Source organism: Lepidochelys kempii, chromosome 6 (assembly GCF_965140285.1).
Source record: "Lepidochelys kempii isolate rLepKem1 chromosome 6, rLepKem1.hap1, whole genome shotgun sequence".
In the NCBI taxonomy this organism is placed as follows: domain Eukaryota; kingdom Metazoa; phylum Chordata; order Testudines; family Cheloniidae; genus Lepidochelys; species Lepidochelys kempii.
Window position 1 is genome coordinate 66739329 of NC_136385.1, and position 69725 is coordinate 66809053.

The 69725-nt window shown below is 43.7% G+C and overlaps 1 protein-coding gene and 1 long non-coding RNA gene across 3 annotated transcripts; both read right to left on the bottom strand.

Annotated features, from left to right (window-relative positions):
- Positions 1–317: 317 nt before the first annotated feature.
- On the bottom strand, positions 318–53846 carry COX16 (cytochrome c oxidase assembly factor COX16). 2 transcript variants are annotated; one of them, XM_073348497.2, is made up of 5 exons: positions 53565–53846; positions 33543–33620; positions 32813–32905; positions 16030–16092; positions 318–678 (listed from the first exon to the last, which is right to left on the bottom strand). In XM_073348497.2, exons 1-5 carry the CDS (start codon positions 53805–53807, stop codon positions 562–564), a joined length of 594 nt encoding a protein of 197 aa, XP_073204598.1. In that variant the 5' UTR covers positions 53808–53846; the 3' UTR covers positions 318–561. The 2 variants fall into 2 exon arrangements, with proteins under 2 accessions (XP_073204598.1, XP_073204599.1); XM_073348498.2 differs by lacking the exon at positions 32813–32905.
- Positions 34631–43165, bottom strand: LOC140912982 (uncharacterized). Its single transcript, XR_012159432.2, has 2 exons — positions 39389–43165; positions 34631–39103 (listed from the first exon to the last, which is right to left on the bottom strand). It is a non-coding gene; the product is annotated as an uncharacterized LOC140912982 (long non-coding RNA).
- Positions 53847–69725: the final 15879 nt, after the last annotated feature.

Genomic DNA, 69725 nt, shown 5'->3' on the forward strand with positions numbered 1-69725 from the left:
AGTGTACTGGCAAGGTGCTGGAAATAAAACATAAGATCATTATCATCCAAAAATGTGCATGCTGTTCCTTAACAGCTCTTAAGCCTGTAGAGTACCTCCCACGTTTAAAAGCCTTGAGCCTGAGATCACACAGGCGCTCTCTGCACTAACATGTATCTGGTCACACACATCTAGACTTCAGAACCACCGCTCTCATAAGGGTGACAACTTGTGCTACTGACAGGCTGAATTCCTAGATATCAGTCCTCACTGAAGCCCACACAAGATTGTGACCAGTAGCTATTAAAAATACTGAAGGAAAACACTGACATTCTCAATGAAAGAATGGGCTGATCTTTATTAAGAGTTAATATACACAGTCTATGGGCTTCCATGCAAATGGATGCAGTTGAACAAAGATCTTTATTTAACATTTCATCTCAAATTGATCTCAAGTAAACCACCTGTCAACTTGGTTTTTCCCCACTCATGTCTCTCCCTGGACACAGGATTAGAAAGCAAGAAAGTCCAGTCACTGGCATAACAGTGATTCTACCAAGACACTGGAGTGAGCACACACAGTCAAGATGGCTTGGAATGAAGAACTTGTTGCTGCTGCTCTTGAAAAGACTTGGAATCCTCCCATGGACGGGGCCCTCTGATGTTCTTCCAGTCATCAAAGTCAGAGCTTTTCAGTTTCTATAGATAAACAATAAACATAAAGCTATGTTAGGGCATGAATGCCTGGCTTTAAACAGAGTTCTTCCAAATATGCTTGTTTCCTATATTACAAATGTAACGTCATCCACTGGCTGATTAACTTTCACCCAGGACCAAATGATATTCTATAGAAGAAAAAAGTATACAGACCAGGAGAAAGAACGGAGATATATCATATTAAATGCCATCAGAAGCTATGATGACTGTAGCTGTAATTGCTCCTCTATATCTAGGGAAGAGAGATCCATTGGACAGGGCAGAAAGTGTTCTCAGCTTTTTCTTTTCTTTTTAAAATCTACCCTATTTTTCAGGTCAGCCCTTTGACTGCAGGAATTTCTGGTGTTGAGGTCTAGAAAGCTGCCAAAGCACAACCAAAATTTGGCTTTTGCAGAAGGAACTACTCTTCTGGGAAGTAAGGGAGAGAAGACAATGTCTGATCATTGGTGCCCAGAGGTATTCTGCCTGTGCAGGGCAGATGGCCTCAGGGAGAGTTAGAATCAGCATGATCCCCTTCACTCCATACTACTTTCATATAAAAGAGAAGAATGCACGGCTTACCAGAATGTGCTTCCTAATTCCAGAAGCCACAAATGGGAGATGGGGCTATAGCCATGTTCCCAACCCACCTACCTATGTCCCCCTTTGGGGTGAGGAATACACTGGGGGCCATGTCTATATGGCATGTTAGTTCACACTGAGGGGTGTGCACTAGCGTGTTGTGCACTAACCGGCCCATGTGGACCCTGCTGGCATGCACTAAAAGCTTCTTAGTGTGTGTTAATGTAGTACTGTTTGAAATGGGACTATATGAACATGCACTAGGAAACTTTTAGGGCATGCTAGCAGGGTCCACGTGGGCCAGTCAGTGCGCAACACACTAGTACAGACTAATGCATTGTGGAGACAGGCCCGGGGCGTCTTAAGTGGCCAAAGAGCCTAGCACTTAAACAATGTCTAGATTTCCCACACAGGTGTTCTGGGGACCAGACAGGATCTTTCCCCACCCTCCTCTAGTACACCTGTTCAAGGGCATCCACAATTGGACTCTTCATGCATTTCTGTGACTGGGTAAAAAAAGGAACACCCTCCTGCCCTCCCCTGCCATGTACTGCTGCTGCAGAAGGCAAAGGGATGCTGTGAGTCCCCTAGGAGTATGGCTGTAGCAATGCACAAGACAGCATTTTGGCACAGGGTATTGCAGTTCTCGCCATAGAGAAGCTAGAGAACCTTTGCAGACTATTTTTTAAAGCCTCTCCAGTTCCCATGTCAAAGAACTACAACAGTAAAAGACAGAAGCCAAGAGAGTTTCTGCATCCAGTGCATTTTAGTGCAAAGTTTAATTTCAACGCAGTTACTGAAAACAAGCTGGAAGCAAACTCTGCTGACTCTTCCTTTAGTTTAATGCACACAGATAGTGGAGAAGTAGCTGCTTATCCCATGTCTTCTCTTTGACTATCTACTTTAGTTTCAGTTACTGCCCCTGCTCTCCACCTCCCATTCTCCCCACTTTATCCTTGAGATAGCACATTCTGAACCAAGTCCCACACTGGTATAAGCAGGTGCCTCTCCCACTGAAGACAATGCGAGTTCTGCTTGTTTACACCAGGCCAAAATTTGACCCACCTCTTCACAGTGCAGCTAGTTGAGAAACGGAAGTCCCATTTCCCACAAGGCATAGACTCTCTGTATTCAGTAAATTCCTAAACATGGAGCTTCACATCTGCTAACAGCAGATATGTGAGGGAGTTTGCAACATCATCCCAAAGGTTCACACTGCATTCCAAGTGTTACCGAAGTAGAGAAGATTGTATGTTATCAATGATTAAGGGTAAGATTTTGTGTTGGTTATTTTTAGTAAAAATCATGGACTGGTCACAGGCAATAAACAAAAATTCACGGAAGCCATGACCTGTCTGTGACTTTTGCTGCTGCGGCTCCATGGTTCCCCCCGACCACCATGGTGGCTGGGAGCTGTGGGGTGCCCTGTCCACCCACAGCAGCTGGGAGTTGCAGGGTGACCACACTTGCCAAAGAGAAAACAGGACACTCCAGCCGCTTGCCTGAGGCCTCCACCTCCCCCCACGCAAGGCTGTTGCCTGTTGCTGGACCCATCCCCCTCATCAGGATCGGGGCCTCACTGCAATAGGCACTTTACAAATACACCAGAAGACACCACCCTTGCCCTACAGAGCTTGCATTCTAATTTGCCTACTGTCAATAGGGATGACAAATAATGAGGAACTTGAATAAGGGTCACAAAAAAATTTGGCAGCTGTAACAGGACAGGCCTGCTGTTACTGGTTCATGTTATGTAAAACCTTCATGACACTTCTATAACTGGAAGAAATCTCAATGAGATTAGTCAGATTTCAAATAAATTAAGCAAGATCGCACAGAAAACACTTGTGCACGCGTATACATTCACCAGACTTTTGATATGAGGTAGCAGCAGCTAAATTTTTCATACAGTGGAATGAGTTAGCATAAGTACTTCCTGAAAACTGTCCTTGCTACTTTATTCAAATTGTGATTAGCCAGCCTTTCATTTCCAGTGGAAGAAATCTAAACTGACTGGGGAGGAGGAGAAGAGGGAGTTTAGGGAAGGTGCCCTATTATCCCATGCATCAGCAGCCATCACTCTGATTACAAGAGACAGAATTTAACACCTGACTCAAATGGAAGATTCAAAGAAAATACACTGCAAAGAACCTTGTGCTTTACAAAGGGAAAGCATTCTGACTTTATAAAACACATATACAGTGCACCTGTACACAATGCATGCTCTAGAAATGTTCAGAGATTTTCAATAAGCAGTTACTGAAAGTGAAATATATACAGTGAAACTTACAGTATCTGAAGAGACTGCCTAAGGGACCAACACAAGCAGAATACCTAATAGAGGATAGTCTTTAACTAAAGGTCATACTCAATTGTATTGGAAACCTTAGGAAGGCTTTGAAGGGGTCACTCTCAAGAAAAAGGGTTGCCAACAGCACAGGGTGTTTCAAATATATACAGAATCTAAGGAAATGAAAACAAGAAAATATTTTGGCAGTGTTTATTCCAAATTTAGCAGTATCAGGGTTCCTGAAAAAGACATTATGAATTACATAATGAAGGACTTAACATCCAAGGGACGGGTATAGTCAGTGTAAATAAGTAGATTAAACTATACAATTGATGAGGTCTACTGAGTTTATACTTGTCAGATAAAATTGAGTTACAAATCTAATCAATGCACAGGGAAATCGTACATTTGTTTGCTCAGGTGTTACATTCATGAAGATCATTAATAGTTTGTGACATTCACAACAAAGATTTCATTTGATGCCTCACTGCAAATCTAGGGAGAGTAGCTTCCTAAGAACACATGGCAGAATCTGCAACCATTATTAAGGCTGCGATTTAGTGATGGAGGTCACGGAATCCATGACTTCCAAAGACATGTGTGACTTCAGACAGTGCAGCTGGGAGTACCACCACAGCTCCCAGCCACCACAGGTGGCAGGGGGGACCCGCTGCTTCTGGCTACCGTGGGTGGCAAGAGGACCCCCTGTTGCTCCCCGCCCTCATGGATTGCAGGGTGGAACCCAGTGGCAGAGGGAATCCCCGCTGTTTCCATGGACCGCGGGCAGCAGCGGGGATCCACGGAGCTCCCGGCTGCCGCAGGTAGCAAGAGGGACCCCAGCTGCTCCCAGCAGCTGCCAGCAGCAGGGGGGATTCCCTCAGTCTAGAATGGACATGCATCAGTCTATTATCAGTCTAGAAGGGACATGTGTCCCATCAATTATTCCTTCAGAACAGCCAGGCTATAAAATTTCCCAAATCTGATCATGTCATAAAAGTTTTAAAAAGGGGTCCTTTTTTATTCAGGTAAAAGGTAAGAAGGAACATCAGCTATGAAAATGGACCTGTGTAGCAGGGTGCTGCTGCAAAAGTACCTAATTAGTCCCTGCTCAGCCAGCTCCAATCAAGAGAAATAGATTGGGTCTGGTGTAACAGGCATGATGCCTGGCCTGGGGATTGGCTCCACCTGTGGGACTGACAGGCCAGCAGTTATAAGGGCTAGGAGCCAGTATGAAGGGGGGCTGCCAGGAGAACGGACAGTTTCCTGGCTGCAGGCTGACTGCTAGCCAAAGAGGGAACTAACCCTGTAAGCCTTGTAAATAGTTCAACACTGGTGGTGGGAGAAGTGTGTGTGTGTGTGTAAAAATAAAGCCATGGGTGCTACATAACAGGAAGCCTCTCTGAGCTTTATTGGGGCAGTCAGCGGGCCCCAGGAAGAGGGGTGGGCAGAGGACCCTGTTACAACTGGAAAAAAGTCCTGATTCTCTATGTAGTTATTTACACCTGTACTTATTTACATCTGTGCAAAGTCTGGGTACAACTCTACTAAACCAGAACTCTCCACTCACACACACAATGGTGAGAACCTTTCACGCCCACTTTGTAAATGATTGCATCAGTGCAGGGCAATAGAGAATCTGGCCTTCAACTGTTACTGTGCTATTTTTATTTTTCTTAAATAAGCCGAACAACCCTGAAGAGTTAAGTCCTCTTTCTGTCCACTGAATAGGAAGAGCACAGGCAGCAGCATTACAAGCTTCCCTCAGATTGCCACACAACCATGTTGTACCAGGACCACATCTTTGGGTGAGAGGATAGCTCAACCCCCAAGTTCACTCAGTCTTTGGCTTCTCTGCTGAGAATGCCAATTAGTGCTAGCTGTGATGTGGACACCTGTCCATTAGGACCAAGACTGAGACACCAAATTTCACAGAAGTACCACATACTGCTGGTAAACTACTTTCAGCCACTCCCAACTTGAGATCTATACAAACTGGATGTCTAGAGGTGAAAAGCTCTACTCTGCTGCCAATCCCCTGCACTATTCAATCCACTAAACAGTCAATCATTGAAGGAGATTTAACCAGATCAGATTGACATCCCTTTTGCTACTTGTCTCAAATATCCCAAAGGATACTGAAAATTAATTGTTTAAAGTTAGAACAAGGTAGTATATCAAACCGACTGATTGTTTCTAAAATGCTAAAAATGCCTCTTTAAAGTCTTTGGCTGACAACAAGCTGTAACTAGAAGAAAGCTGCAGCTCTGTGAATAGGTGATGTGGCTAAAAAAGCATTCAGCTGCTCACTACACATTTTGCTTTTATAAAACTCCTGTTAAGCAGGTTTCAGTATTAGGGATACTGGATGGTATAAGGGACAGGAAGTGGCCTAGGGAGTCATTCGCTCACTGGTTCAAATCTGGTCCAGACTGATGTTGTTTGAAAATCATTACCTTGTGAGTTTGGGTATACGTTGTCCATGGAGGGCAAGCCTCCACACCACAAAGAGCAAACTGAAGTCAATAAAAATTCATTTGGACCTGGGAGCGCTCCACACCTCTGATAACTCAGGCCAAGTTATTTCAAGTTGGCCACCAAAATCAGTGGTCATTTACAACAATTGTGACTGTAGTGTCTCTGTGCTTCACTAACTCACCTGTAAAAAGGAGACAATAAAAACTTACCTCTTCGAGGAGGGTGTTAGTAAGCTTACTTCATTAGGCTTGTGAAATTCTCAGATACTTTGGTGATGAGCACCCCAGAAATACCTATCCATAACAAATCAAAAGGGGCAATTACTGCCCATCACTATGGTAACTGGCATGTAAAATTTCAGATAAAGATGGAAAGATCACAAAGGGCAGAGTATCTTCACAGTTGAAAGGAGCAGGGAAGAGAACTGCATCAAATCAGCTCTGTACGTGTCAGAGCAACAAATTACTTCTGGGGCTATAGTGCATGTAATGAAAGACCCTATTGTAATGTATAGATGTAGGGGGAGAGAGTTAAAATGGGTGTTTAAAAACTCCACCTTATTGCACTCATGAAGCTATATTTTCGCATGAAATCTTTCACAATGCAAGCTCTTTGCTCTTTTTATTTTCCTTAGAAAAGTTTGCTGCCACATTCGTTTAGTGATTTAAGGGTTATCACTTTGTATTTAATTATTATCTGTGATTAATCCTGCTCAGACTGGAAAGCTGCATGGAGTAATTCTTTTTAACCAGAGGGTGTTTCTTTGTAGTTTTATGTTGTTAACATATAATGCAAGGTGACAAGAGCTGAAGAAGTTGCAAGGAAAGAGAATGCAAAGTCTGAAGTAAGGTTTTTATTTAATGAAGGAAAGAATGGTTGTGAGATTGGAGCACAGGATTTAGACCTGGATCTACAAAGGAACTTGGGCCGTGTGACGCTGAGCATTACAGCATTTCTAGGTTAGGCACCTAGAAATTACTGGAACAGCACTGCAATCCACAGAGCCTGAGCTAGGTGCTTATGCTCCCTATACAACGAATGAGAAGAGATGGGAAATCCACAAAAGTCAGCAGGCTAGGCAGAGAGCCGGCTCAGAGAGCCAGTGGAAGATGCTGATGGGAGATAATTAAAGAGTTATTAGAGCAGGGGGACTGGACCCCTGGGTCGCCCACCTCCCAAATGGGTGCCGTCCACCAGGTTACAAAGTCATTCTTGCGCTCTCCGGCTGAGTGTTACAGCATTGTGACTAACTATATGCAACACAGAACAGCTTCAAGAGGAGAGACTGAGGGAGCCCTATATAAGAATATGCCCCAGCTCAGTGGTTAGAGCGCTCGCCTGTTCAAATCCTTTCTTCCTCACATTCCGGGTGAGTGCTCTAACTACTGAGCTAAGAGTTATAAGGTGGGCACCACGACCGCTTCTTTCCCTGGCCTCCAGTTCTCAATGGAACCCAAGCCAGTGGGCAGCCTCTCAGCATGCTTACCAGATTGGGCCCCATGAGTGAGTTAGTGCCTATCTTCCCCTGGTTCATGGATTGTACTGGGTCTTAGATGGGAGATAGGCGACTAGGCACCTAGGGGGAAGCAGTGCTCATACCCAGAGGCACAAACTTACCTGCCAGGGAACTTTTACCCTGAAAATTTAGATACTAAGTGAGTTTAGGCACCTACAGGATTTGGTGGGACTTTTGTAGATTGTGGTGGAGCCTAAAACTGGGACTTGGGTGCCTAAGTCTAGTGAAGACACGGTAAATCAACCGCTGAGCACTCTCCCATCGACTCTGCTACTCCGCCGGAGCGAGAAGCGTAGGCGGAGTTGATGGGCGAGCAGCAGCAGTTGACCTTCTGCAGTGAAGACACTGCAGTAAGTAGCTCTAAGTACGTCGACTTCAGCTATCCTATTTTCGTAGCTGAAGTTGTATAACTTAGATTGACTTAGCTCCCCCTCCCCAGCACTCTAGACGATGGCCTCTGCATCCAAGAGATTTGGGTTCTCTACTCAGCTCTGCTGAAGACTTGTGGTGAAATCCTGATCATGCAGAAGTCCCATTGCCCTCAGTCATTAACTTCAATGGGACAGGATCTCACTCTCAGCACATGAGCTTGGATAAGTCACTTTAGGCCCAGATCCTCAAAAGTATTTAGGCTCCTAACTTCCACTGAAATCAGTGGAAATTAAGAGCCTGAATACCTTTGACAATCTGTGCCTTATTATCTCTGTGCATCAATTTCTCCATTTTTCAAATGGGGGCAGTACATCCCTCCTTCACAAGAATGTGTAAAGCTTAGTTAATATTTGTAAATTGCTCTGAGAGCCTTGGATGGATGGTAGTATGGAGATGCAAATTATTTAACAGCCAGAGTATTTATTGCACTCAGTAATCTGTGGGTTACATAGCCTTTCCATTTTTAAACTAACCCCACACTGTACTGGCCAGAGGGCCCCAGAACCCACGCACACTGCAGGATATCAGCAGAGGCAGAAGGCCATTCATGCATTGCTTCTGTATGCACAGCTAGTTAAGTGTGTATTTACTGGTTCAAAGAATTCACAAGTTCCAGTAGTAAAGCCGATAGAACATGGCCATTTACTTCTACATTATCTTCTTTCCTTAAACAAAAAAATCTGGAAAATTAAAAGCAAAATAGTATTAACATTATGTTAAATCTGCAAGAACAAGCACTGAAAATTCAGTGAGTTCCAACCTTAACTAGGATACGTAATATTTTCTTTTCCTCATTCCCTTGTTTATGGAAGATTAGCATATTAAGATACAAGACCTTAGAAATGCTCAGAAAGAAAAGTAGTATTGCTCTTTGTCACTGAGGTGTGCCATAAAATTTACAACATGTGCACCAGGGCAAAGAAATTTCTTTACTTTTGAGTGCTTAATCTTGCCATCTTAATATTGTACTAAAACGTTTAGAAGTAAATCCTAGCCAGTGTTTTGCCACTTGAAAGGGCCCCCTTCCAGCAGAACCAGCAGGGCAGAAGTTTGAGAGGTGTTCTCTTTCTGCCTGGAGTCCACCTCCATGGTACTCTCTATGTAGCTATGTGCTGTGAGATTTGGGGTGGGGTCAGCCAAAGCATGAGGCTCCCCTGCTGTGCAGCTTCTCTGGTTTTTTCCCCATTCCCCATACACTGCAGGATGAGCATGGTAGGAGAATGGGGGCTAGGGACATAGTCTAATTGTATGGATGGAGTAACATCTGGAGAGCACCTCTGGTCCTACTCCTGACCTAGGTGGGGAAAGGAATACAGATTCCTCCAGCACTTTCCTCTATGGAGGTTTCCTGCAGTCAGCTGAATTTGTCAGGGTGGGCACCAGGGAGAAGACTTGCTCCTTATCTTGCTTTGACTGTAAGCTTTACAGAGATATGTTACATGGCACATGTAGCATAAAACATATTCCAGTTATGTCATATTCCCATAAAGCATTATGGGGTACAACGCCACACTGGGGTACACATACCCCTCAAATCCAGGGCAACAATAAAACTGTGAATGTGGACACGGCCAAAACTCACTAGAATAATACATTTTCAAAGTAATGCTTAAGGAGTTCACAAAAAAGAGTAAAGAATGAACATGGTAACACAACTACAAGTAAACAACCGTGAAAGACCACTCTATACCTTTGCTCAAATGATAGCTCCTGAGCTATGTGGAACTAGCGGCCCTGGTGCATTTCCTTGAGGGGCAGTCAATTAGGGGAATGCCTAGAGATTTAGCTGCGTGGCTAAATCCCCATACACTGCATTAAACATTTTCCTGCAGGATACTTTATACCAAAGACTTAGTGATTCCCCACAGGGGCACATTTTTTCCACTGTATTCTCTGGTGACTGAGATAATACACAATGCTGGCACTGAAATGTGGTAAGAACCAACCAGTCCCTGTGACACAGAGATAAAGGCACCAAGAGGAGCAGATGAACTGCAAACCATTATGGATAGCTCCATTTTGAAGAAGGGGAGAGAGGAGGTTATTTATTTCAGGCATTTGTATGATCCCGATCACAGTAACACTGTAGATGGCTTAGAACTTTTTCTCGGGGGGTTGGTATTCATTTATCTAAGGAGAGCCAATGACACTCTAAGCACTAAGGATAGAGATCAAAAGGAGTCTGACACTCAGCAAGTGAAGAAAGAGCTGGCACTTATGGAAAGTCTAGTACAAAGAGATACGTCTTATACGGTGTTATGAATGTGGCCACATTGGGGCTTAGGTGAATATCTAGCAATAGTGAATTCAAGAGGTGAGGGCCAGCTACTGAGAAATCCTGGCCCCCACAAACCTCATTTATAGGATGGTTAACTTAAATGTTCAGGACAAGCACAGGTTGGGTGGCAGGTCAGAAAGGGAGAGTGTGTGCCTTGACTTGCTGTGCCCTAGGCTAGTTAGGGCTTTATAGATAATAACCAGCATCCTGGCAGGAATGTGCAGTACAAGAACATTAAGTTCTTTCTGGCATGCCCTGCTCTTAATACATTGAGTTGCTCTCTCCATTAGTTTAAGTTCTGGGTGGTGTACCCTAGCCTAATGGAAACAAAGGCTTGGATAAGCCAACATTTTCAACAGAGAGAAGTCTTGTTGGGAGAGCAAGAACCTTCCTCCTTGTACTAAGGCTCTATTGCCAGCATTTATTTTAGGAGCCTGTGCCATAATTGCTGCCCAGCTTCACCTTCCTGTAATACTTTGACCTTTTCCTATGACCCACATCTTGAACCGCAGGTTTATGAGATTTTTGAAAGAGGAAGAGGGAAGGGAGAACAAGATAACTTATGTATATATTGTACATTCACTCATCAAATACAGTACTTAAACAAAAAAACTGTCCTAACTAAAATCCACTTGGTGTCATACCTACTGCTAGTCTTGGTATGTGAAAGACTAATAATTAGGGCTACGTTTTAGTCACGGGTAGTTTTAGAAAAAGTCATGGACAGGTCACAGGCTGTAAACAAAAATTCATGGGCCCATGACCTGTCCATGACTTTTACTAAAAGCCCCACCATGACTAAAACTTGGTCATGTGTGTGCGCACACACGTGCCAGGGGGGCGGGGGGTCCGGGACCCCCTCTGGTGCTGGGGGTGGGGCCAGACCCAAAGTCAATTCTTAAGAGATGTAAATGGCACAAACCAGCTTAGCAGAGATAATAAGTATAATATTTCTTTTCATTCACAAGACATCTTGTGTAGGAAGCAGCCTTCCCAAACCACACCCCCCAAACCTCTTGCTCAGCTGTTTGAAGACTGAGATGCCATTTAATAATTTTGCAATATTTGCCAGCAATCTCACATGAAAAGTAAACAGTTACACATTCCTCACCCAGGGATAAAATGTTGCCCCCTCCTCCATGGATGCCTGGGTCCCTCCATGCAGCAGAACTGATGCAGTTCCATTGTGCAAAGTATGGGACATGATTTGGGTGGGCCATTGGGCAGGGGATGTGAACCCATTGCATGTGGTGGAGTTCAGTCATATTTCCTCACGCAGACTTATTATCTGATCTAATAAACTATGTAAGGTGGAAGTGGATCAGTATCTGGTTTCATAGATCACAGAGTTTAAGGCCAGAAAGTACCATCACCTCATCTGACTTTCTGTATATCATAGACCATTAAGTTTCACCCAGTTATCTCTGTACTGAGCCCAGTAATTAGTTTGACTAAAGCATGTCTTCCAGAAGGGCATCCAGTATTGATTTGAGGACATCAAGAGATGGAGAATCCACCTTCTCCTTTGGATGTTTGTTCCTGTGGTTGATCACTCACACTGTTAAAAATTTATGCCTAGTTTCTAATTTGAATTTGGTCTGGCTTCAGCTTCCAGCTACTGGTTCTTGATATGCCTTTCTCTGTTAGACCAAAGAGCCCTTTAGTACCCGGTTTGTTATCCTGGATACCTTTGCTAAATTCCAACCCAGGTAATTAATTGTGTTTTGTCTTGAAAAATTCTTACTGCAACTATGCATTTGCAGTCAATTAGTTAAAAGGAAAACTGTCAACTTGAAATCTAGTCAATTAAAGGAGAGAGAGAGAGAGAGAGAGAGAGAAAGAGAAAGAGAGAGAGGATGCTAAAAGTATTTTCAGGTTCTTCACATGCTCCTGAGTCCCTCTTCCTACCATTTTTGGGGGGTTTACAATCATATTTTCCAATTTAAAAATATTTTCTCTCTTCTCTTCGGCTGTTGGAAAGACTCACACAAATAATTGGGGAAAACTAAGTAAGGCCCCAATCCTGCAAATTTATGTGCGCACTTAATTTTAGACTTTGACTTCAATGGGAGTACTCCTGTAAGTTAAGTTAAGCACAGGCTTTAAGTTAAGTGCTGTGCTGGATCCAGGCCTCAATGTAGGGACACTGAAAGTGACTGCCTACAAAGTACAAAAATCTGGAAAAAAAAAATTTCCTCAAATCTCTTTCAGGTATAGTAATCCTCAGGGTAACACATAATTTAGTAAATAAACAATTTCAAACAGAATTGTGATTAAAAGTTGACTGTGACCCTTTACATTTGCAAACCACTTTAGATCCTAGAAGATAAAAGATACTGTAGAAACAAAAATTATTATTAGAAAGAATTTTGCCACTTTAGCACTTAAAAAAAAAATACTCTAGACCTGTGTCTTAGCACAAGTTATATACTACTTTGCATTTTTTACAGTTTGTTCTACAAGACTCAAGCATGGAACTACATTCACATTAGTACCCGTTTCAGCTATGGAAAGGGCAATGATTTATTAGTTAAATGGGAGGAGCAAGGACTAGCTGGCTCTGTGAGAACACAAGTGTGTGTGAGAGGAATGCATGAGCAAAAGGGAACATGTGTAAAGAAAGTTTGCTCCTTTGGCACATCTCAAAGCACGAGATGGATGGAACCAATGATAGACCTGAGAGATTAACACTTCAGTATAGACTGTACACACAAATAGTGCCCCCCTACTGCAGTCCTTGAAATAACAGCAATACCAACTGTGCTCCTATGTGGGATAAACTGAACTTCACACAACTATTAAGCTATAGTGAAAAAAATGTCTTTACATGAAACTTGTCACTTTAAATCATGACTTGATGATATCTTAACTCACCAAATTCATATTGAGTCAGGATATAATGTTATAGTACATTGGAAATATCTTTGCCCTGCGAGCCAGGACCCAAAAGATGGTAGGGTAAGCTTTAAGCAGTATTCTCAGAATACTAAAATAATTCAACACATATATTCCGAGAAGAAGAAACAACAGAAGTCAACGGAAGGTTTTTACACATCAGACAACCAAATTTCATAAAAGGACAGCTGTCTTCAACAGCAGCTATGTAAAATAATGCTGTTAGTATAGCAAGATTGTAAAATAATGCCCTTCTCCTTTGAGTATTACATAATAATTATGCAACCTTTTAGGGCCCTTGGCATTTTACTATTACTGTCCTTTTATATTATATATAATATATATTATTATTATAAGCCTCCAAGTAGCTCTCTATATAAAATAAGATGTTCTTAAGCAGCCATATTTTGGGTAGCCTAGGAAGTAGTATAGGAAAAAGGTAGAATACAGGGTCCACAGAGGAGAAAGTTTACTGTACTAAAGGAGAGAGATGACAAAGGACTTGTCCAGTAATTTTTTTTAGTAGGAATGGAGAGGAAACAATGGATTAAATAGTCGCTCTGATACAGCCCAATCCTGAGAGGTGATATACAACCCTGCTGAGGGACTGAGCTCCTTTAACTTGCACTCTAGTGAGAATTTAGGATGCTCAGCATCTAGCAGGTTTGGGACCATAGTAAAGTTTTTATAATTACATACTTTTATATATTTGCATTTTGACAATAGAGATGGGCCCCAAACTGATCTGAATCCACCTTAATTATGAGAAATTTCAAATGCTGATGTAATCCAAATAACATGTATTGGTCCTCTCTCTATAATCAAACACACTGGAATGCAAGATCTGAATGCTGTGTTGTTTGGTAAAGGTTGGATCTGGATCTGAACTATGTGGCTTGGGGCTCATCTGCAGTTTAGATTGAAAAAAACAAAAATTAAGAATGTTTCAGTCACTTCTGCTATCGGGAATGAGCCTCACAAGAATTATCTGAACATGCATTTAAGATTTTGTTATGCCATTTTCATTTTATTAACACTGACATCTCCTACAAGAGTCAGAGCAATTATGGCCGATTAAATACTGTCCTTCAACTATGTACTTAATTGTGGTTGAAAGGAAATGCGGCACACGTACAGTTCCATTTTGAGCTTAGAGTTACGTATCATGTTAAAAGGACAGAGACTGTTCTTTTCATTGCTCTGTGGTTCTTTCACATAAATAAATCAAACCAGAGTTATAATGCATATAACGGAGCGTACAAGACCAAAGGCTCTCAAAAGGCAAATGGAACTGTCGTTAGTGGATTGTAAATTATGAATTTCAGGCTGGGATTTTCCATTCATACTCAGAGTATGAAGCTTTCTGCCCCCTAAACACTATAAAACAAGTTATTTGTAAAAAGTGTAATGCCCCAAATTTGTTTCCAGTCATCTTAATTTAACAACTTTACCATACTAGAGAGGAACAATCTGTGTCCTTATGTTAGAAAAGCAAAAAAAGAATATATTATTATTATTATGATATAGAAAATTCATGATGGATGGGATGATGTGATAGAACGGTTTTATTAGCGAGTCCAGTTACGATTAAGGATGTAAATATCGGTTTAAAAAGTTAACCAGGGTTAAATGATTAAAATTATATCAGTTAATTAACCGGTTAACCGAAGTGGCGGGGGGCTGGCACAGCAAGGGCTAGGCCCGCTTCAGCCGGCCGCCCTGGTGTGGCTGAGGTCCCACCAGACATCCCAGCGCCCCTCTGGTCGGCCGGGACTGGGGTCCCACTGGCGTGGTGTGGCTGAGGTCCCGCCGGCTGGCCCAGAGCAGCTGGGGCTGGGGCCCCTCTGGCCAGACACAGCTGGGGCTTGGGTGCCTCCCGCCAGCGCAGGACTGCAGGGGTTAACGGTTAAGGTTGGTTAACCGGTAAGCCTAATGCTTACCGGTTAACCTTTTACATCCCTAGTTTCAATCATTTGAATATTTAAGTAGGGTGCAATCAAGTTCTTGACACCCATGTGTCAGGAATTTCACCTGCAGATAATTGTAGGCAAAAAATTGTACCCCAAATTATTTGTGCCCTTTCATCCCTCTCTCCCCACTCAATAACAAAACAAAGCAAGTGCAGAAATAATGAGCAGATAATTTTATAAAACTCTACAATTACCTAAAAAACCTTTCTACACATCAGTGTAATAATTTTAAGGGACTGAGCCTGAAAAACATTTTATCTCTGGAAAAGGAGGTTCTGCAGCTTTCCTAAGGGATAAACTCATTTCCAGCCTTGAAGACTTATGAGATACTGGACATTAAACCTGTTGCTAGCTCAGGGCTCCATCTCAGAGCAGTGTAATTGTGGGAAGAAATACATTTGAGAGAAAGGAGGAAATATTTCTGTGTGATACATATATATATTTTGATGGACAAAGGGGAAAATGGCAACTGTCTGAAAACTGCACAGATGTTTGGAATATAAGTAGTAGTTATGGAGGCAGATAGATTAATGGGTAGGGTCAGCTAAGTGGTCACATGGTGCTGCCATTTCTCACAAGGATCTCATCATATGATATGTAGCATAAATGCTGACATGCACATATTCTATCCAAGTCCATTTTTAGCTTTACTTTTACAGACTAGGCTAGCCACAGAAAGTGTTAGCTTCATTTGTAGGGCTGTACTTGGCAACTGGACATCAGGGCTGTGTTTAGAAAGAAGCATTGCATGTTCAAAATCTTTTACCAAAAAAAGAAAACAAAACTTAGTTTTACTGGACAGCAGTGAATTAAAGGCAAAGAGTTAGTTTAATTTTAGTTATGGGCAGGCACACCTGACCAACAGCTAGGGTAGGCAAGACAAGGCTACAAGCCCTGAGCAACAAGCCTACAGTACCTCATATTCAGATTCCAATGATATCTTATTCTTTCTGATTCTTTCTTCCAAAGCTGGATCCATCTGTAAGGCAAATGGAGAAGACATCCAAAATGTTTATTTATAAAATATACCCAAATTTGAAAGAAAAACAATTCTCAATCTTCTTTTAAAAGAAAACTAAACGCTGAGAACAGAGATATTTCTTGCATTGCCCAGATACCATGGTGATGGGTGCAATCTATGAACCTGTATAGAACAAAGGTCAACAGATTCTAGTTCTTTCAGACTAGCAGAGGGAAAAAACTGCAGACTAGAGGGCCCCTCATTGTAAATGCCCTGCCATCAATCCCTAGATGCTTAAATCTAAAGCTTGACCACCTCATCGAATCTCAACCACAGGAAAGGGGAAAGATGTGGTCATGCTATTTAGGCTTCCCGCTGTCAGGACTTGAGGTTGTAGAAGAGGCATGTAACACATTTTGATTTACAAAGCCAACTCTCGGGCCAGGGTTGCAAATCTTTTGCTGATTTATGTGGTAGAAACCATGTGAAACTTTTTGCTTCTGCCTAATTTTGACGCCAAACCAGATAAAATTGGGTGATTTCTGCCAGTTTCACTGGAGTTTGGGTGCTTGAACAGAAAATCAAGGAGTATGAACCCAAGTAGACCACGATAACTGGGTTTTGCATAGCTCAGGCCCCTGGAGGGAGCTGTATTCATTCTCCAAGTGAGACCCCCCCGCCCCCCAATTGATACGTGCTATTCAGATACATTAATTAGGGTAATCAATCAAATAAAAAAAGATCAACAGAAACTACATTTTTAGTCCTTAAATAAAAATAACATGAATGGACTGGATGGCTAAGGGGACTGGTACAGGGATGATTCTTTCACCTATAGGTCCCTGGTTCAATTGTGATTCAGTTCAGTGATCAAAAGTAGTTACTCTCTGTTCAGTGACCTATGAGCAATGAGCTGCGTGTTCCAGTTTAATTTCTAGTGGCCAGAGGTCTACATCACAATTAGCCCTAAATGGCACCCTTGTAGGTAGTCTCAGAAGAGAGGCCAAAGACTGACTGAACCACAGAAAAACAGGGTGAGATACAGTACATGTGGCAGTGTAGCAAAGTGAAGCTTGCATTATTGTTGCCCAAGCTATACCATGAACCAAGGCCTCATGTCCTTTATGATGCACTAGAACTATGCTACACAGCAAGGATCCTGGACTTATGTGGTACCAATGCCCTCCCACTCCTTCACTGCTCCGCAAGTACATTAAAGTAACCCTTGTGTTACTTAATTTTATATTACCTGCACTTTATGTCACTCTGCCCATAAATTTTCAGTGTACCACTGTTGTTTATATTGCAATGCATAGGGGTGGGTTTTCACAGCTGGATGCTAAGAATATTGGTACTCAGGAAGCAGGTGAAGGTTTGATACTGGAGAGGTAAATTCCTCATTTCCCACTCCAGCAACACTGTATTAGCTGTCCCATTGCCAACCCCGCCCCCCCCCCCCCATTCCAATATCTGCTTTGGTCTCAAACAAATGTGGAAATGATAATAATAGTCAATACACATTAGACCGATGGTTTTGCTCAAATGAACAGCACAAGTCCATGGAAATGTCCTAAAATGGTTTGAGTTCTTTCAGACCTAACCCAGAGAGGTGTAATGGGCAACTATCCTCTGCCCTGAAAGTGCTCTCTTGCTGAGTCCTGCAAGGCTCTATCCTTTCCCTGATATTATTCAATATCTATATTAAGACACTGTGGGAGCTAGTGTCACACTTAAAAATGTCAGCAAAATACAGATAATATCCCACTGTACATCTCCTTCACATCAGATGTAAACAGAACCAACCCACTGCATTCCTAATGCTTAGCACAGATCAGCCACTTGAATGAAGAGCAGCGGGCTAAAATTGAACCCAGGCATGATAGAATTGGTACAGGTAGGAAGAGGCAAGTGCTCAGAGAACATGTCTCCTCCATAATATTCCCCTTGATCTAAGGCACCTGACTGCCAACTGTAAAGTCGCTATATAGCCTTGGAGTACTCTTGCATATCTAAGATCCTAAAGATGCTCAGACAGCCGTGGCTGTGAAAAATTATCATTACCAACTGTGAATGGCTAGAAGACTTAGGACATGTCTACACTACAGCGGCACAGGTATGGCACTGCAGCTCTGTCACAGTAATGCTGTAACGTAGAAGCTTTCTACATCTACATTTAGGGCAACAAAAATGATTAGGCGTCTAGAACACATGACTTATGAGGAGAGGCTGAGGGAGCTGGGATTGTTTAGTCTGCAGAAGAGAAGAATGAGGGGGGATTTGATAGCTGCTTTCAACTACCTGAAAGGGGGTTCCAAAGAGGATGGCTCTAGACTGTTCTCAATGGTAGCAGATGACAGAACGAGGAGTAATGGTCTCAAGTTGCAGTGGGGGAGGTTTAGATTGGATATTAGGAAAAACTTTTTCACTATGAGGGTGGTGAAACACTGGAATGCGTTACCTAGGGAGGTGGTAGAATCTCCTTCCTTAGAGGTTTTTACGGTCAGGCTTGACAAAGCCCTGGCTGGGATGATTTAACTGGGAATTGGTCCTGCTTCGAGCAGGGGGTTGGACTAGATGACCTTCTGGGGTCCCTTCCAACCCTGATATTCTATGATTCTATACATCAACAGAAGGAATTTTTCTGCAATACAATACATCCACCTCTCCAAGAGGCAGTAATGAGGTCGATAGAAGAATTCTTCCATTGACTTAGCTGTGTCTACGCTGGGAATTAGGTCAATCTAACTACAGTGCTCAGAATTTTTCACAGCCCTGCAGGATGTAGCTAGATTGAGCTAATTTTTAAATGTACATCAGACCTTAGTCCCTTTGCATGAGTCACAGATCTAGCTACAGTAATACATGTATTTGTGACTTCCACACTCTACTGCAGCTCATTACATCCAGGAATTAAGCCAGACAGACTAAAAAAAGCTTAAACTGGTACAAAATGCAGAAGCCTGTCCAGTGAGCAAAACAGGCTTCTGTGAGAAGGCTCCAGTCCCTACACTGCTCCTCACCGACACTGGGTCAAATTCAAAGTCTCGGTCCTGATGATATTGAAAGTGCTCCATGGAAATGGCCCTAGTGACTGGAAAAACTGCCTCTCTCTCTATAGTCATGACCTCCAATAACGGCTATGTTCCACCAAAGCAATGAATCCATTGATCGTGAGTGCGGGAGAAAGAACTCTCTCTGGAGCAAGAAGAAAAAACTCTGGACCGCACGTTATTCAGAACTAAATGCAAATTTCTCCTTAGTGTCCTCACAATAGCTCTTCACATAGTCCACACACACACACACACAGGGAAGGTGGAAATTAATTCTTATATTTTTCAAGCTACTCCTCCAGCTGGAGAAGGGAGCGGCGGGGGGGAGGAAGGGGGAAGAAGAGGGGTAGAGAGTTTTGCTTGCTCTTGGACTTCCATGTAATTGAAAGGCACTCAGATATCATGGTGGTGAGTACCATAAAAGTACCTACATAGCTAAATCTGTGTTTTTATTTCAATTATGACAGACAAAATTTACCTATACGATTATTTTTGTTTTGACTTTTACCATAAACATCTCAATATCCCCTATTTATCGGATTTATTTTACTTATGTCTAGTGATTCTAGTTCGCATGGCTACACTTGTGAAAACACAGGGGAGCACTGCTGCTGCTCCACTCCAAGTGCCCTCTGCTCTTAGCCCACTTCCTTGTGCATTAATTCCTCTCCACCTGAGGGAGGAGAGGGGAGCATCTAAAGTCTAAGACACAGAAATCCTGCAAATTTGTAACTGGCTTGAGTCAGTAATGGAAATGTTGCCCAAAATAAATCTGGTCAGCCAAAGAAGCAACCTGAAACTCCTCAAGCAGATGTGAGACAGGTTGCCTCCCTTTGGATACCACCTGATGTGCTTAGATACTACTGAGCCTGTTTATTATGCCGGCCTGGGTACCCTTTTTACCTGTCTTACTGAGCCAAGCTATTCTATTATGCCTCCTCCAGCACACACACAAGCTGGGCCATGCCCAACTGCAGAACAAAAGACACTGAGATCAGTTCTGTGAAGCCTCAGCTTTAAAGGGACTTGCCCCAGCACTCAGGTGTCCACCTCCCTTGGGGTGCAGACCCAAAGATATGTTATGATGCAGACAAAGCCCTGCTGAATTCTCAGATCCCAGTTGGAGTTTGCAGCAGTGGCCTGGCAGCTGAGAGAAACTAAAAATCAAATCCAGGAGTCCATCCTTCCACACCTGGATAAGGAAGGGGGCATGCACAAAGGTAGCTATGCAACATTTTTGCTTTCTTGGCCTTGGAGGCTGCTGTGCATTACACCAGCTGACCAGAAGCCCCTATGGGCCATTCTAGTGGCCACAGTCTGGTTCCTCCTGCACCTTGACAATCTGTGTCTCATGTACCATGGGTTAGGAGTGGTGGATTAGGAGATATAGTGTCCCTATGTCACTGGAGGATTCCTTCAAATCCTCAGGGAATCCTTTAAGATGGGTTAAGGTAGAAAGCAGGCTTTGTATTTTATTTTTCTGGGAAGTATTTTTTTAAATGCCTACTTATAGATAAGACCCATTCAAATTATAAACATTATTTGCCAGAGTATTTTGCACTGTATTGGCTCATTCAAACTATTTAAATGAAAAAAAATCCTAAAAAATTGATCATCAAAGAGCAAGTTATTTCCCCAGAAACCTGCCTCAATTTACCCTCCCATTTCTTTCTGAATTTTATCTTTCCCAACACTCAACTGCAGTAACCCAGGCCAGATTTTTAAAAAGTGCAGACAGGAACCCAGGATTTACAGAACTGCCCAGGCACCCAGCATCAGTTGGAGTTAGGTGCCTAGATACACTGGAAATCCTACTGGGTACATCTACATCTTTAGGTATCTATATACATTTAAAAATCTGTACCCCACTCTTAAGCTTAAGACAGCCATTATTCAGCTGGAGTCAGCTGATAAATGCCCTTCCAAGTATTGGCCAGATTTTGGGGGCGGAGGAAGGGTGTCACTTGGGAGCAATGTGAAGCACTTCATTGCTTGCAATCCCTGTCGGCCCAGGGTCTCCTGCAACATGCTGCTACTAGAGCGTTGGCCTCTTCATGTACTTTTGAACCGAAGGAAATGTTTGTTTGTGACAAGAAGTTGTTTGGCACAAGTATAAATCTAATTGTGCTGCCACTAAAAACACTCCCAAGCTGAACACTTTACGCTGATCCTTAGTTAACATCATGGCTCATTTTAGTCTAGTAATAAATAAAACAGTCTCAAAGAGATGACTGTGAAATTTGTGCATGCAGCTAACTTTACCTCAAGGCAGAGCTGTCCCTAAGGGACGGCGAATCTGGGCGACCACTCTGGGCCCCATGGGCTGGCGCGACTGGCTGGCGCTGCATGTGCAGCAGGTAAACCGCTGGCTGGGGGAGGCTACCCTCAGTCCCCGCCCCTTCCACTCGAGGGAGAGTGCGCAGGGAGAGAGAGCTTGGCAGCACCACCGCAGCCTCCCCAGCCCCAGGAGGGCGAGCGGTGTGGCACCAGTCCCCTGGAGCCCAGTGGCTCTGCCGAAGTGTGGCCCTGGGATGGGGTGGGGCAGAGTGTGGGCAGGGCCACGCATGGCTTTTAGGGAGACACCGCCTCCCCCATCCTCCCCTACCTGCCCCCAGCACAGTCGGTCCCGGAAGTGATGTCATTTCCGCCCCTATGCCGCCTAGGGATGGCCCTGCCTCAAGGGCTAGGGAAGAGGTAGCTTTCCAAAAAAAAAAAAAAAAGACTTTTGACACTGGGTGGAAGAATCCAAAGCAGATCGGCAGCATTAGTTCCATTTATCATCCAGAAAGGATGAAAGGGAAGGTTTTATTTTCCTAATGTTCAGAGTAGCATCACAATCACCAATTATAAACATGAGCCTAGAACTGGAGTTTTAAAAATGAATTTTCACAATAGCAACTCACTTTCTTCTAGTTGTAATTGTAACTATTTATTTGTGTGCGCATATGTATCATTTCCGGTTAGGGGCTCTGGTGCAGATCTAGGCCTTAGGACAGTTTGGGGACCAACGTTAAGGGCCCACCTACACTACAAAATGAAACTCAGTTCAACTGTGCTGGAACCAGCTCCCTTTAACATAAGTAGCTGTAATGTTGACTAGATCTTAATATGGTAAACTGGTACAGTTACATCCAAAGATTGGCAAGCACTGACCAAATATTTGACCTTCAGAACTTCATGGGCTATAAAACATTTCCAGAAGGTCAGCAGAAGATGTTTGTGTGTTAAAACTAATTATTTACAACTAACTATTAAAATATGAGGATTTCAACTTTCATTCTGTAAGCAGAGAAATTCTTGTGGTTGGATTTACTGAACAAGGTTTAAACCAAGTTCTTTTTACCTGCTCACTCCAGTACCAGCAGAAGGGACACAATCTTTGGGAGTATGTATAACACCAGGGCACGGCCCAGAGAGTGACCACGTACACTGGAACCAGATGAATTCTGTTTCCCCCAAAGTACTTTATTATCTGAAATAATCCAGAGTAGCAACAATTGAAGCCTTACGAGTGGGGAAAACAGCTTCCTGAAGCTCACACATCATACTTCTACTCCTATAAAAGGCAAAACAGCAGTTCATTTCAGAGATCCAGCCAGGTTGGATCTTTCTTGAAAAAGGAGAGGAGGAAAAATACACTCTAACCTCTTCACGAGGATCTCTGACTTCAGGCTAATGAACTGTGGTTTATGAGCAGATTTAAAAGCTACAGGCAAGAAGGGATAAATCCCAGAGTTTAAAAGTGCAATGTATAATTACACGTAAGCAACTAAATTAGATGCTATTTTACTTCCCAGGAGGCAAGGGAACAGCAGGTGAGGGTGTAAGTAATATAGCAAAAGGACAGAGAAGGTATTTACAAAATACATTTTGTAAAATACATTTACCTATAGTTCTTTCTAATACTCTTTGGTTTTATTATAATATTTGTCATTTCAGATGTGTAAAATATAGAGATGGGCCCATCTCATCACCCTAGATCAGACCACCTCCAACTACCAAAAACTTCTGGATCCAGATCTGAACTTTATGGTTTAGGCTCAACTCTTTAAAAAAAAAAAAAAAAAAGAGGTCTACATAGGAACACAGAAATTGCCACACAAGGAAGGACCAGTAGTCCAACTGATATCTGACAACAGCCAAGCTCATGTTTCAGAAAATAGCATATAAAACCCTATAAGGCAGCAGTTCTCAAAATGTGAGCCATAGAGCACTGGTGATCTGACAAGAACTGCTGGTCAAGTAGTGTCAGCACTCCTCCTTATTTCCAGCTGTCAAATTGCATTGAGGCAGGCTAAAAATACATTAAGTTCTTCCCTATTATTATTTTTCCATGTGAACATCTGCTGTAATTGCAGGGGTGTTATGTGGTCAGGAATAGAAAGGTAGGTGGTCTGTACAATCAGAAATGGGAAAGGAAGTGTTCATGATACAATTTATTAAATTTCAGTCCATATTATGAAAGAAATTGAGAATCCCTGCCATAAGCATCCAGATTAGCAATACCATAGATGGGGACGGGATCAACTCGTGTTCCAAGATAAAAAACTTATGACCCTTCTAACTGTGACCTGGTCAGTTAACTAGTGGGTGCTATTTTTCTTATTTCTCTCCATTTTAAAAAATATACTAAGCTGAAGATCACAAATGAGAGTGTTTATTTGCCCCCTACTTAGTTTATTGCTAGATTTGCCCTAAGAGTCTGAAATAGAGGATAGGTGGACGGTGTTTTGGCTGCTACCTGAGCACCCTCTATCTGTTTGGCATAATAGTTAAATGTGTATATATTTTCTCACATACATAGGCCATCGTGAAATAGCAGGGGTTGTCAGCCCTCATCTTAAAAAAAAAAAAAAAAAAAAAAGTTCTCATGCAATTAATCAATTCTTTCTAGGCCCTCACATTCTGCTTCATTTCTAGGTGCACATTGATTTATTTGATTTATATAAATCAAACTAGAGGCCCCCTTCCCAAGCTCTGGGCACCTAGCCAATACATTTAATTTCACAGTAACATTTCAATACAATGGACTGTTCTTTCCGGTGTATAATAAATATGTTCCAATACATGAAATAAGACCTTCAACACTCCCCAAATGCCTTGGAGAAAAGGTGGGCCTTGCAGCATGCCCTGAAGGTTAACAGATTCCGAGCACTGTCCAAGCATCTTTCCCAGATCAGAAACAGCAGGACGTAGCTCTCTAAAAGGAGCTTTTAAAGCCAAGTCCCCTGAGCTTTGCTACACCTTGATTTTTCTGTAGCTCCAATGGTATAAAGGAAAGAACTTGCTGCACCTTTTTGTGCACTTTTTCATGCATTTCTGGCCCTTCAGTGATCCCCTTCTAAACATGTAAGCAAGTGTAGATCTCTCTAAGGAATTAGGCAGACCTGACCATGAACGCCACAACTTCACAATACTCCAGCACAAGGCATTTTGAGAAAGACAAGAGTTGTTCAGCCTGCCTTTTTCATCAAGGAAGTTGATGCTCTTAACCCTCATTTTAATCTAGAGGAAATAAAAAACAGGCACATTTGCTTTCCTTTGAGGCCAAAAAGTGGACTGTTGTGTTGTTCACAAATAGCACAACCTGCAGTAGGATTTTACTCTGGAGCTCTGCTGCAGCAGAATTTGATGACTCAGATAAAATAAAATTGTGACGGGTAGGGGAAAGGGAGCGAGAAAAGTAAGACACCCATCTTTAAAATATTAAAAGACAATTCTTCAAGGTGCCTTTGTAAAGCCTCTTTAATATGCTGTACCTGTCCTGTTACAAACCACTTAAACAGCCTGAAGTGCAGGATTTAAACTGAATGCCCTTAGGGTATCAGCTGAGAGAAAGGAAATGTTATATAAGGCAGAGCTTCAAAAACTCTCTCTTTTCCTTGTCTCCACAAAGGGGGTATAATTTATGAAAAATTCATTCATATTTCCTTCTAAAAACAGAAATCTTTAAATGTTGATTGTACCATATGCTATCTTATCTGCAAGTACTCTTTGTTAATCTAACAAACCTCTCTACAAAATTCCTTTTGCTGCTAATTTTTGTCGGACATATTTTCAAAATCTGTTTTTATGCATTTCTAATTTTCCCATCATTGGTATCTGGCTACTATTGTTAAAACGCTTGATCTTTTTTAGGGTATACAAAGGTACCTAACGTTCCACTCTGAAAAATGTCTGTAAAAATGTGTTTTCAAAGACATATCTGCTCATTAGTGACCCCCCCCCCCCCCAAAAAAAAAAAGTTTGCATTCCCGCTATCCCTACAGAGCTAACACAGGTAAGAGAGAGTGATCTGAAATTCCAGTCCTTTTTGTGCATCAACAGATTTCCTAAGCACTAATTATAGGGTTAATCAGATACACTTGCACAAGCCTTGTGAAGGCAATGGAGAAACACGTGTCACTGAAGACTAACTTTACTACTAGTGACTATATGTAAGAAACCATCCCCAGATCCCAGCACGAATTTGCAGGGCTAGCAGTTTGAAAAAACATCTTTTAGCCTGGACGCTGTTCTCCCAGAGTCATTTTTCATAATTTTTTTATTAAAAGGTTGCTTTTTAATGTATGTGTCAGATTCAGAGCTAAAGCCTAAGTGCACACAGTACAAGTCAGCAATTGGGAGAAGGTGCAAATATGGCATAAATTTCACGTTTACACTCTCTTAATCATGCTAACGTTCTATACAGCACCAGTTCCCTTCTGCCAAGTTATAGGGAAACCTAAGGGCTGCTCTAATTTTCTTCGACAGCAAACAATCCCAGGAGATAAAAATGCAGCCGAAGATAAGCATGGCGCAGGAGCACCCTGGCTACGTCCCCATGCCTCCAACAACACCCCTTTGCACTGCCACACGAGCTGCAAAGAAGGGGAGTGGTATAAGAGCCTTTTACATTAGCTCTATGCTTCTGGAGGACCACCTTTGCACTGATAGGTTCCCCCATGAGTCAGCTAACTGAAGCTGGGACCAGATTACACTGACAATGCAGCAAAAGTAATGACCCCACATACAAGAAGTTCTGGCCCATTATCTTTTGTGCAGCTAGGCAATGCAGATATGCAAAGGAACTCATTTAAAAGAGGTACTTGACAATAGAGTATGCCTGTTAGAGCCCTTGAAGTTTATTCTTCTAAAGTCCCAATCAGAAAATAATTACACATGTGCTTCAAATTTCAGCATAAGCTTAATTCTCATGGACTTCAGTAGGATATAAGAACCCGTCCTGATCAAGCATGGGTCTAAAAAGGAGGGGAAGTTGATTTTTTTTTAAAAGAACAGATGTGTTAAGAAAGTAATGTTTTTGCCATCCTAAAACATACTTCATGAAAATGGTAATGCCTTCCTGAAGAAGTATGTGTTAAAGGAATTAGACCTGTTATTAAACCGGCTCACTTTCCTGCTATTCTGATGGGGAGAAAAACCCATACTCTCTACAAAGCTCACTGCACAGTATATAAGTAAAAATGGTTTCTTTACTGACACCTAGTGAAGTTCTACAGCAAACTACTCCCTCCAGATTGCCCTTTTGAAAGGTCTCCCACTGTGATGCACAGTAAATTTTTAATCCTAAAGTGTAGCACCAGGGTAGTCCCTTTATCCTGAATAGGATTTGTTTACCTCTTGGTTTTTTTTTTCCCCCAGTATGACCACCACTGTTGCTGAGCTAAGGAGAAGCCAGATCAGAGCGAGGGCTTTCACTCCACAATAGCATTGGGAGGAGTTGCAGTAGAGCTGCTGACCTTTACAGGGGCAATAACCAGTGGAACCACATAGAACACACATGTGACAGATGAGTAAAAACATTGCTTGATGCACTATTGGAAGGTGCTCAGCTACAATGGTGATGTACATGGTATAAAAACCTATATAGAATAGAATGGGGCATTTGGAATCACAGCTGGATCTCCCACAGCACAGTGTAGTAACTAAATGGCCAACAGGACAGCTGTGAAAGATACTCCTATGTCTCCTGTTTCGATGTCCAAAAATTTGATCTTCAGAGAATGTATGTCATGGTTTGGATGTCTACAGTACCCATCTATTAAAAATGATTCAGGTTCAAATTCCTGTTCTTACAGAAAAGTTTTCTGGAATTTAATAGAGAAGAATAATTTTTCTCTATAAAGTTTTTAAAGGATTCAGAATTATATAGCAGGAGTAAGTTTCACTATTGAACTGAATATATTGGTTGGAATAAAAATGATCTAGAAAGGATCTCATTTTCTATCAAAGTCTATAGGGTTTTTAAGAGTAATTTCTATACAAAGCTATTGCTTTCATCTCCATTAAATTCTATAGGACTTCTGCATAAAGATATGTATTTTTCTATTAGTAATTTTGCTTTGCTTCTAATCTTCCCAGAAGAGGGAATGATTAGGCAACCTAACAGGAGTTCAATTTAAATGCCAGCTGGGTTTTTATTGCAAAAAATTGTGTGTGTGTCAATGGAAGTTTTCGGTTCTGGAGGCCAAATCCTCAAGTCCTTACTCAAGCATAACTCCCATTGGTTTCAGTTGGAGTTTGCAGGATTATGGACCTCAACATATGGCTCATGGTAAATAAACAAATTGGAATGTTCAGGGTACTGACATAATGTGAGTAATCTAGTTATCTGGTTCCTGGGTAATTTAAATGGCTCAGCTCACTCTAAAATGTGTTTTTGCTGAGGAAAAGGATGGGCTTTTACTACTCTCTGAAACCCAAAGAAGTTACTCTAAATAGCTATAACATCTGTTGTTGGGACATTAACAGCCATTGAACTGACACACACTGACACTACTGCTCAGCCCATCATTTCAGCTGGCATGGCAATACGTTATCAAATGCACAAATGTCACACACTAACCTTCTTCCCAACTCCTGGTATCGGACAACAAGCTAGAAAGGTATTAATAACTTAGGAATGTCTTTAATGGGGTCTTCTGTTCATTAAACCACAACAGTAGAAAAGAAATTGGTGCTTAGTTGCATTATTCTTGCACCAAGGCCAGCTGCTCTATTGCAGACTCCTCCCAAATACTGTTGTGGAGTGAAAGCCCTCACTCTGATCTGGCTTCCGGTTAGCTCAGCAACAGTGGTGGTCACACTGGAAAACACAAAACAAAACAGGTAGACAAATCCTATTCAGGATAAAGAGACTACCCTGGTGCTACAGTTTAAGATTAAAAATTTACTGTGCCTCAGAGAGGGAGACCCTCCAACAGAGGTGCCCAAACCATGCCTAACCAAGGGCTGCATCAGAAAATTGCCAAGAGACCAAATTGCGGTACCAATTGTCACAAAATGGAGAAGATTGTAGCTGCTTCATTGTGAATACAATCAAAAGTGGACCCAACTGAGATTACAGCTCTTAGTATGCAATGCTCCCATTCACAGTATCCTGGCCTTGTGCATCTCCATGCTGAGATAAAGGTGGGAAGAAATGAGCTCCTGGATTCTATTCCCACCGCTGTCACAAAGCCCCTATATGAACGTAGCCAAGTTATTTAATTTCTATAAGCCTCAATTTCTGCATCTGTAGAATGGAGATAATAATGCTGCCCTACCTCAGGATGGGATTGTGAGCCTTGTTGTAATTGAGGCCTAGCAGAGCAACTTTTAGTTGTGAGTCTAACTGGTGAAAAGTGAGTAAAGGTTTGTGAATTGTTACAATGACTTGTTACATAAAATTATTTAAGAAAAGATTTAAGAAGGAGACAAAAAATTGAATTAATTTAAATAAATAGAGAGGGTCTACTGATACCACTCCAGGACAGTGCTAAGATTATGAATGGTAAACAAGACGAGTAGGGGACTGGAAATCAATGGAACAAAATTGGCTCTTTGGACATTAGACCTAATTGGTGGACAAAATAATGCGAGAATGCGCTATTCCACCCATCACATCTTTTTGGAGCCCTTAGAGAGAGGTCCGAGGGAGGGGGCGGGGGAGGACCTTTTACCAACACCACAGTTGTGACAGAAAGATTTTGCTATGACACCAAACCCTGATACTCCCCTGGGGATGCTTGATCATCATCACTGTACCAGCAAGGACCCAAACCTGATACCTGTGAGACACTGCTCTGAATTCCCCTTCCTGGTATGTCCCTTTACATCCCCAACTTTCTTCCTCCTGTCCTCTCTCTCTCTCGGCTTTTCACCTGATCCTGAAATCAGTTACACTGCATAACACCAGCATGGTGAGATGAGACACACCATTCAGCTCTGCTTAGCCTGAGAAGGACCAGTGAAGGAGAAGAATCTGACCAATCAACCACAATGTCCCTGACCAGGAAGGTGAGCCAGGTGCAGAACAACGGATATCGTTGACTCACCTGCCAGCCCAAAGCAACTGTCCATGACCACCCTATATCTTCAGATCATTACTATCCTATCTTTTTCTCCCCATTCTGTTAGTCTGTCTTGTCAAAAGTCAGACAGTGACTATTATACCTGAATCAAAACTGAACAGAATTAATCTTTTCTTCCCCACCAAGGAACGTTTGACAGAAGAAGAGATTCTAACCACTCTAACCTCTAAAGAGAGAGGGACTGATAGTTTTTGTATAATCACTCAATTTCAGTTGTAAGACTTTTTGCCTTTTGATTCTTGCCTTTTTGGGTGTTTCAATTAATAAATTTCTAACCTCTGGCATGAATTTCCTAATGTGTATGCCACAGTTCTAAGCAGGCTGAGATCTCTGTATACCCAACCCCAAACCTTGTTTAAAATTGTTTAAGGTGGGACAGTTACAGGGTCATATTAATACCTTTGACTCTTTGGGACCACATATTCCATCTAAATACAACACAAAAGGCTTAATTAATTCAAATGTTTTTAAAGAGTTTTAAGATCTTCATACGGAAGGCAAGTGCAGGTTTATTATTCTTCCAGGGGAGAAATTGCAAAAAAGTCCTAATAATTTTGTTATGTTTATTTACATTTGTAAATAGTCACCTACCCACAACTTGCTCTCCTGATGAAGACTTGCACTCTAGGTATGCTTTACAAAAACAGCTTATTCTGTTGTAATACAAACAAAATTAATGAGTGACAAATGAAACAGATGCTATAATCATTAGGCTTGTCAATGGATTTTATACTATATAAATTAATTTTCTTTTCTTGAATTTTTTTGTTCCTTCTAAAAAAGGTTTGCTTCTTTTTCATTGGTTGCAATAGATTGTATCCCTTCTCCTTTCTTAGTTTATAAGTTAAAATGGTTCTTAATACTATTTTTTTATGGACATAAAAACAGAAACCAATGGAGTACATTGTTAGGACCGGTTTGTCCATAACCAGTCCTAGATCTGTGTTTTTAATCCTCTGCAGAAACTATATTGTTCTGTGTAACTATCTTCTACTTCTGAATAAAATTATATGGGAAAAAACACAAGAGAGAGATGCATCTGCCTTAACTAATACAGATTTCAGTAGAATCCAGCTGTCCGCTCTCAGATTCCTGAGCTCAGGTGGACACTCCTCTGTGTCCAAGCTTCCCCTCAGCCTTCCTGTACTACTGTGTGATTCATTGATGCTTTCACTTATTAGAAAAATGGGGACAACGAGTATCACAAACATTAATTATCCCAACCTTTTTATGGACCAGAGAACTAGTATTGGACATTACAGAGGCCAAAATTAACTGTCAGCATTTGGTGAAGACAGTGAGGTGAATACAATGGTGAGATCCTCACCCCTGCCGTGACCCCTTTGTATTTGATAAAAGGGGCAGAGAGGTGTGGAGAGGCCATAAAAGCTTAGGACCGACTGACAGAGGATCCCTCCAATGCAGGCACAGCTGTAAGTCTGTCTTTCAAGAACCCCCTGCAAAACCTGATACACGAGGTATGTTGGAGGCGGGACCGTACCATGCAGAGCTGCAGAGACGCTGAGCGGTGCTGCCTCCCAAATGACAGCCCAGGGAGGTTGTGTTTGACCCCAGAGTCATCTGAGTTACAAGGGCTTTTCCAGGGCCTAGAGCAGCCAAGGATCGGAATGGAGCTAAGGTGCTGTATAGCTACATTAACCCACCAAGTTCTGTTCTTCACCTCTTAAAATAATCCAATGATTTTTACAAAAAGTGCCATGGAATCTTTAATGATTACAAAGGGTTAAAAGCTCATTTCTACATTTCATTGGAAAGTCAGCAGCAGAATGACTGTGCACCACTATGACACTCTCTACCTCAAAGTAGCACTCTGGAACCACCATATTCACCATGGTGATATGAGTATGATATGTTTTGTATAAAGTATATATTGTGAGCTACCATTCAAAAAGTCTTGATCTGTTGAATATCCTGTTGGATTGTATGTACTATCATTGTATGTGAAATTATGAAGCATTACTGTCTGTGTAACTGAAATACGTTGTGAGGTGGGAACACCCACAACCATCCTTTCAGTTACAAAGGAGTAGCCATCAATAGTCATACAGCATTAATGGCTCATCAAGAAAAGAATCCACTATCCTAGAGAATTTTCAGAGAGTAACTCACATCACAGTTTCCACGATATGCATCTGATGAAGTGAGCTGTAGCTCACGAAAGCTTATGCTCTAATAAATTGGTTAGTCTCTAAGGTGCCACAAGTACTCCTTTTCTTTTTGCGAATACAGACTAACACAGCTGTTACTCTGAAACCTCACATCACAGCAAAGATCTTTCCAGCAAGCTGAAAAGAAATGAGAGAGACAGTGACATAATCACTTGGCCACTCCTCCTGCCCCCTCCCTCGCAATGCAATACCCGGAGGACAAATTTTATGAACTGCAGAAGAGTGGTCCCAGGCTGGAAATGGAGTCCAGTCTGTGTATTGAGGATTTGTAATCTGCTTGTACCATCTGTCAGGGTGAGACACTGCTTGATTCAAATCCTGCTTAATTTGAGGAACCTGGACTATGCATCCGATGAAGTGAGCTGTAGCTCACGAAAGCTCATGCTCAAATAAATTGGTTAGTCTCTAAGGTGCCACGAGTACTCCTTTTCTTTTTGGACTATGAATTTATTTTTGTTTCTTAAGTAGCCAACTCTGATCTCTATGCCTACTAATAATCACTTAAAATCTATCTTTCTGTAGTTAATAAACCTGTTTTATATTTTACCTAAAATAGTGTGTTTTGGTTGAAGTGCTTGGGAAATCTCAGCTCAGTTTACAAAGGCTAGTGAGAGTCCATTGCACATTGAGAGAGTGGCGAACTACATAATTAACTTATACTGGCCAGGCTTCTGACCAGTGCAAGACAATACAGTTCTGGGGTGCAAAGCTGGGGGGAACTGCCTAGAGCCTCACTATTGACGGTTCATGAGTGGCTGGAAGATCATTCATGTAACACAGTTGGGTGTGTCCCTGCCTCTGGATGTCTGTGTAAGTGCAGTGCCTATCAGAGGTTTGTAACTTGACATCAACATCACAGTGTGAGAGGCAGCCCAGGCTGGTGGGTTTGAAGGGCTCAGCAGTCACATAGTTCAGGTTGTACTCCGGGGACCCAGTCACAGCCACAAACTGAGGCATTGATTCAGTAATGATTCAGAAGTGAGAGTGCCACTCAGTGAATCACCAGCACCACTTTCTGCAGTACTCAGTGAAAGATTCCATAACTAATATCTTACTATTATTGAGCATTTACTTCCCCCCAGTTATGGGTTTTCAGTTACATTACAGGAAAGATTCTTTCCCCTCCTCCCTCCTTCCCCCATACCTTTAGTACAAGTTTCAGATATGCGGGAAGACTGGGAGGGGAAGGGCCCTCTATCTCCCTCAGGGACACTAGAGCAACCCTCAGTGGGTATGTCTAAATTGGGAAAATAAGTGACATTTTAAAATGTGTTAACTAATACATGTTGATTAACACCAAATTTTAAACACCACTTATAACATGAGAGATGGTTTAATGCTTTTAAAAAGTGTGTTAGCTGGTCTTGGTCAACCCTAGGCTCCTCCTACTCTGCCTCACTGCCACCTTGGGTTGACCAGGACCATTTAACACCATTTTTTAGGGAGTAACATCCTGTCTATCCTAGGCACTAAGTGGTATTTAAAAACATGTTAGCTAGCAACTTTTAAAACACCACCTATTTTTCTGGTCTAAACAGAGCCATCGTAACCATCATCCTTCTGGCAAAATCACCTGCCTTCACTGTAATTCATCACTGCCCCTCTTTAATCAGTCAGAGGGGCTTCTGCTTCGCCATGCAAGATGTAGCACCACTCATCTTACTTTTGCTCTCCAACCTGCCACCCGGAAAAGCTGGAAAGTTTCATTATCATCATTATTTGTTTTGTGGCGTGCCTCCCATGGAGCCCCAACCATGGATGAGGGCCACACTATGCTAGGAACGCTACAAATACCAAATCATACTATTTTTCCAGTCCTTGCTATTTTTTTGGTGCTCTCTAGATTTGAAAAACCAACAAACAACTTAACTTACCTTGCTGTGGAGTTTTTGAGCATCATAACGGATTTGAGTGAACTCACGGAGACCAAAGGACCCACCAATAATCAGGAGCTGAAATATTAAACAAAGAAAAAGCACTTAGAGACAGCATAGTATAAAACACTCTGGACTACTACAAGAGAACATTGACTTTCACCCATTGCAAGTGTCATGAGGCCTCACATTCTTCCCAAGGCAGAAAAAAGACTCAAAGAGGTGCATCACCTGATAAGCAGGGGGCATCAGAGCTTTCATCCATAATAGCCTGTCTATGGATCTCACCAAGTTTCTAATTTATGCATAAAGGAGTGTAGGGGGAACTCATATTTTCTCAGTGCCTGTTCCCTCCCCATCTCTCACCTTTACAATCTTCATAAATAATTTTTTTCAAATGGCTCCTTGATTTGTCAGCAGTAGAGGACACTGCTACCGGATTTGTTCTCACTATTTTCATACCAACAACAGGGAAGTAACAATGCCCAGTTGGCTTATTCTCATGCCTGGGCATAAAAAGGACCCAATTAAGTTTCTGGAACAAACCAGCAAGATTGGAACAATGGGCCTATTGACCTTTATTATGTCACTGAAGAAATCAAACCCACTGCACCTGTATCTTCATTATTGTTCCATTTATTTTGTTGGAGTTCCCTCCACACCCCTGAAGCTTATGAAAAGGAAGAATAAAGGAAAAAATAGACAAGGCAGAGTCTCATGTCAGCATGAAGAAAATTATGAAATGATTTGTTCTTCTGACAGGCAGAGACACGTCACAAAGCATAAACATCTATTTTAACCTTTAGACAGCCCTGCCATGCTCAGACAAACCTAAAGATCAAGAACAGCATTAAGGGCTGGCTAAGTAATCCAGCTGCCACATGGAAGAACAGAGCTCTGACTCTTGCTCTGGCCTGACATGCTCCTTCTGCTGTTCTCTGGCAAGGCCTACTGGCTGACATACAGAAAGGGAGGGCAACAGGCTTCAAAGAGAGACATGTCTGAGGAAGGCAATGGGAGGGGGATGTTCTGAGGACCCCAGAAGAAAAACTGTGTGTGCCCTTCCTAACTAGCACATTACCCCTGACAGATTATTTCAATGATGCAGTATTTGTTCTGTTTTTTAAAAAAAACTGACTTTTCTTCACAGTTTATTCCTCCTGAAAGGTGCTGGCCAAATTGATTTTCCACTGGAAGAGGTCGGGCTGCCCCACAACAGAAACAGCAACAGGTAGAACCTCCCCTCAGAAGCCCAAAAGTGACAGATTGGTAGCACTGGAAACTGACGCCTTCTAGATAGCCATAGAAATGAGCACCCCTTGGCAAGTGGCAATGAGCTCTAGAAGGAGTTAAGTCTGCACATTCTCATTCTGTCTTGATCTTTTGGATAAAGCTGTGAATGTACATGACAATTAGAGCCACATGTAGCAGTGGCTTTTGTGATATGGACACCTACCTGATAGGAACTGGACCCAGAACTACAACTCATTTCAAAAAGCGAATCAAAAAACCATCAAGTGGTAGCAAATAACTTTCAGTAGCTAACAACCTGAACCATTATGAACCAAACTGGGGGCCAGATTTCTGATTCCACCATTCAAGGAAGTGATGATGTTGTCGTCACAGATGCTGGATCAACAAAACACACATACTGCAGAAAGCAGGGATTTGTATGGGAAAAGCTTCTGCTCACTAACAAATATTTTGGTAATAAGATAGGAGAAGGAAAAAAACAAAAAAACCCAACATGCTGATTAAAAGTGGCTTTAAGATTTCCCTAAATATGGCACTGGTGATTAACAAGAAGAATCAATGTATTTGATGACCTGAGTCCGATTGCATGAAGCACTGAGCATCTCACAGGATGAGGAAATAACTAAACAAACTGGTTTGAGTCACAGCATTTATTCTCATTAAAAGAAGAATCTCCTTTGAAACCAGTCCTCTTTCATGGGTAATGACTACTGTGTTAATTAACAGCCCAATGATTTACCTCACATTCTTAAAGCTCCAATGAACAGACCACAAGAGTGGTTTCAAGAAGTTTATTGCTATCACACACAATAGTTTACCAGCTGGAACCATACAGTATGAAGAATGCAGGGCCGAAGCAGCTGCACTAGAAAAGTATCTGGTACCCAGTTGTCAATCCAGTCAGAAAGCAATAATTAGTCTTGTTAGGTCCATTAAGCATTAGTTTGTCCAGCAACGAACACTCATAAAATTATACTATATAACGCATGTTCACTTTGTGTCTTATTCACATTAAGAAAAGGACTTACAGTTAGCCTGTTCCTCATAAGCCAAGCCCTACTAAATTGAGAATGGTCAATATACTGTGGTTTGTAAAGCCACTCTTTAACCAAAAGGAAATGACAATGCACACTCTTACTTTGCTGCATCAAAACATTGTATATAATAAGATTTAATAATCACCCTTTGTGTGTGCCATAAGCATGGAAAAACGCTCAAGATTTAATGAAACAATAGTCATACCACATGTGTATGTTCGGTCTTGTCTTGTTCTGTATTGATTTTGACCGGTTACTTGTTTGGCAGAGACCATTTACTATATACTACCCAGCATACTTTCAGCTATATACAGTACATGATAAACAAAAATGCTACATACACACAGATATACAAAAGGGGGCTGGTGATTAGATTATCTATTTTTCTTAAAATTCAGTATCTGAACTGTACTACCTAATTTAGATTATAACACCAAGATGCTGTCTTCCTCCACATATTGTACAGCACTGAGCACTACAGTATTAAATAAATAAAATAATAAAATAATAGGCCTAACTTGAGGTTCGAAGCAAAATAGATTGGTGGTTTCAGACTTATACACATTACTTGTTTGTTCAGACCACAAAACAACCACCAGCCAGTAGTCTCTGCAGTGGAGAGAGAGGCCATGACTCAGCTGGTGTGACTAAATTACTCTGTTGCTTAGAATACAGTTCCAAACCTTTACCTGCCCTAATTTTACTGACACCACCGTTATATTATGAAATCTAAGGAATGTTTAAATTCTGTGTGAAGAGCAAAAAGTAAAACAGTTTGGACAGTGAAACCAGACTGCTTGGTTCTGTTTTCTGATTTCCAAATCAGAAATAGCACCTTCCCTAACAGGGACCATTGGGTGTGCAATAATATAAATATTTCCTACCACCACTAATAATAGAGGTTAATAATTCTTACCAGTGTTACAATTATGTATATAATGCCAAGCACCTGAAGGAGGAGCAGTAATTAAGTACATACTGAAAATTAAAACCAGGGTGGATTTGATTTAAATCACTAGTATTTAAATCATGATTTAAATCACTAGTCAGGAAGATTCGATTTAATCATGGATTTCTACATAAAAAAGTGCATTCTTGTTGGTTGTTATAACCTTAATACATATTCTTCACAACTCAGAGATAGATGTAGGTTTCATTTTTAGAAGGTACACACTATACATTTTTAAACAGATTTATTTTGAAAATTTTTCAGATTAGTTTTACAGCTATATCAGAAAATGAATGGATTGACTGGTTATTTCATTTACCTTTGGTAAATGAAGCAGATATTTATGAAGTCATTGGGAGGTGAACTATCTCCAATTCAACAGGTTAATCATTAATATTTGGAGGATTTTCTTGCCATGCTGTATTAGGAGGAGAACGTGACCAGACGGACATTTAAATTGTTTTATTTAACTAAAACGTTATTTATTCTGGATTTTTTCTTCAACAGCAAACATAATATTTTAACAAAACAAGCATATGAATTTTTGAATTTAAACATTCAAGTTTTTTAAAATCAGGTTTGTTCTTCTTAAAATGGTTTTAAACTAAAATAGTTAAATGAAATATTTTTTTCAAAAATTTCAAAATTTTTCAAAAATTAAATAGACTATGTCAGCTAGGTCAACATGAAAAACTTAAAATACTGACTTCTGCAGCAAACTCAGTCATCTTCACCTTCATTTTCCTGTTTGTTCATAATCTGGAAAAGAAAAATAAGCTTTCCTGCTTCTTCAGGTCCCAAACAGTTTCTCAGTTTGGAATGAATTAGTCCAAAGGAAGAAAATATTCTTTCTACACTGGCAGAAGGAGCTACTGCTGTTAAAAGTGAGATTATCACTTCAATAGTCTCTGAATCCAAGTGCTTGCGTGACTTCCACCAGTTCACTGGTGTGACTTTCTTTAAATCATCATTAGCAAACATATATTTCTTGAATGGTTCACCCTTAGCTCTGAAGTTTATTACAGTTGGCATCATGGAGGGATGATTGCTGGATGTCCATGTCATACCAACTCCTCTTCTTCAGCAGTTAAGGTTTGACGCTGGTACTGAGCACTGAGAATATTTGCAAGAAAATGAGCTGGAGATAGTGCTTGTCCCATTCGTGTTCTTAATGCTTGTAATTTAACTCTGTCATTGAATGTTTCTCTTTTTAAGATTTCACTCAGTTCCTTCCAAACTTCAACAGCGTCGGCAATAAAACTGCTATTTCCCTGCATTTTGTTCAAGGCTACAGAAAGAGGCTTCAGGGTACTTAGCATGTGTTCAACATTTCTCTTAAGCCCACTGTTGAGAACTTTGGCTTTGAGAGTGTCATCTATTTTTTCATGATTTTGTTCACAAACTCATCAGATTAAGCCGGTTCTTGATATAGTGCTCAAAACAGTCCACTACTGAGTTCCATCACACATCTTGTGGGAGAGTTAGCTTGGTTCCCCCACTTTTTTCAGAGCAGCTGCTGCAAAGTGGTTGTTACGGAAGTATTTTGCAATTTCAACAACATTAGCCTTTATTTCTGGAACACTGAAGTCTTTGGCTAGGAGGTGCATCAAATGAGCACAGCAACCGTATGTTATTAACTTGGAACTCCCTTCTAAATAATTTCTTCTCATCTTGGATACATCCGCAGCATTGTCTGTGACCATTTGAATTTATTTTCCACAGTTTGTTATAGCTTTTACTGCTACTTCTTGTAAGTATTCTGCTGTGTGTGCATTTCCTGATGTATCAATTGTTTCTCTAAGGAAGACATTCCCTTCTTCTGTTGTCACACAAGCACATACAATGGGATCATTGTGGACACTGCTCCACCCATCAAGACTCAGGTTAACAATTTCACCCGCTAGACCTTTTGCGCACTGCTCAATTTCTCTTTCATACACTTTATCCAGCAATTTGCCTGCGACATCTGCTCTGTTGGGTGAACTGTATCCTGGTCTTAAATGACTGAACCATGTTAATGAAGTGTGGGTTCTCAATCACACAGAAAGGAGAGAGTTTGTTGCACAAAGAAACCGGGCAATTTTTTCATCTTTTTTTACCTCTTTTTGTAATCTGCTGGCTTTTATCACAAACTTATCTATGGTTGTTTCTGGATGATGGAGTTTTTTTTCCTTTTTGCTCCAAGTGATATACTGTGGCTATGTGACATATATGATGTGACCGAAACACTATCATTGGCAGATAACTCTGAAACTATAGAAAATGATGGTGATCTTGAAGGTGGATAGTCTTCAAATCCTGTATGTTGAGGATGGATTCTCCTAAACAAAGTAAGTCAATGCAGTTATTTAATTATTGTCATCATACTGCTCATTTAGTATTACTCACTGCATTCACTGACACTCAGCACTACTTTAAAGGTGAAATTGTAAAAGGAAGATCTGCCTAATTTAGCTATTTATTTTTTATCACAACTGCATCTAAAATAATAGTACTCTAGAGTAACAACTATATTTTTTTGTTCAAACATGAGAATTCAAGAATAGTCCAGAAGGAAGACAGCTAGTCCTTAAGAAAGAAGTATGAAATTAAAAAAGTTTACCAACCTGAAGATCCTGCACGTTCAGACATGTTCTTTTCATCATCTTCAACGCAGCTTCCTCCTGAGAAGGAACACTTCTCATGATGTTGTTTCATACGGGCAACCAGGCCTTGCATTTCTTTGTTGCACTGCTTGCATTCTGCAAGCATGCCTGTCTTCCCTAACCTAACCCTAACCCACAGGTAACCCTAACCTAACCCTAACCTTAAGACTTCTGGAATATGCTGCTCAAAGTTTCACTTTTGTTTCTACTGCCTGTCCCTTCCTTCTCACATTTATCTCCAGACTTCTTCTCCTTCTCCACATCTATTTCACCCCCAACAATCTTCTATTCATTCAACTTTTTGAAACTTTGCACTTTTAGAGAGAGGTAAGGGATTGACTCTGTGTACACAAATTTGCAGAGGGACAATAGGGGTGAGGTCTGTTATTTCTCACCTCTATATATTATTTATTTTAAAACATTTTTGCTGTTAACAAGCATGTTATCTCTGGACACACAAATCCAGAGTCTGAGAACTGCAAAACTAAGCATCTCTGATGGTATTGTATAGACTGAGCCCCATTGGGTAGATAGAAAGATTAACCTAAAGAATCTATACAGAAGCCCCTGGAACCCCATAAGATTGGGCCCCCAATCCATGAACTATTGGAACGCATTTACAAAACTTTTCTTAAACATTACATGAATATATTGTCTCAGACTATAGAATTAGAATTTATAATCCCTATTCCATGATGAGATATCTTAATATCATCTTGAAATGCTTTTTGAGGAAAAAACCATTTGATCAAAAAAACAGTTTTGATTTTTTTTTTTAAATCCATTGATTTTTATCCACCCTGAATAAAACAAACTTTTACTCAGCCCAATTCTAGTAACCTGTAAATTACTGCCTCGCATTTAATCAGATGACCCAGCATACCCTATGCTGTGGACAGCCCAGCTGGAGAACAGAATCAATTTGGAAAAGCTCAGATAAACTTGTATTATTTTTAATGGGAGAAAGCAATTAATATTTTACACTTTATAGACTGTGCAAGAGAAGAAGTAAAAAAGGTTCTGAATTCATTACATGCTGAAATGTCCCTCTAACTAGTTATTTTGAAGCATTCAGCATACGGATTTAATGGTGATTTTTATTTATTTTAACATTTAAAAGGTCAGCTTTAAAAATAAAAAGTAATATTTATCATTTATACAGTACTTTGCATACTAGTAGCACTGCTACCATAAATACCCTCTTAAACGTTCCAAACTGGATTATTCCTGTATGTATCGATGATTACATATAAAATAACTCATCATTTTAACATAATCATGCATGAACAGAAGACTAACATGTTGCAAAGTAGAATAAAAGATAGAATGTGACATAAAAGTACCATGTCACACAAATTCAGCAACCTCAATAAAAGTGTTTTATGCAAAAAAACTTGACATTAAGTTCTCCTTAGGTTTCGTGGGGTTTTTTTTTAAATCTACCCATTCACTCCTCCGTTGAGAACTGTGTTATGCAAACAGTTATGGATGGCATCGGGCTGATTATTAAGGCTGTATTTCAGATGGAGGATGCTAGTGCTTGTCACCAATTAAAATTGAGCTATTCACTGATGGCCTGTGATGGCGTGAGAACTCCCTGACTTACTGCACTTCCCTGAGTTATCCTGAACAATCTAAAGCAGCCACCTTTAGTCTCTTAGGTTAGCAAAATAACAAGAGGCAATTTGTCTGGCGTCGCCTAGCAATTTGCTATATTATAGAATCCCCATTGTTAAAGAAACTCATTCTTGTTGCAGCACCGATTGTGAAAGCCAACTTACAAAATTACATTCCCTTTGTCATAAATCCCTAAATTAATCACATCACAATATTCAATGCTGGCAACTCAGATCATGCACTGGTGAAAAGAAAGAAGGAAAATGTTATGAAATATATTACTGGAGCGATAATATGATAATTTTCAAGCCTCTTCCCTAAGACAGCTGCTGCCAAAGCCTCCAGCTATGCATTGTGCAACTGCAAACTGGAAGTCATATGAAATATTTTCTTTTTGGTTTGCAGTGATCAGAGTTAAAAGGTTTTGGGGGTTTTCTTTTTTAAAAACTGTTGTGTGCGCGCAGTTCAGTGCTGGAGAGAGGTGCCGGCTGGACAGCCCTGGAGAATGAAGCCCTTTATTTATCCACTAAACAGGTGCAGCTTGGGCAGCAGCACTGCAAGCTTCCATCCCACCAAAACAGCTATCTGGTTTAACTCGGAACTGGAGGGACACACCTCTAGGGCAAGGCGATAGTTTAGTCTCCATGGACATTTCAAATCATTGGTCCCTATGTTGTGACTGCTAATAATTAACAATTAGTGCCGGCTGTAGTGGTGGTTTTGTACCATGAAAGTTGTCTAAATGGGAAATTTACTGAGACTCCCAACTCCAGCCTCCAGATGGTAACATTTAGTCACTATAGATTAAAACATGCCACACCATTAACGCAGGCAAGTAGCAGTAGTAAAGGAAATACAAGATATATATGAGGTGACCCAGTCAAACTTTGTGTGCAAAATCCAAGTGTGAAGAGAAATGGGACAGAGAAGTGGATTGGGAGTGAGACTCTCCTCACACAAGAGAAGGAGAGAGGCAGCACGTAAAGCGGTTGTACTGCAATAGGTCAGGAGTGATGTGTAACTTGTTTGTACCTGTGTATAGGAATGCACCCGAGTGGATGTCTTTGTCTGGCATAAGTGGCAGTGGAGAATCCCACCACTGACTGAGCTGGTCCATTGTCAGGGAGCACATATATACTAGCAGAACTGTAGACATCTGATCCGGGGAGCTAGAGACTGTGTTTCATTTGGCAATAAACCTGGCCTGGCATCTTCGTACCTTATTGGAGTCTGTGGTCCTCGGGGTTTCTCTTGGGTTCTGCTGTGCCAGCTATCCGCGCAGAGACGGGTCAGCACACAGAGGGAACACACGCACACACACAGCTGACTTATCATTGAACAGAGCAGAGCATCATACTGGTGACGCCTGACAACATTTAAGATGCGAATGGCTGGAAGCCACATTGTAAAGCTCTGTTTTGTCACACTCTTTAGACAGCCCGGTATTTTTTTTGGCAAAAAAAAAAAAAATCTCATTTATTAAAATGTCCGTTTCTTAATGCATGGGAGAATGCAGAAAAGGCATTTAGTAGAAACCAATCTCAGAACACAGAAAGGAACATATGGGTTGCTGTTTCCTGCGTGAGCATTAGCAAAAATGGGCTTTTTCAACCAGACTGTTGTCATTTTGCATTATACACAGTGCTTGGACTGGTCAGGTGACAAGGGAATTTCACTCAGCAGCTGCAGCTGTTTGGAGAACAAATATGCTGTGGTGGTCAAGCCCAGCTTACTGTTACAAACAACACTACCCCTTTCTTAAAAAAAGGTAATCCTAGTAGCATTAGTAGCTACTGCCACCCATGGATCATAGGTGCAAATCCAGCTAAGATTTACTGTGACCAAGGCTCTTTCCATCTGATCACTTGTTGGTGGTCTCTGAGCATGAAAAGACGTTGGTATAACTTCAGTTACCTTTAGACTAATAGCTACATTAAAAACACAAAGAAGCCACCATCATTGTTGCAATTAACTGTCCCCCAGTTGTTAGTATTAGGACAGGGATAAAAACTTAATGAGCCATGGAAACAGAACTAACCTCCTGCCCCTCTCTGTGGTTCCACCTGATGAGGACTCAGACATATTGCAGGGCAGAACAGAGGAAATTGGCGGGGGGGGGGGGGGAGAGATACAACATGAGCAGTGGCATGCTGGTCTATCTTTTCTGAAGATAAACAGAGGACTTCAGTCTACATGACTGTCAGTCTACACATTCTACCATCACTAAATTCACACATACACAATCTATTCAAAATGAAGTTGGGGTTTTATTCACAGAATCAAAGAACATTGCTTTTTTTGGGGAAGGCATTCATTTGGAAACTCTCACACATATGCCCTAGACCTAAATCAACCCACTGAAGGACTAAGGAAAGACACTGTAGGTCAGCTAATTCCAGCAGCCGTACTAGTTTACCAGACTAAGACCAAAGCCGTACCAGCCACAGCAGACCATTCAGGTGCGCACATACGAGCTTCCAGCATACCACAGGCTGTTTCAAAGGATGATCTCACATGGAGCAGTGCCATACTCCAGAAAGGATGCAGCTGAATAAGAGTTTATAAGCGGTGGTGCAGCAGGGACCCAATACACAAACTCATCTCATCATTCGATTAGAGGAGCAGTGCTTGAAATAATAGCCACAGACACATACCAGTGACAGCATAAGAATCAGTGGTTGGGAGAAATTGTTTTAAGAAGACTAAAATAGCAATGTATTTGAGCATAAGCTTTCGTGAGCTACAGCTCACTTCATCGGACGCATACTGTGAAAAATACAGAAGATGTTTTTATACACACAGACCATGAAAAAATGGGTGTTTATCACTACAAAAGGTTTTCTCTCCCCCCACCCCACTCTCCTGCTGCTAATAGCTTATCTGAAGTGATCACTCTCCTTACAATGTGTATGATAATCAAGGTGGGCCATTTCCAGCACAAGTCCAGGGTTTAACAAGAACGTCTGAGGAACGGGACGGGGGGGACGGGGACTGTTTTCGAAGTTTTTTTGTTGAAGGATAGTCACTTTGAGATCAGAAATCGAGTGACCAGAGAGATTGAAGTGTTCTCCAACTGGTTTATGAATGTTATAATTCTTGACATCTGATTTGTGTCCATTTATTCTTTTAAAAAGGTCTACCCACTATGACTCAAGTTCTGAGCCTCAGGTTCCTGTTTTTCCTCTTACAATATCTGATGGAAGAGCAAGAAGAATCATAAGAAGCTCAACATTTATATTCCTTACACAGCTTTAGGTGCTTAGAAAGTCATTGGCTGTAGCAGACAAATGAAGAACCCTTAACTTGACTCTTGAGCGTAGGGGGAGGTGATTTGCAACATTAATTTTAAAACATGTTATTTATTTGTAATTTTTAAGTCTGAGTATGTATTTTCTTAATAATTTGGAAAAACAATTTGTCTGAAGGAAAAGCATTTCCAGTCACCTTTAAATGTGTTATTGCACTGGAGAAGTAATCTTACATGCTCAGTGTCTCAGAAGAGTGTATGGTGCCAACTCCATTGGCAGTGGTGCCAAAGAACCTTGCTGGCACAGTATCATCTGAAAGTGTCACAGGAGGAATGGGACACTGACAGACATCCCTATTCAGGCAGACAGAGTTGTCTGTGGAATAAGAAACAACACTGAAAGCTAGGACCCTTCCTCTAACGGAGAGCCAAGTGTCATACAGGACTGCATGATAACCTGCAGGTGGTAATGAAAGAGTTACTCCCCCTGTACCTTTCTGCAAAAGGAAAGGGAGAGATAATGGATACAGCAGGAAATAAAAATAAGTACACCACATGTGGGTACAACCTCCTTCCTCACAATAGCAAGTTATATCTGCAAGGTCAGCAGAGTTCATTCCAACAGATGTTACCATCTTAGTGCTTCAGGACTCTACACCCTCTGGCATTCAAGCTGTTAAAAGCGGTTTCATGCCAGGTTACACCACTTTCCTAGGCACATGTTGCCTTATGCCAGGCACTGGTATCACCGCATGTCAAGTTTGTAGAATTAAAGAAAATGAGATTCACTGATTTATCTTGGGGGGTGGGAGAAGAGATCTGTCCCTGTTCATTCCATTGATTTGTTAATTTGCACTCTACAGTCCAGCTGGTGTTGGAAAGAAAACACCCTTTCCTGCTAGGAAAATGTGACTGAGGCCTCTGATGAACATGTTACTCTCAGAGGCTGATCATTTGAGGCTTTAAAGATCACCTAAAGAAGAAAACCTGACTCAAAGCAGATCAAAATTATAAATTCACCCTGAAAATGGGTAAATATACAAACGTCTTTATTCAAAATTATATTATATAAATAAAACCAACTGTCTCTAACACTCAGATCTGCAGAAAGAGTGGCAGATAAACTTCAAGTTGTAAAATGAAAGACAAATGAGGTGCATTTCAAGATAGTTTTAATGTATTTTTAAGTGAATTTAGTGCTGATGAAAGGCCTGACAGTCCTCATGACTGAAGACCTCTTTTTATCAACAGAGCAAGTATAGCACAGGAAGCAACACTCCAAGTTTTCCTTACAGTAGGCCAATGCTATGTACCAACAACTTCTGAAGAAATTAAAGCATCTATTCTTTTTGGTTGCAAAGACAGTTCACAGCTGGTATCTTCCTGACTATGCACACAGATCCAGTGCCGCTGCTGCTCCTAGCTTCCCAAACAGTATAAGTGTGAAGATAATAAGGTTCTGTTCAGCTTCACTGATGCCATTTAGAACTCCTTGAGCAGCTGTGAAACTAACAAGGACCATATCTTCACCACTCTCTTCCTGCTTTGGAAAGCCATGGAAAACAAGAGAGAGGTGCGCTGGAGTATCTACACGGGGAGAAAAACTTAAAGGGGTGAAGGCTAGGAAAGAGATATAGTAGGAGACCCCCACTCCCCAACCAACAAAAAGGCATCCCCAGGGATAAGAGCCATGATTATTAGTGTTAAATGTATTGCCTTTTATTTGAAATTTCCCCTTGTTGTTGCATTAAGGAAAAGGGGGTAATTAGAAGCCCCCGATTTACCTTCTTTACATCATTGTTTACATACTGTATCTCTATCAGGTCACCTCTTTGTCTCCACTGTAGAAAGGATTAAATTGTATACTTTAGTATCTCCTCAGGCAGAAGCCCTGCTGTGGGGCTAAGAATTGCTGTTGCCTTTCTCTGATCCTCTTCCATTTCTACTTTATCTTAGCTTTTTTGAGATGTGCTGACCAAAACTGAACAAAGTTTTCAGGGTGAGGGCATACCATCCAGGGCTTTGGAGTGGAGCCCTCAGAGCAGCTCCAGAGCAGGGGAGCTACAGGTTTTTGCCTGGAGCTGGAGCACAGCTCCCAAGCCCTGAAACCATCAATCTATATAATGGCAAAATATCAGGATTATTTTCCATCCTATTCTTCACTCACCTAGAATCCTACTTTCGAAGTCTCCGACTCAAGGAATATTTCCAACAAGCCACTGAACAGCACACTAACACACAGGAAGCTTCCTACCAACACTACAAAAAGAAGGATTCTGCGTGGACTCCTCCTGAAGAGCGAAACAACAGACTGGACTTCTACATAAAGTGCTTCCATTGACGTGCACGAGTTGAAATTGTGGAAAAGCAGCAACACTTGCCCCATAACCTCAGCCATGCAGAACACAATGCCATCCACAGCCTCAGAAACAACTCTGACATTATAATAAAAAAGGCTGACAAAGGAGATGCTGTAGTCATCATGAATAGGTCGGAATATGAACAAGAGGCTCTGAGACAAGTCTCGGACACCACATTCTACAGGCCATTACCCTCTGACTCCACTAAGGATTACCAAAAGAAACTACACCATCCGCTCAAGAAACTCCCTGAAGAAGTACAGAAACAAATCTACATTGACAGACCCCCTAGAGCTCTGAGCAGGGGTATTCTACCTGCTACCCAAAATCCATAAACCTGGGAACCCTGGACACCCCATCATCTCAGGCACTGACACCGTGACAGCACGATTATCTGGCTATGTAGACTCCCTTCTCAGGCCCTATGCTACCAGCACTCCCAGCTATCTTCGAGACACCACTGACTTCCTGAGGAAATTACAATCCTTTGATGATCTTCCAGGAAACACCATACTGGCCGCTATGGATGTAGAAGCCCTCTACACCAACATTCCACACAAAGATGTACTACAAGCCGTCAGGAACAGTATCCCCGATAATGTCATGGCAAACCTGGTGGCTGAACTTTGTGACTTTGTCCTCACCCACAACTATTTCAGATTTGGAGACAATTTATACCTTCAAGTCAGTGGGACTGCTATGGCTACCCGCATAGCCCCGCAATATGCCAACATTTTTAGGGCTGACTTAGAACAATGCTTCCTCAGCTCTCGTCCCCTTACATGGCTACTGTACTTGCGCTACACTGATGACATCTTCATCATCTGGACCCATGGGAAGGAGGCCCTTGAGGAATTCCACCAAGATTTCAACGATTTCCAACCTACCATCAACATCAGTGTGGACCAGTCCACACAAAAGATCCACTTCCTAGACACTACAGCACCAAACACCATCCTGTACCGGAAACCTACTGACCGCTATACTTACCTACATGCCTCCAGCTTTCATCCAGACCACATCACACGATCCATTGTCTACAGCCAAGCTCTAAGATACAACCGCATTTGCTCCAATCCCTCAGACAGAGAAAAACACCTACAGAATCTCTATCAAGCGTTCTTACAACTGCAACACCCACCTGGTGAAGTGAAGAAACAGACTGACAGAGCCAGAAGGGTACCCAGAAGTCACCTACTACAGGACAGGCCCAACAAAGAAAGTAACAGAACGCCACTAGCTGTCACCTACAGCCCCCAACTAAAACCGCTCCAGCACATCAACAAGGATCTACAACCTATCCTGAAGGACAATCCCTCACTCTCACAGACCTTGGGGGACAGGCCAGTCCTCGCTTACAGACAGCCCCCCAACCTGAAGCAGATACCAGCAACTACACACCACACAACAAAAACACCAACCCAGGAACCAAACCCTGCAACAAACCCCGGTGCCAACTCTGTCCACATATTTATTCAAGGGACACCATCACAGGACCTAACCACATCAGCCACACCATCAGGGGCTCGTTTACCTGCACATCTACCAATGTGATATATGCCATCATGTGACAACAATGGCCCTCTGCCATGTACATTGGCCAAACCAGACAGTCTCTATGCAAAAGAATAAATGGATACAAATCTGACATGAGGAATCATAACATTCAACAACCAGTAGGAGAACACTTCAATCTCCCTGGTCACTCAATAACAGACCTAGAAGTGGTAATTCTTCAACAACAAAACTTCAAAAACAGACTCCAACGTGAAACTGCAGAACTGGAATTAATTTGCAAACTGGACACCATCAGATTAGGCCTGAATAAAGACTGGGAGTGGTTGGGTCATTGCAAAACCTAAACCTAATTTCCCCAATACTAATTTCCCCCTACTGTTAGTCACACCTTCTGGTCAACTGTCTGAAATGGGCCACTCTTATTACCACTTCAAAAGTTATTTTTCCTCCCCTGGTATCCTGTTGTCAATTGAATTGTCTCCATTAGACTGACCTCACACCTGGTAAGGCAACTCACATCTTTTCATGTATTTATACCTGCTCCTGTATTTTCCACTCCATGCATCTGACGAAGTGGGTTCTAGCCCACGAAAGCTTATGCCCAAATAAACTGGTTAGTCTCTAAGGTGCCACAAGGACGCCTCGTTGTTCTTGCAAAGAATGTCTATGTAGATGCTTCTAGGTGGTTCCTTTCAGCCACAATGAATTTGTCTCTACATTGATTTCTGTACTCCTCCCCGGCGAGGGGATTAGCACTAAAATCGACCTCGCTGGGTACAAATTTGGGGTGGACGCAATTCAATGGTATTGGCCTCCGGGAGCTATCCAAGAGTGCTCCATTATGACTGCTCTGGACAGCACTCAACTCAGATGCACTGGCCAGGTAGACAGGAAAAGCCCCGGGAACTTTTGAATTTCATTTCCTGTTTGGCCAGCGTGGCGAGCTGATCAGCACAGGTCACCATGGAGTCCCAGAATGGCAAAAGAGCTCCAGCATGGACCAAACGGGAGATACTGGACCTGATCGCTGCATGGGGAGAAGAATGCGTGCAGGCACAACTCCATTCCAAAAGACGAAATGCAATATATTTGCCAAAATCTCCAAGGATATGATGGACAGAGGCTACAACAGGGACACTCAGCAGTGCGGCATGAAAGTTAAGGAGCTGAGGCAAGCCTACCAAAAAACAAAGGATGCAAATGGTTGCTCTGGGTCAGAGCCCCATATATGCCGCTTCTATGATGAGCTGCATGCAATTCTAAGGAGCGTCCCTACCATTACCCCACCACTAATGGTAGTGTCCCATTACCTCCGTGGACACTTGCAAGAGGGGAGTCTCACGCAACAGGGATGAGGATTTTGTGGACAAGGATGAGGAGGAGGAGGAGGAGGAGGTTGAGGATAGCGCACAGCAGGCAAGCGGAGAATCCCTTCTCCCCAGCAGCCAGGAACTGTTCATCACCCTGGAGCCAATACTCTCCCAACCCTCCCAAGGCGGGCTCCTGGACCATGAAGCCAGAGAAGGCACCTCTGGTGAGTGTACCTTTGTAAATATAATACAGGGTTTAAAAGCAAACGAATTTAATGATTAATTTGCCCTGAAGACTTGAGATACATTTGCGGCCAGTACAGCTACTGGAAAAGTCTGTTAACATGTCTGGGGATGGAGTGGAAATCCTCCAGGGACATCTCCATGAAGCTCTCCTGGAGGTACTCTAAAAGCCTTCACAGAAGGTTTCTGGGGAGGTCAGCTTTATTTCGTCCTCCATGGTAGGACACTTACCACACCAAGCCAGTAGCAAGTAGTCTGGAATCACTGCAGAACAAAGCATTGCAGCGAATGGGCCCGGGCTTTGGTGGCATTCAAGCAACATCCGTTCTTTATCTCTTTGTGTTAGCGTCAGGAGAGTGACATCATTCACGGTCACCTGGTTCAAATACGGGAAATTTGTTTAAGGGGACATTCAGAGGTGCCCGTTCCTGCTGGGCTGTTTGCCTTTGGCTGAAAAGAAATCATCCCCACTGTTAGTCACCCGGTGGTGGGAGGCCTGTTCATGCTGAGCTGTTCACGTTTGGCTGACAGAGATCTACCCCGATACTAGCCACGTGGTTGGGGGGGTGAAGCGATCATCCCAGAAAATTGGGTGGGGTGGGGATTGGGTTGTGCTGCACATTCACCCTAAAACCGCAGCCCCTCCTTTTAAATGGCCAACCCAACAGGCTTTGCTTGGTATGGAAAAGGAGGGCACTGCCGTTTGAAACCGTTCCCACATTATGGATGTTGAAGAAGCCAAAACCCTTTGCCTTACCATGCCTGCCTGCAAGCCAAATTCTGTTGCCCAGCCGAGCGTGTATGATGTCTCACACCAAACCGGCAGGCACTCAATATAAGAGGCAAAATGTAACCTTGTACCAAAAGCACACGTGCTATGTAACGTGAATAGTCTTCCCTTTGTTCTCTAAAACTTATCTTTTTAAATGCTACTCTCCCTTTTTTCCCCTCCCGCACCTGCAAATGTTTCTATGCTCCCCCTATCATCTCCATCCCAAAGGCTAGCGTGGATTGGAAGGCAAAAAAAAAACCAAAACCCCACACTCACAATGAAATTTACTCAGAGATCATGCAGTCCTCCTGCACTGAAAGAGCTCAGCAGAATGTGTGGAGGCAAACAATGGCAGAGACCAGAAAAGCGTTAAATGAACGCGATGAGAGGAGGGAGGAACATGATGAGAGGAGGGAGGATGCAATGCTGAGTCTAATGGGGGAGCAAAGCGATATGCTCAGGAATCTGGTGGAGCTGCAGAAAAGGCAAAAGGAGCATAGACCTCCACTGCAGCCCCTGTATAACCTCCTGCCCTCCCCCCCAAGTTCCATATCCTCCTCACCCAGATACCCAAGAAGGCTACGGGCACGCAGCCACTCCACCCCAGAGGACCGCCCAAGCAACAGAAGGCTGGCATTCAATAAGTTTTGAACTGTAGTGTGGCCTTGTCCTTCCCTCCTCCCCTCATCCACTACCCCACCCAGTGCTTCCCTCCTCACCCACCCCTCCCGGGCTACCTTGCGAGTTTTCCCCCTATTTGTGTGATGAATTAATAAAGAATGCATGATTTTGAAACAATAACGACTTTATTGCCTCTGAAAGCAATGATCGAAGGGTGGAGGTAGGTTGGCTTACAGGGAAGTAGAGTCAACCAAGGGGGCAGGTTTTCGTCAAGGAGAAAAACAGAACTGTTATACCATAGCCTGGCCAGTCATAAAACTGGCTTTCAAAGCTTCTCTGATGCGCAGGGCGCCCAGCTGTGCTCTTCTAATCGCCCTGGTGTCTGGCTGTGCGTAATCGGCTGCCAGGCGATTTGCCTCAACCTCCCACCCTGCCATAAACGTCTCCCCCTTACTCTCTCAGATATTGTGAAGCATACAGCAAGAAGCAATAACAATGGGAATATTGGTTTCACTGCGGGCTAACCTAGTCAGTAAACTGCACCAGTGAGCTTTTAAATGACCAAATACACATTCTACCACCATTCTGCACTTGCTCAGCCTATAGTTGAACTGCTCCTTACTACTGTCCAGGCTGCCTGTGTATGGCTTCATGAGCCATGGCATTAAGGGGTAGGCTGGGTTCCCAAGGATAACTATAGGCATTTCAACATCCCCAAAGGTAATTTTCTGGTGTGGGAAGTAAGTTCCTTCCTGCAGCTTTTGAAACAGACCAGAGTTCCTGAAGATGCAAGCATCATGCACCTTTCCCGGCCATCCCACGTTGATGTTGGTGAAACGTCCCTTGTGATCCACCAGTGCTTGCAACACCACTAAAAGTACCCCTTGTGGTTTATGTACTGGCTGCCAGGGTGCTCCGGTCCCAAGATAGGGATATGGGTTCCGTCTATGGCCCCACCACAGTTAGGTAACCCCATTGCAGAAAGCCATCCACTATGACCTGCATGTTTCCCAGAGTCACTACCCTTGATAGCAGCAGCTCAGTGATTGTGTATCACTTGCATCACAGCAGCCCCCACAGTAGATTTACCCACTCCAAACTGACTGATTCCCGTCTAACCAATAGCTGTCTGATGATGCAAGCTTCCAAAGGACTATCACCACTCGCTTCTCAACTGTGAGGGCTGCTCTCATCTTGGTATTCTCGTGGTTTAGGGCAGGGGAAAGCAAGTAAAAGTTCCATGAAAGTGCCCTTACAAATGCGAAAGTTTTGCAGCCACAGGGAATCATCCCAGACCTGCAACACTAAGCGGTCCCACCAGTCTGTGCTAGTTTCCCAAGCCCAGAATTGGCGTTCCAAGACATGAACCTGCCCCATTACCACCATGATGTCCAAATTGTCAGGGCCCCTGCTTTGAGAAAAGTCTGTGTCCATGTCCCCATCACTATCGTGACCGCATACTGCGGGATAGCGCGCGAGGTGTTTGCAATGCTCACAACAGCAGCAGTGAGCTGAGCTAGACACGGTTTTGTGGACCCACTCTGCTGACTTAATGTGCTTAGTGTGGACAAACACAATGATGTCTAAAAATCAACTTCTATAAGATCGACTTAATTTCGTAGAGTAGACATAGCCTCTGAGGGGTGGTAACTAGGTCTTTCATAAACCTAGCAGCGTCTATATTGGGGGGTGGGCTGGCCTATGTGCCTAACAGCCCTGAGCGATGCAGCTAGGTCAACCTATTTCTTGTAGGTGTAGGTAAGGTTGTAAATGAACGAACGAACACCAGCAACACCATCTTCTAAACGCCTGATTTAAACAAACCAAGTATCCCACAGCGCAGTCTTTGAAGAGCGCGCTCTGACAGGCTTTTACAAAAAAGTCGGGGTTTGCCCACGCCGGTTAACGTCTCCCCGTGTCCGCTGGCCGAGCAGGAGCATGCCACGACCCAGCCCGCTCTCAGCAGCGGGAGCCGGCAGCTGCCGCGCGGCCCGGGGAAGCAGGGCCCCGCCAGCAGCGACCCGGCTCCGCACCGAGCACTGGCAAGCGGACAAGGGGACCCCGCGCTCCCCGCCACCGGTCTGCTCGCAGTAGGGCTCGGCGTGAAACGCCCTCGGGCGGAGGTGAGGTGCCCGAAGACCGCGCCCCCTGAGCCGGGCACCAGTCGGGAGCGAGGCCCCGAGCGCGGCAACGTCGCCCTCAGCCAGGCTCCCCCACCCCCGAGACCGGAGCGGCGGGGCCGGGAACCGAACCCGTAACGCCCCCACCCAGACGCGGCCTGGGCCGGGGGGGGCGGCTCCTCAGAACCGGCGGGCGGAACCTCCCAGCAGTGGGGTCGCGGGCAGCCTCGCGCACAGCGCGTCCCCGCGCCTGCGCCCCCCGGCTCGCCTCAGCACGCAGTGCCGGCCGGCCCGGGACAGCGCCACGGGCCCCACCCCCCGCTACTCACCATCATGGGGACCCCGTACCGCAACGTCTTATTCTTCGCGAGGGGTCGCAGCCTCTCCAAACCCCGCCGCAGGCCCCGCGCCGCCGCCTCCTGCATCAGGCCCCGCCTCCACCAGCACTTCTGGAGGCGCGGTCCTCTCCAAAACCAGCACCCCGCAGACACCGCGCCCTGAGCACCTTGGTTCCGCCCCGCTACAGGGAGGGGCCACGCACAGCGCAGGCGCAGCCACAGCATGACCTGCATCCGGCCCTCGGCACCCGTTGCGGAGCAGCCCTGCTCGGAGAGGAGGCGGCGTGGGGGGCGGTGTAACATTAAACTGCTTCCGGTCTAATTTGCGGCAGGTAGCAGGCTCTGCAGGGAGGTTCCCCCTGTTGCAGTGAGCAACTTCGGCCGGCCCCGCCGCTCTCCAGGGGTGGGCGGAGGTGGCAGGTGAAAGGGGGGATTGTGGAGCATGAACTTTAATGTGTCCATGTAGACAAGCCCTTATTCAGAAAAGGGGAGGGAGTAAGGGTAATTGAAGCGGGGGGAAGACTATTAATTCCTTTCATTTAAAATGCTCAAGTTGGTTCGCCCTGTCACCTACACGACTTGGAGGCCTCAGCCCTAGGGAGGCGCATACCTCTGATAGCAAAGGAGCAGTATTACCCCAGTATCAGAGTTGTCATGACATGAACAGTAATAGTGCACGTAACACCTGAGTCACCGTTATAGTCTATGACCTCACTGCTAACAAGGTGTGTTTTTAACTGTGGGGTAGCTAGCACCCATTAGCTATTCCATTAAAAACAATGGGGAGACAAGGCACTTTAGTTTCACCACAGGGTAAACTAGGTGAGGTCAACATTATGCCCCTGCCCAACCAATGCAAAGGAGTAACAGAATAATTCATGTAAAAATGTCTTTGATTTTGGCAAAAAGTAAATGTCAGCATGAAGAACATCACTGAAATGTATCAGAACAAAACAGGCAGCAAACATAAAAGATTATAAAATTAAATCTGCAATTAGAAATTTAAACAATTCAGTAGAAAAATGGACATGTATGTATGCAGCAAATGAAATAACAGAAGAATAGCATGTGTTTCAGTGTCTGCAGGATTTCTTACAGAAATAAGAATTTTTAATACATTTTAAATTAAAAAGTGTGTGTGTGTGTGTGTGTGGGAGGGGAACCATATGTTACTGGAAGTCCAAAATGGCACTGCATGTTATAGTGGGATTCTCAAAACCATCTAGGTCCTTTTGTCCATCAGAGAGAATTTGGGAACCAAGTTCTACACACAAGTGATGATATGAAAAAGCATTAGGGTATAGCATAGAGAAGCAAAATAACAGTGACAAAGGCGATCCCCATTGGCGGATCAAAAGAAACTGAAGAAGTTTTGACATCAACTCAGGAAATCAGTCAGCCTTGGTATGCATATGAGCCTGAAGAATAAACTTGTGTCATAAAATGAAAAAAAAAATAGAATGTAAAAATGTAAATTACAAAAGCTTTCCACGTGTACCGCTTTCCCCCATCCACGAGATGGGTGCATAGCTGGTTGGAAAACTATTCCCAGAGAGTAGTTATCAGTGGTTCACAGTCAAGTTGAAAGGGCATAACAAGGGGGTCCCACAGGGATCGGTTCTGGGTCCAGTTCTATTCAATATTGTCAATGATTTAGATAATGGAATCAAGAGTACATTTACAAAATTTGCAGATAATACCAACCTAGGAGGGGTTGTAAGAGCTTTGGAGGATAGGATTAAAATTCAAAATGATGTGGACAAACTGGAGAAATGGTCTGAAATAAATAGGGTGAAATTCAATAAGGACAAATGCAAAGTACTCCACTTAGAAAAGAACAATCAGTTGCACACATCCAAATGGGAAATGACTGCCTAGGAAGGATTACTGTGGAAAGGGATCTGGTAGTCATTGTGGATCACAAGCTAAATATCAGTCAACATATCACTGTTGCAAAAAGAGCAAATATTCTGGGATATACTAGCAGGAGACACAAGAAGTAATTCTTCTGCTCTATTCTGCATTGATTAGGCCTCAACTGGAGTATTGTGTCCAGTTCTGGGTGCCACATTTCAGGAAAGATGTGGACAAATTGGAGAAAGTCCAGAGAAGAGTAACAATTAAAGGTCTGATGATGCATCCGATGAAGTGAGCTGTAGCTCACGAAAGTTTATGGTCAAATAAATTTGTTAGTCTCTAAGGTGCCACAAGTACTCCTTTTCTTTTTGTGGATACAGACTAACACGGCTGCTACTCTGAAACCTGTAATTAAAGGTCTAGAAAACATGACCTATGAAAAAAGATTGAAAAAATTGGGTTTGTTTAGTCAGGAGAAGAGAAGACCAAGGGGAGACATGATAGTTTTAAAGTACATAAATGTTTGTTACAAGGAGGAGGGAGGAAAATTGTTCTCCTTAACATCTGAGGATAGGACAAGAAGCAATGGGCTTAAATTGCAGCAAGAGCAGTTTAGGTTGGACCTTAGGAAAACTTTCTAACTGTCAGGGTGGTTAAACACTGGAATAAATTGCCTAGAGAGGTTGTGGAATCTCCACTATTGGAGGTTGTTAAGAGCAGGTTAGACAATCACTTGTCAGGGATGGTCTAGATAATACTTAGTCTTCCATGAGTGCAGGGAACTGAACTAGATGACCTCTCACTGTCCCTTCCAGTCCTATGATGATCTTTAATTGAAGATTATGTCATGTGATGAAACCTCCAGGAATATGGCCAACCAAAATGGGCAACCCTACCTGTGATGGGGGCTCCACTCACCACACTGGTGCCTCCTGATGGCTGTCTCAGGGATTAGTACTGCAAGTCAGTACATCTTCTCCCAATGGTGTCTCACGTGCCATCATGTCTGCTCTCAAACCTACATCACTCCAAGGACCTCAGCATTCTCTTTATGAAAGCCCTCCAGCCATGTCACAATCTGTGCTCCCCACCTTCTGGGGGCCCTGCAGTCAACTATTCAGCCACTTCCCCAGCGGCAGGTGAGATGGACCCAGGCCTGCCCACTACTCTGGCTCCCAGCCCAGGGACTCTATAGATGGCAGTAACATACTGCATCCTCTTCAACTCCTCAATACATTTTCCTGGGCCACTTCCTTGTGGTCCCAGCACCTTCTTCACCCTCACATCAGGATACCAGTCCTAGCAACCAGCCAAGAGCTCCCTCTACTCCCCGTTCCTGCCCAGCATAGCTCTGTCCAGGGCACTAGCTTCTCTCTATCTGCAAGACACCTAGTCCTCCCTCCTTAAGCTCCAGGGAGAAACTAGCCTTGCATTGCCTGTGTCTCTTTTTTATATGGGCCTGCTGGGCCCTGATTGGCTGCTTCTCACAGCCCCTCTCTTATTGGCTACTTCCTGTGCAGGCTCTTTAGGGCTCTACAAAACCATTGCATGCCAGGGTGGGGCAGACACCCCATCACGCTACCCATCCCTGATTTTGCACCTCTTCTTCCCTACCTCTAACTGCTTGACCCTCCTGTGTATCCAGGTTTTCCCTACACACAGATTCTGCCCATTTCTCGCTTCCGATTTGCTTCCCGTGAACAGCATGGAGCACACTGTCTTCCCAACTGAGGATGCTACAGCAGATATTTGCATGATCAGTAACAGCAAATCAGCAAATTGTTATGCTGGGGAGCAGACTGTGGAGCAGGGCCCCCTGCAGGCCCAGTTCAGTCACATTAGTGGAAATGCCCTGATGGAGAAGCTGGGTGCACAGAGGATGAACTTCAGCAAACTTCCGAGGGTGCGTGAAGCTGCCCCATTGTCTCTTGGGTTCATGCTGCACCTTCACCAGCACAGGAGCAGGCTCCCCTGTGAATCATTACAGACCTAACTTCCCAGCAACTCCAGTGATGGGATTCACTCATAACAACTACAAAAGAACGTGGTGCTGTCCTGCATCCAGCTCCAGCATAGGGTCATGCAGAGCTTTGAGTTTTTGTTTGCTTTCCTTCTAACTTTATTACCATCTTGGGAGCCAAGGAACATTTCTCCTCTGCTCTGTACCATGCTAATTGCACTGATGGTGTTCAAGAAGATACTAACATACTAAAGGGGCATTAGCATGTTAAAAATATTTTAAAACAGCCCTTACCTTTGTTACAGGTATCGCCCTATTACAACTAAATAGAGTTTGTAAATTCTGCTTTGCTTTTCAATACTGATGCTATTTTGTTGACGTGTTTTCATTTCAGTTAATGGATATGGGTGATTCCAATAGCTTTTTATGTACACAGTCTGAAAAGCCTGTGTGCCTCAAGCTAGCAAAGAATTCACTGTCTTACCTCCACGACTCTAGGCCTCCTAGACCCTATCACTGCTCTCTAGGATGGGCACTCAGGTAGCTCAGGGTGGGAGCCATGAGGGAATGTATTCTTGGATAACACCACTACATCTGAACATTTCATGTAGCTTAGGACTCACAAGAGTGGATGTGCCTGGTTCACTCCACTGCAATGGAGCATTTCAGTAGCTAAATTTGGGATCTTAGGAACAGAGCAAATTAGACCGTTTATTGTACTAGTATACTTCCTGTTTCTCCACAAGATGGCATCAAACATCAGTGCAGTCTATTCACATCTGAACATAAGAATGGACATACTGGGTCAGCCCAATGGCCCACCTAACCCAAAAGCCTGTCTTCCAACAGTGGCCAGTACCAGATGCTTCAAACAGAAAGAACAGAACAGGGCAATTATCGAGTGATCCATCCCCTGGCATACAGTCCCAGTTTCTGGCAGGCAAAGGTTTAGGTACACCGTGAGCATGGTGTTGCATCCCTGACATCTTGGTTAATAGCCATTGGTGGACCTATCCTCCAGTAGCTAAATTTGGGACTTTAGGAATTGGGCAAATTAACCTGTTGATTGTACTAGTATACTTCCTGTTTCACCACTAGATGGTGTCAAACATTAGTGCCGTTGCTTCACATTGTCTCCTCAGAAAGCTGCAGAAAGTTTCTGCCAGCTGTGGCAAGGGGGTACCAGAGAGTAAATAAGTCCCTGTCCACACAAATCTTTAATTAAGTTTGTAGCCACTTACTGGCATGGTCAGCTTTTAAATGTGGGTTGTATCTGGACACCAGGGGGTTAAATCTCAGTAGTTGTAACAGCTAACAATGTGTCTCCGCACCCCTGTCGGTCTGGCACAGGGGTGCCTTTCTGTAACCAAATCAGCACAGTTGGTTGTTTGGGGCTTTTTGTTTGTTTGTTTTGCAATGCAGATAAGACCCCTCCCTCCCCCAACTGTACAACAGGATTGGCCAGTCCTCCTTCCTCCCAGCTCTCTGTGCTGGTGGATTCATTGTCCCATGAATCACACTTTGATTCAGACTGTAAATCACACCAAACTGGGCCAACAGAGGACTGAGCCGCCCTGATAAAGCTAGAAGAGGGTGACACGATGGGATTAGGAGGTGCTGTAGTGCAGGAGGAAGGCGGTGCACTGGCAGAGCTGCGAGAGAGAACAGGACTGGAATAGCAGAGGGCATTCCAGGTCAGGATTGATGTGCATTAGGAGACCCAGGGAGGAGAAACATGTACAGCACCTGCCTGCACTATTTATACCTGAAATCAACACTATTTGGCCGTCATTTGATGTTCAAAACAGAACTGTCTTCAACCAGATAAGGACAAGTTACAGGTGTGTTGTCAATTGGCCAAACATTGCTTTAAACTGTGCATGTGCAGCCCCAGCTGGCTTTCATAGGCGGATCATTCTTGCCTCTGAGGGCAGAATTTCTCCCATAATGTTTAACTGTCTATTAAAGCTCATTGACTAATGCAGTCCTCAGGCTTCAGCTGCCACCAGAGTTTTTCATTTTTGCCACGTGAATCAGCACAGCCATGAGTAATAAAACAACAGGTATGTAACTTTCTGTAGGCTCTACAAAAACAAAGCTGTTATCATGGCACGAGTGTGCAGTTTAGTTTAGATTAAGAACCACAATGAATTTCTACGAGTACCACTTGTGTGCTGCCACACAGCACCAGGCAGTTGGTGTACAATGTCTCAGGTGCTGCCATCCATTGAGTTGTATCACCATAAGGTGTTGACAAAATCTCAGCATTGCCCAGGAACATGATTGTGTTGTGCATTCTACCACAGCAAAGGGGTTCAGTATACACCCATGGATTTGAAAAAGGACAGAGTGGGAGTTTGTAATTAGTAATCAAATGAGACCTGCACAGCCTGAACATCTGGACAGCATCACAGCAAACCTAGATCACTGGTTCCCTGCATCATATAATGAATTAATTACAAATAATTGCTAAGTGCTTCAAACACAGGGCCAGCTCTAGCCACACGTGGCAGACATGAGCACAGTTGGCAAGAAGAAGGGAGGGACGGTAAAATGGCATAGGGAAGAAGCTGCTGAAGGGGAGAGGTTGCCACCAGAAGGTGCAAGCAGAGAAGCTGCTGCATGGGGGGGGCACTGAAGGGATGAGGTGCGCTCAAAAGGAACAGCTGTCTTTGAAGTTCTACATCAGGTCATGGCAGCAAGGGAGATGATGCGTCAACCCCCACTGAAACTTAAAAATCTACTAAGCTGCTAATCTAAATTTCAAGCAGATAGTTCAAGGAATTTAATGTCCCATATGAAGGGTCCCTGACAGCCTGGAGACCTGACTAAATACAGAGTGAAGAAGGGAGTACTATTGAGTGGAATCCTAGCAGGAAGAGATGGACAGATCTATTGTAATCACTGAGACCACCCCCCAGGCTTGGAGTCAAGACTCTGGAATTCTATTCCCACTTGTGTGACCACTGACTTAGGCCAACATTTTCAAACGTAGAGCTATCTAAAGTCAGGCATCTCAGTCCATGTTTACGCTCCTAACTAATTGGCCTGATTTTCAGAGGTGTTGAGGACTTTCAATTCTCCTGGCAGTCTGTCACTGTTTATACCAGTAGTATTTTTACAGCAACGTAGGTGAGAATGGTGCTTTCTAGGGTATGTCTACACTACGAAATTAGGTCGAATTTATAGAAGTCGGTTTTTTTGAAATCGGTTTTATATATTCGAGTGTGTGTGTCCCCACAGAAAATGCTCTAAGTGCATTAAGTGCATTAACTCGGCGGAGCGCTTCCACAGTACCGAGGCAAGCGTCGACTTCTGGAGCGTTGCACTGTGGGTAGCTATCCCACAGTTCCCGCAGTCTCCGCTGCCCATTGGAATTCTGGGTTGATATCCCAATGCCTGATGCGGCAAAAAACATTGTCGCAGGTGGTTCTGGGTACATGTCGTCAGGACCCCGTTCCCACCCTCCCTCCCCCCGTGAAAGCAAGGGCAGACAATCATTTCGCGCCTTTTTTGTCTGCTGCCAGCCAAAGATGTAAAGGATCGATGGAGTGGGTCAGAACAAGACATAGACCAGATTTGTTTTGGACTCATTTTCCTCCTCCCCTATCTAGATCACACTGCAGTCAGTCACAGAGAAGGCGCAGCGAGGTTAATCTAGCCATGTATCAATCAGAGGCCAGGCTAACCTCCTTGTTCCAATAAGAACGATAACTTAGGTGCACCATTTCTTATTGGAACCCTCCGTGCAGTCCTGCCTGAAATGCTCCTTGATGTACAGGCACACCCTTTGTTGATTTTAGCTCCCTGAAGCCAACCCTGTAAGCCGTGTCGTCAGTCGCCCCTCCCTCCGTCAGAGCAACGGCAGACAATCGTTCCGCGCCTTCTTTCTGTGCGGAGACGCCATACCAAGGCAAGCATGGAGGCCGCTGAGCTCATTTTGGCAATTAGGAGCACATCAACCACCACACGCATTATCCAGCAGTATATGCAGCACCAGAACATGGCAACGCGATACCGGGCGAGGAGGCGACGTCAGCGCGGTCCCGTGAGTGATCAGGACATGGACACAGATTTCTCTGAAAGCATGGGCCCTGCCAATGCATGCATCATGGTGCTAATGGGGCAGGTTCATGCTGTGGAACGCCGATTCTGGGCTCGGGAAACAAGCACAGACTGGTGGGACCGCATAGTGTTGCAGGTCTGGGACGATTCCCAGTGGCTGCGAAACTTTCGCATGCGTAAGGGCACTTTCATGGAACTTTGTGACTTGCTTTCCCCTGCCCTGAAGCGCATGAATACCAGGATGAGAGCAGCCCTCACAGTTGAGAAGCGAGTGGCGATAGCCCTGTGGAAGCTTGCAACGCCAGACAGCTACCAGTCAGTTGGGAATCAATTTGGAGTGGGCAAATCTACTGTGGGGGCTGCTGTGATGCAAGTAGCTCACGCAATCAAAGATCTGCTGATATCAAGGGTAGTGACCCTGGGAAATGTGCAGGTCATAGTGGATGGCTTTGCTGCAATGGGATTCCCTAACTGTGGTGGGGCTATAGACGGAACCCATATCCCTATCTTGGCACCAGAGCACCAAGCCGGCGAGTACATAAACCGCAAGGGGTACTTTTCGATAGTGCTGCAAGCTCTGGTGGATCACAAGGGACGTTTCACCAACATCAACGTGGGATGGCCGGGAAAGGTGCATGACGCTCGCATCTTCAGGAACTCTGGTCTGTTTCAAAAGCTGCAGGAAGGGACTTTCTTCCCAGACCAGAAAATAACTGTTGGGGATGTTGAAATGCCTATATGTATCCTTGGGGACCCAGCCTACCCCTTAATGCCATGGCTCATGAAGCCGTACACAGGCAGCCTGGACAGTGGTCAGGAGCTGTTCAACTACAGGCTGAGCAAGTGCAGAATGGTGGTAGAATGTGCATTTGGACGTTTAAAGGCGCGCTGGCGCAGTTTACTGACTCGCTTAGACCTCAGCGAAACCAATATTCCCACTGTTATTACTGCTTGCTGTGTGCTCCACAATATCTGTGAGAGTAAGGGGGAGACGTTTATGGCGGGGTGGGAGATTGAGGCAAATCGCCTGGCTGCTGGTTACGCGCAGCCAGACACCAGGGCGGTTAGAAGAGCTCAGGAGGGCGCGGCACGCATCAGAGAAGCTTTGAAAACCAGTTTCATGACTGGCCAGGCTACAGTGTGAAAGTTCTGTTTGTTTCTCCCTGATGAAACCCCCCGCCCCTTGGTTCACTCTACTTCCCTGTAAGCTAACCACCCTCCCCTCCTCCCTTTAATCACCGCTTGCAGAGGCAATAAAGTCATTGCTGCTTCACAGTCATGCATTCGTTATTCATTCATCACACAAATAGGGGGATGACTACCAAGGTATCCCAGGAGGGGTGGTGGAGGAGGGAAGGAAAATGCCACACAGCACATTAAGCACAGCACTTTAAAAGTTTACAACTTTAAAATTTATTGAATGACAGCCTTCTTTTTTTTGGGCAATCCTCTGTTGTGGAGTCGCTGGTTGGCCGGAGGCCCCCCCACCGCGTTCTTGGGCATCTGGGTGTGGAGGCTATGGAACTTGGGGAGGAGGGCGGTTGGTTACAGAGGGGCAGCAGTGGCAGTCTGTGCTCCAGCTGCTTTTGCTGCAGCTCAACCATACACTGGAGCATTCTGGTTTGGTCCTGCAGCAGCCTCAGCATTGAATCCTGCCTTCTCTCATCACGCTGCCGCGACATTTGAGCTTCAGCCCTGTCTTCTGCCCGCCACTTACTCTCTTCAGCCCTCCACCTCTCCTCCCGGTCATTTTGTGCTTTCCTGCACTCTGACATTATTTGCCTCCACGCATTCGTCTGTGCTCTGTCAGTGTGGGAGGACAGCATTAGCTCGGAGAACATTTCATCTCGAGTGCGTTTTTTTTTCTTTCTAAGCTTCACTAGCCTCTGGGAAGGAGAAGATCCTGTGATCATTGAAACACATCCAGCTGGTGGAGAAAAAAAAAGGGACAGCGGTATTTAAAAACACACATTTTATAAAACAGTGGCTACACTCTTTCAGGGTAAACCTTGCTGTTAACATTACATACATAGCACATGTGCTTTCGTTACAAGGTCGCATTTTGCCTCCTCCCACCGCGTGACTACCCCCTCAACCCTCCCCCCTCCCCGTGGCTAACAGCAGGGAACATTTCTGTTCAGCCACAGGCAAACAGCCCAGCAGGAATGTGTCCCTGAAGAAAAGCACCCTATTTCAACCAGGTGACCATGAATTATATCTCACTCTCCTGAGGATAACACAGAGAGAGAAAGAACGGATTTTGGTTGAATGCCAGCAAACATACACTGCAATGCTTTGTTCTACAGTGATTCCCGAGTATGTGTTACTGGCCTGGAGTGATAAAAGTGTCCTACCATGAAGGACGAAATAAGGCTGCCCTCCCCAGAAACCTTTTGCAAAGGCTTTAGGACTACATGTAGGAGAACCGCAAATGCCAGGGCAAAGTAATCCTTTCACATGCTTGCTTTTAAACCATGTATAGCATTTTAAAAGGTACACTCACCAGAGGTCCCTTCTCCGCCTGCTGGGTCCAGGAGGCAGCCTTGGGTGGGTTCGGGGGGTACTGGCTCCAGGTCTAGGGTGAGAAACAGTTCCTGGCTGTCGGGAAAACCGGTTTCTCCGCTTGCTTGCTGTGAGCCATCTACAACCTCCTCCTCCTCATCTTCTTCGTCCCCAAAACCTGCTTCCGTATTGCCTCCATCTCCATTGAAGGAGTCAAACAACACGGCTGGGGTAGTGGTGGCTGAACCCCCTAAAATGGCATGCAGCTCATCATAGAAGCGGCATGTTTGGGGCTCTGACCCAGAGCGGCTGTTCGCCTCTCTGGTTTTCTGGTAGGCTTGCCTCAGCTCCTTCAGTTTCACGCGGCACTGCTTCGGGTCCCTGTTACGGCCTCTGTCCTTCATGCCCTGGGAGATTTTCACAAAGGTTTTGGCATTTCGAAAACTGGAACGGAGTTCTGATAGCACGGATTCCTCTCCCCAAACAGCGATCAGATCCCGTACCTCCCGTTCGGTCCATGCTGGAGCTCTTTTGCGATTCTGGGACTCCATCATGGTCACCTGTGCTGATGAGCTCTGCATGGTCACCTGCAGCTTGCCACGCTGGCCAAACAGGAAATGAGATTCAAAAGTTCGCGGTTCTTTTCCTGTCTACCTGGCCAGTGCATCTGAGTTGAGAGTGCTGTCCAGAGCGGTCAGAATGGAGCACTCTGGGATAGCTCCCGGAGGCCAATACTATCGAATTGTGTCCACAGTACCCCAAATTCGAGCTGGGAACGTCGATTTAAGCGCTAATCCACTTGTCAGGGGTGGAGTAAGGAAATCGATTTTAAGAGCCCTTTAAGTCGAATTAAAGGGCTTCACTGTGTGGACGGGTGCAGGTTTAAATCGATTTAACGCTGCTAAATTCGACCTAAAGTCCTAGTGTAGACCAGGGCCTAGACAGATAAAAGTCACATTCCCCTGCCCCAAGCAGGTGACAAGCTATGGGTTGCAGGATTAAGCCCTCACGGCCCAGTCCTATTCCTAAGGAACTCGTGGTGCAGTTCCCAATGACTGCTAAGGTTCATGACTTAGATTGTTAATGCCACAGGGCAAAGATTTTTGACCAAATTCAACACTGTTAAAGGAGCACATGGGAGCAGCTATGCCAGAACTGAATTTGGCCCACTAAGTACCATACACATCAATGGTACTATACAAATAATAGTTGTAAGAAGGATCCCGATTCATTGAGGCAACATGAAACTGTAGAAACAGTTCTGCACTTCAGTGTTGATTCCCCTTTTATTAGGGCCCTGTTTGCTCTTCCATGTTAGACAGGCCAGAAGCATAAACAAACTATGCATGATGATCAAATATATAATGAAAAACAAACTGTAGCACATCTGGTGAAGATGCTCTATGCTGAAGGGAGAGAGCTCTCCCATGGGCATAATAAAACCACCTCCACAAGAGGCAGTAGCTATGTCAGTGGGAGCAGCTCTCCCATTGACACAGCGCTGTCCACACTGGCGCTTCTGTCGGTGTAACTTACGTTGCTCAGGAGGGTGGTTTATTCACACTTCGAGTGACATAAATTATATGAACATACATGGTAGTGTGTACAACCCCTTAATGGTGTTTCCATTCAGTGACCAAATCCTCCAAGAAACCAATCCATCTAATGAGATGATTGAACTGATCTGAAGGGTACAAACACTAAAGGTGAGGGAGAAGAAGAATTGTTTAAGGGGATATTAAGGGGAATAATTAGATGTGATGGGATGAAATTAAGAAAAGGAAAAAACTTAGGCTAAATACCAAAAAAACCTTCCTGACAATGAGACAGATGGAATCGTGTCCTATGGGAAATGATGGAAGTCATATAGCTTGGGTCTTTTAAATCAGACAAAGCCCTGGACAGTATACTGTAGGGAACAATGCTGCCCTAAGCTGGATTGCCTATGAGGTATTTCCATCTCTAGTATCAGTGATGCTGTTCTTTTTTAGCAGGCTAAAATCTTGAAAATTAAAAAGGTCATCAAGTCACTTACCATAAATGCCACATGTACGCCACTTCTCAACTGCAGAAGATGTAGGGCTGCTTAGCTTGGACTGACATCTTCACAAATGCTATTGCTTCTTGAAGTTACCAGCTATGCAAGAGAAATATAGGCCTGATTTTCAAAGGTCTTGAATGCTTACAACTCCAACCAAAAGTATTGGGGAGGGGTGGGGGGTGAGGAAGGGGAGCACCTCCGCAACCCGGCCCTCTGTGGTGCTGGGACTGGCACTTTTCACTGTGTTGTCCCAATGCAGTGGTACAAAATTCACGGAATTAACTGACAAAGACTAAAAGCAGAGCTATTGTTTTCTATGATCTTTAAGCATTTCAGAGCTGGGGGTCCCCAAATCCTAGATCAGAAGAGGGAAGTAGTCAAGTGACAGGGGCCTTCTGAAAGAAATGTCTCCCCAAATCGGGAGAGCTGGCATTATTGAAATATAGTTTCTGAGAGCAGATTCTGTTTATTGCTAACCTCTCTTTCTCTCATTCCAGCATTAATATAACCATGCCTGAACTCTTATCACCTCATCTTTGCAAGGCCCTCTATAAGAAGAATCACTCTCGGATGTTAGTCCCAAGGTTCCAAGATGGCTCCTCTCAGTTTCCTTTTAAAAGGACACTGTCAAGTATTTTTGGCCACAACTTTAGGTTTTGTAATTAAGTGAAAAAAGAGGTGGGGAGCAACAAAACATTATGAATAAAAATATTTTCCAAATGTACACAAACATATATATTTTTCCAGTGGAAAATGTTTGTATTTGAAACTTCCCGGACAGTGTTAGGAGCCCAAACAACAGCACTGAGCAGTGCAGGAGAAATAGGAAGTAAAAGTGACTACAACCAGAAAGTGAAATCAACCAGTCTAATTTCACACTCTGAAGGGTAAGCAAAGTGCCCAAAATAAACAAACTGAATCAGTGGGGACCAATACATTAGATTTTAAAAACTCCATTTTAATCATTAAAATGTGGTTAATTACACAGGTAACAATATTGTTATTATACTTTTTATTTCCACAGTGTCGCTTTCTTTATTCTGGTCACCGTTGGTCAGGTAGCTTGGCCAGGGTAGGGAGGTAAGCAGCAGTCTTGAGGACTAGAACACATTCTGAGCTATGAATTAGCCACAGTGATGGTTTGATTCTCTTCCAGCTTCTTGTCCCCGTTGCAATTTTTTAAAATCTTTTGATAGTGCTGACAGCTTGCACCAAAGGAGTGTCCTGCAACCTCAAGAATGTCTCCTCTCCCCAAAGGCTTGAATGGAGGAAGAATGCAGCTTGCCTGGATTAAAATAAACCTAGTTATGTATGCTGTTTAGTAAAACATTTAGCCCTGGTCTACACTAGGAGTTGAGGTTGAATTTAGCAGCGTTATATCGATTTAACCCTGCACCCGTCCACATGACGAAGCCCTTTTTTTCGACTTAAAGAGCTCTTAAAATCAATTTCCTTACTCCACCCGCGACAAGGGGATTAGCACTGAAATCGGCCTTGCTGGTTTGAATTTGGGGTACTGTGGACGCAATTAGACAGTATTGGCCTCCGTGAGCTATCCCAGAGTGCTCCATTGTGACCGCTCTGGACAGCACTCAACTCAGATGCACTGGCCAGGTAGACAGAAGAAGGCCCGCGAACTTTTGAATTTCAATTTCCTATTTGGCCAGCATGGCAAGCTGCAGGTGACCATGCAGAGCTCATCAGCAGAGATGACCATGATGGAGTCCCAGAATCGCAAAAGAGCTCCAGCATGGACCGAACGGGAGGTACGGGATCTGATCGCTGTATAGGGAGAGGAATCCGTGCTGTCAGAACTCCATTCCAGTTTTCAACATGCCAAAACATCTCCCAGGGCATGAAGGACAGAGGCCACAATAGGGACCTGAAGCAGTGCCGTGTGAAACTTAAGTAGCTGAGGCAAGCCTACCAGAAAACCAGAGAGGCGAACGGCCGCTCCAGATCAGAGCCCAAAACATGCCGCTTCTATGATGAGCTGCATGCCATTTTAGGGGGTTCAGCCACCACTACCCCAGCCATATTGTCTGACTCCTTCAATGGAGATGGAGGCAACACGGAAGCAGGTTTTGGGGACGTGGAAGATGATGATGATGAGGTTGTAGATAGCTCACAGCAAGCAAGCGGACAAACCGGTTTTCCCAACAGCCAGGAACTGTTTCTTACCCTGCACCTGGAGCCAGTACCCCCCGAACCCACCCAAGGCTGCCTCCTGGACCCGCCAGGTGGAGAAGGGACCTCTGGTGAGTGTACCTTTTAAAATACTATACATGGTTTAAAAGCAAGCATGTTTAATGATTAATTTGCCCTGGCATTCGCGGCTCTCCTGGATGTACTCTCAAAACCTTTGCAAAGAGTTTCTGGGGAGGGCAGCCTCATTCCATCCACCGTGGTAGGACACTTTACCACTCCAGGCCAGTAGCACATACTTGGGAATCATTGTAGAACAAAGCATTGCAGTGTAGGTTTGCTGGCGTTCAAACAACATCCGTTCTTTATCTCTCTGTGTTATCCTCAGGAGAGTGATATCATTCATAGTCACCTGGTTGAAATAGGGTGCATTTCTGCTGGGCTGTTTGCCTGTGGCTGAACAGAAATGTTTCCCGCTGTTAGCCACGGGGAGGTGGGTGGTGGGAGGGGCTAGCCACGTGGTGGGGGGAGGCAAAATGTGACCTTGGAACAAAAGCACATGTGCTGTGTATGTAATGTTAACAGCAAGGTTTACCCTGAAAGAGTGTACCCATTGTTCTATAAAATGTGTCTTTTTAAATACCACTGTCCCTTTTTTTTTTCTTCACCAGCTGCATGTGTTTCAAGGATCACAGGATCGTCTCCTTCCCAGAGGCTAGCGAAGATCAAAAGGCGAAAAAAATGCACTCGCGATGAAATGTTCTCTGAGCTCATGCTGTCCTCCCACACTGACAGAGCACAGACGAATGCGTGGAGGCAGACAATGTCAGAGTGCAGGAAAGCACAAAATGACCGGGAGGAGAGGTGGAGGGCTGAAGCTAAAAGGTGGCGGCAGCGTGATGAGAGGAGGCAGGATTCAATGCTGAGGCTGCTGGAGGATCACACTAATATGCTCCAGCATATGGTTGAGCTGCAGGAAAGGCAGCTGGAGCACAGACTGCCGCTACAGGCCCTCTGTAACCAACTGCCCTCCTCCCCAAGTTCCATAGCCTCCTCACCCAGACGCCCAAGAATGTGGTGCGGGGGCCTCCGGCCACCCAGCCACTCCACCCCAGAAGATTGCCCAAGCAACAGAAGGCTGGCATTCAATAAGTTTTAAACTTTTAAACTTTTAAAGTGCTGTGTGGCCTTGTCCTTCCTTCCCTCCACCACCCCGCCTGGTGCTTCTCTCCTCCACCACCCCTCCTGGGCTACCTTGGTAGTTATCCCCCTATTTGTGTGATGAATTAATAAAGAACGCATGAATGTGAAGCAACAATGACTTTATTGCCCCTGCAAGCGGTGATGGAAGGGAGGACGGGAGGGTGGTTACCTTACAGGGAAGTAGAGTGAACCAAGGGGCGGGGGGTTTCATCAAGGAGAAAAAACAGAACTTTCACACCGTAGCCTGGCCAGTCATGAAACTGGTTTTCAAGGCTTCTCTGATGCGCACAGCGCCCTCCTGTGCTCTTCTAATTGCCCTGGTGTCTGGCTGTGCGTAACCAGCAGCCAAGCGATTTGCCTCAACCTCTCACCCCGCCAT

Bases quoted from the DNA above. Each gene is read 5' to 3' on its own strand.
- COX16 (XM_073348497.2), bottom strand. From the start codon at position 53,807: ATGCAGGTCATGCTGTGGCTGCGCCTGCGCTGTGCGTGGCCCCTCCCT. The intron at 32,906-33,542 runs GTAAGTTAAGTT...TTCCCAATTTAG, and splicing joins CTCAAAAACTCCACAGCAAG to ACATACCCACTGAGGGTTGC. The intron at 16,093-32,812 runs GTATGGGGGAAG...TTTGCCTTACAG, and splicing joins ATCTGAAACTTGTACTAAAG to ATGGATCCAGCTTTGGAAGA.